At 33.2% G+C, this 54,748-nt stretch overlaps 2 protein-coding genes, 4 long non-coding RNA genes and 1 pseudogene across 11 annotated transcripts; 2 read left to right on the top strand and 5 right to left on the bottom strand.

Moving 5' to 3' along the window:
* Nucleotides 1–319: 319 nt before the first annotated feature.
* Nucleotides 320–4,549, top strand: LOC105325459 (uncharacterized). Of its 2 annotated transcripts, XR_010712891.1 has the most exons (5): nucleotides 320–1,195; nucleotides 1,309–1,373; nucleotides 2,115–2,258; nucleotides 3,774–3,833; nucleotides 3,994–4,549. It is a non-coding gene; the product is annotated as an uncharacterized lncRNA (long non-coding RNA). The 2 variants fall into 2 exon arrangements; XR_010712890.1 differs by having other exon boundaries at nucleotides 322–1,195; nucleotides 3,774–4,549.
* A 4,358-nt stretch (nucleotides 4,550–8,907) lies between these two features.
* On the bottom strand, nucleotides 8,908–11,350 carry LOC105325472 (macrophage-expressed gene 1 protein-like; annotated as a pseudogene).
* A 6,430-nt stretch (nucleotides 11,351–17,780) lies between these two features.
* LOC117682021 (uncharacterized) lies at nucleotides 17,781–18,567 on the bottom strand. Its single transcript, XR_004596564.2, has 3 exons — nucleotides 18,441–18,567; nucleotides 18,160–18,348; nucleotides 17,781–17,995 (listed from the first exon to the last, which is right to left on the bottom strand). It is a non-coding gene; the product is annotated as an uncharacterized lncRNA (long non-coding RNA).
* Nucleotides 18,568–22,660: 4,093 nt separating this feature from the next.
* LOC117682022 (uncharacterized) lies at nucleotides 22,661–23,427 on the bottom strand. Its single transcript, XR_004596565.2, has 3 exons — nucleotides 23,316–23,427; nucleotides 22,992–23,174; nucleotides 22,661–22,853 (listed from the first exon to the last, which is right to left on the bottom strand). It is a non-coding gene; the product is annotated as an uncharacterized lncRNA (long non-coding RNA).
* Nucleotides 23,428–24,461: 1,034 nt separating this feature from the next.
* Nucleotides 24,462–25,318, top strand: LOC117682023 (uncharacterized). Its single transcript, XR_010712674.1, has 3 exons — nucleotides 24,462–24,583; nucleotides 24,732–24,923; nucleotides 25,044–25,318. It is a non-coding gene; the product is annotated as an uncharacterized lncRNA (long non-coding RNA).
* Nucleotides 25,319–26,364: 1,046 nt separating this feature from the next.
* Nucleotides 26,365–32,096, bottom strand: LOC105321917 (uncharacterized). 5 transcript variants are annotated; one of them, XM_034448711.2, is made up of 7 exons: nucleotides 32,021–32,036; nucleotides 31,375–31,461; nucleotides 28,567–28,639; nucleotides 28,168–28,403; nucleotides 27,488–27,635; nucleotides 26,995–27,165; nucleotides 26,365–26,736 (listed from the first exon to the last, which is right to left on the bottom strand). In XM_034448711.2, exons 3-7 carry the CDS (start codon nucleotides 28,634–28,636, stop codon nucleotides 26,555–26,557), a joined length of 807 nt encoding a protein of 268 aa, XP_034304602.2. In that variant the 5' UTR covers nucleotides 28,637–28,639; nucleotides 31,375–31,461; nucleotides 32,021–32,036; the 3' UTR covers nucleotides 26,365–26,554. The 5 variants fall into 5 exon arrangements, with proteins under 5 accessions (XP_034304602.2, XP_034304603.2, XP_034304601.2 ...); XM_034448712.2 differs by lacking the exon at nucleotides 32,021–32,036 and adding an exon at nucleotides 31,603–31,648; XM_034448710.2 differs by lacking the exon at nucleotides 31,375–31,461 and having other exon boundaries at nucleotides 32,021–32,096.
* Nucleotides 32,097–33,035: 939 nt separating this feature from the next.
* On the bottom strand, nucleotides 33,036–36,839 carry LOC105321918 (uncharacterized). The gene is made up of 5 exons (XM_011420407.4): nucleotides 36,689–36,839; nucleotides 36,208–36,479; nucleotides 35,824–35,965; nucleotides 34,734–34,883; nucleotides 33,036–34,321 (listed from the first exon to the last, which is right to left on the bottom strand). The coding sequence occupies exons 1-5, from the start codon at nucleotides 36,756–36,758 to the stop codon at nucleotides 34,218–34,220; spliced, it is 738 nt and encodes a 245-aa protein (XP_011418709.3). The 5' UTR covers nucleotides 36,759–36,839; the 3' UTR covers nucleotides 33,036–34,217.
* Nucleotides 36,840–54,748: the final 17,909 nt, after the last annotated feature.

Genomic DNA, 54,748 nt, shown 5'->3' with positions numbered 1-54,748 from the left:
ATGCTTTCCGATCAAATTCACACGACATTCAACTTTTAGTCATGACGTCATCAATGTGTAAATCTACGTAATACAAACTAATTTCTGGAAAAAAATTGTCTTCAGTATTTTTTTATTTGTTTTTGATCTACGTTTAGTTGCTTAGATATTTGAATATGTACATATTAACTAAGATTTGTGATTTCACGGAATTACATGTATCTGAGATACCATATGCTTCCTTAACACCCCCGCGTAATTCTGCTGAGCTGTAAAGCATAAATTGAATAAAAGTGAATGAATGAGAATGAGTTAGTGGTAAGTGCGATGGTTCGTGACATTAGTTGTTGACTGTAGTAAACTGCTTTGTGTTTTATGATAAATTAAGTGACATATGTTTGCTAGCAAGGAAATCAAGGAAATTTAACGTTGATATTTGATTGCTTTTTTTTAAGTTTGTATGCATGTATTGTGAGTTTCGACTTTAAATAGCTATAACTAACACCAGTACCAAAAGAAAGTGACTACAGCTTTATCATTATTTTTTGAATTTTAATAAGCAGATCAAATTTGATGCTCTCAAATGCGGACATAAAAGAAATATTGGATTAAACTGGACAAATATCGTATATTTCCCATACATTTCCTTAAAATCCGTATTCCATGTCCGGTTTAATTTTTTACAATTAGCAATCGCTCGTGAGTTTTCCTGGTTTGAAACAATTCTTTTACACGTACCATTCCGACAAATAGATTGAAGATAGCATGTTTGTTGTGTAACATTTCAATATGGCCGATTTTTCAGTTTCTAGTTAGTGTACAACTGTTTGAAAATATGACTCGTTTTACCGATATAAAATTGAATCTCAAATTTAAAATATTGAATATCCAATTCAAAATCTTTTCAAAAATCAGTTCTGATTAAAATACATAGATGGCAAACTTCAAGTTTCAAACACCAATAACAATCTCCTCGTAAGACTTCGTAAACATCGAAAAACCATTTTACATATTGAATACAATTATCCAGTTAATTTCCTCAATGCTATTTATAATTTTAAATTATAACCATTTTCCTTTTTATCGAGCCATAACACAATCACTCTGCATATGTATCAATCCACTTTAAAGGAAATATGTACTCAACATGTCTTTTTCAATTTACGACTGCAATTCCATTGGTTTTGACATTTTACACTTATTACTTCAACAAAAGGTATGTTTCATTTATATTTGGATTTATTATAAATCATTTTAATAAATGTATGTTTGTTTGTTAGAAGAATAATGTACAAGTCAGACAATAATATCATTGGGAATGGATTTTAGGGCTCTTGCAGACAACACTTTACGATGTCTGATGAATTATTACAAAGACGGTGGCGATTGCAAAGGTATTGTACATTTTCTGTTCTGAAGTTACAGGTAGTAGATCAGGCAGCTTGTAAACGTTGATCCTCGTGAATCTGAGTTGCCACCAGTAGACTAATTAAATGAAACATGATAATCTACTTCATGATATGACTCGGTAAAGTTCTGATTTTTTATGAGATGCTAAGATACTATTATAGATTGTGGATAAACAAAGCTTACACACATACAAATCAAACTGATTTTTCTTTATAACAGTATCCTCGTTTCCTTTATACATGCTGTTAGTTTAAACTGTTCATAAGTTTTATGTTAATACCCTTCGTTATGTAATGATTAATATCATGAGGAAAAGCTGACAGAAAATTATACCATAAGTTTGATAGTTGTCAAATTTATATAATTAATTCCATGTTATCACAACTACGGCTCCATCGATAGCTATATCAGAGTGCTAAAAAAGAAATTTCAAGTTTCCCTAACTGCTTTTTATGTGTAAATTTTACAATTTTCAGGCTTACAAGTTATTGCACTTTATATTGGCAGTTGAAAATAAATTCAAAATAAACTTAGTTTTTTTTTTACATTGTAATGTAGGCGCTATATTGTCTTTTGAAAGGCGCAATAATGCCTTTATTTGTGTTTCAATGCCTTTTAACCATTTCAATGCCGTTAATTTTTCAATTATTTGAATGATACATGCACTTTAAGGCTTTACATTATTTATTTTAAAATGAATGATAATATACTGCTTCAATGGTTAGAGTGTCCAGTTGGTTATTTTGGTAAGAACTGCACAACTATATGTCCTCCGTCATACTATGGCCGCTTGTGTGTCCATAAATGCAAATGCTCACCATGCCATCATATCTACGGTTGTGTTTCTACTACTCCTTTACGTGTAGCAGGTTAGTAAATACTAGTTCATGCAAAAATTAACAAATGAATGATTTTCTTCCAAAATATTTAAACTTTAACCTAAAAATATGATAATATTTAAACCTCTTCCTTGATAATGAAATTTATGTCTGCTAAACAAGATATCGAAGTAACAACGTTATTTTTGACAAGCCAATCGTGTTAAATAATTCGTGTTACGTGGGTGATCGTTCGTGTAACGTGCGGGATAGTGTGTGTATCAGGAAAGTTGGTTTGCGTTTTTTAACGTGCGTGTTCATGCGTTATCGTGCGGTTTTTTCGTTTTGTAACTTGTTATACGCAATGTCAGTATTTATTCTTTAAAAAACAAGTAATTTGTTTTAAAACAAAACACTAATGTGAATTTAAAACTGTTTTATAGAAGAACACTGACAGTTGTTAACATTCATTCTCTCTTTCGTCGTTAAATGCATTAATTAGTATGTATTTACACAGCTCATTCAATCATTAATTTTGTTCGGTCGAGTTTTGCATACTTTTGTAATCAGACTATATCAAGCATACATTGTATCTTGACACATAGTTTTAAATCATTTTAGCAAGAGCGACACGTTGAATGAAAACGGGCAAGCTTACCCATTCCCCTTTTTAAACTAAACGATTATTCCCCACGTTTTTCTTTCAAATGAAAATACGATACGCATTCCTCTCTGGTACATTGTATAAACATACATTTAATATAGAATTTATTTAGACGCTTTAAAATTGAGAATAATTAGAAATAAATAAATTATGTACTGTAAATATGAAAATATTGTATGTGTAAAATCGAAATTCTATGGAACAAAGTAACACATTTACCTGTATCCCGCTTATGGTAATTAAATCGTACATAAGAGAATCGGATTACATAAAAAGTCAACTCGTGTGTAAGTAATTTCGTGTAGTTTATGCATTATCTTTATTTCATTTACATTTAATTTTCTCTAACTTATAATAGAAGTTAATATTCGTTATTGAGACAAAAAATTAATTTGTGTATGAATCCTATGTAAAATTGTTTACTCGTAAAATATAAAACAGTGCATAACTACTATACATTCCGCTTTTCAATAAAACACAAACATTAAGCAATATAATTTAAAGCAATTATACGTTTCCTTAGTTCTAATCTTAAAAAATTAATTTTGATTTTGCGTGTTAATAGTGTAGAATCGTTTGTTTGCGTGTTTTATCGTTATCGTTCGTGTATCGTGAAAATTCAGTTAGTTAGTGATCGCCCGTGTATCGTGCGTGATCGTTCGTGTATCGTGCGTAATCGTTCGTGTATCAGAATCGTGCATGTCGTTTGTCAACAATAACGTTGCTACTACTGTATTTACATATTTTCATAATTTTTAAAAGTGTTATATTGCCCCCCTCCGCTATTCAAAAATATTATAAAATGATATTTTAATGAGATATCGAGTTTCCTATTCAGTTTTATTGTAAAAAAATATGTACATGTAATTGTTCCTTTAATTGATATTCTATTCTACATGTAGAAACAACGAGCAATGGATATGTGAACAAAGACGAAATAAAGGACACAACTGAAAAACAAGGTACAAATAAACATAACAATACTAATTTGATAAACGTACTTCAACTCAATTGTTTTCTAAGCTGGCTTTTCATCAGCAGAGTTAGATCCCTTTCATATGGAGTAAACAAAAATCATAACGTACCAAACAATAATCACAACGAACGAGTTTTTTTTTACAGAATCAATCAGCTGTAAAAACGAAAACAAAGATAATATAAAATGCAAAGACCAAATGCAAAAACCAGAACACAGAACAAATTTTGATAGAAATGTAGTCATTTTTGCTGGATCTGCATTAAGTTTTATTTTAATATTAGCAATTTTACGAGAGATATGTCTATTCCGCCGATTTCCTGGGCCTACTGGCCTACTGAGTACCTCTTCTGACGTTTACACCGATTTTGCTGAAATGGAAAATAGAGGAACAGAATAAAATAAAACTGTGTATGCCACAAAACAATTCAAATGTTTGATTATAATACATGAAATTAATAATTTTTAGATTTTAAGATTAATTTTAGATGATTTATGTATGATGACGGTAAGGTTTTTGAAGTAAATTTGTTCTTTATTGCAAAAGTATGTACACTTTATTACCGGTTGCGGACGGTAATAGGGTATTAATTAAATGAAGCTGTGCATTCCTGCTGATCTATCATGGACGTCTAGTTCAACCAGACGCAATGCAACGTTGCTCAGATAATATGCGGTTAAATGAGACAAATGTGAAATTGATTTAAGGAGGCCGATTTGGGTTTTTTTGCGGAAAAACTACAATAGCAAAACTCTTTATTTTTTAACCATATGTAATTTAAACCAACTTTAGTTTATATGCGAAGGTTCATGAAAATCGACCGTCTGGTTCTTTGAAGGGACCATCTCAAAATAGAGGTACATTTACTATAGGAATGTATAGGAAACTGTCATTTTCCGCACATCAAAGCAGTTTTAAAAAATACTACAATAGCTTTTTTTCTCAAATTGTTATATATGATAAGTAATATCATTTCCTACCTTATATGTAAAAACACAAAATTCTACCGTCTGGTTTTTAGTAGGCCATCTCAAAATATTAAAATGCACCAAATTTTGCTATATATTTGGATCATCATGAATGATGATTGGTATAATGGATTCATTCCAAAAATGAGGAAAATATCCTCGAGGATAGCATCATTCTGTATATAAAATTTCAACAGCGTACAATTTTTACTTTTTCTTTTATGTTATTTCTTATAACATACTCCTACAAAGCTTCATTTTATCATAACGTCATAAAAGCGCAATGGCAATGCTCCCCTACCGCACAACGTAAAAATCGTGTTAAAAATAAAAATTTCCTTTAAAAATCTAAATATTTTTATCTGTATTTTGTTTATTGTGTTCAATTTTATAAATGATATCGAAAAAAATTCATAAGAAATATAAAACAACTGTATTATATTAGAATGCGCAAAAACATGCGCAATGCAAACTAAAGTCGCCCTCCTTAAGTTAAAATTAAATGTAAAATGAATAGTTTTGTTTCCTTTTATTTCAATCATTTAAAAGTAAACAGAACTGTAATGTTAACAAGAACTGCAAATCTCGATATTTTTCATTTTGAATATTGTTTGTTTAGAAAATATATTGCTTTGCAGGTGTTATTTTTACGCTTTTGTCATTTTTGCTTGTTTCTAATAAAGGTTAGTTTATTATTTTTTGTTGATACTCTTGCTATGTCAAATATTTTAAAATATTTTACACGCACACGAATACCTAAATAAACACTTAATAAACTTGCTTTAAAAATTCGAAATGATGTTAAAAGTATTAGAGTTATCGTCAATTGATAAGTAACTATAAAATTTTAATAAGATCTCTAAAAAAATCGTAAAAGCTTTTGAAACTGTGATGGTAATTAAAGAAAAGATTCAACCCTACGTTGTATTTTGATAAAATTGTGTAAGACGTCATCGAGGAAAAACAAAAACAGATGTAAAAGAGGTTCAAGTAACAGCGAAGAATACGTACAATTGGCTGATGGTAAGTACTAGACTACAACCGGGACCTTGTTTGCCAGTTGTTGATAGTATTAATCTACATTATGTTATTTCAAAAAATGTACAAATGGAAATAATCACTTATATTAAAATCAAAACGTTGACGCTTACAATATGTAACTAATATTTGTGAGCTATATTTTAATACACCAGATTAACAGATCAATATTTCTGTCTTACTAGCTAGTACGGGTCCTGAAGGATTTTCAATTGTATCACACAACTCAGCAAAATTATGTGAGTATTTTTGAATACTGTTACCCTATGCTACTTCTCAAGATAACTACTACAAATATAGTAGTATAAAAGCCAAACACTACAGGTCTCAAATATTAAATTAAACCGCCCACACCCATAGGAGGTGCATGTTGTGATACTTTAGCTAAAAATGATCTTTTCTCACCTTTTTTACCTCCCGATTTTAATAATAGATAGACGTTATTACGTGGATGCAAAACATATACCATAACATATATAGTAACTTTGCCGTCAATGTGCCCTGTGTACAAATGCTTTTTACTATATATGGAAGCTAGGGTCTGGTCGTCAAGAATCTGCATAACTCTCAAATTGTAATTTGCTATTGTTATGGCACACAAACAATAGTCATTTTATGTACATTTTGTACATGTAACAATGAAATTTCAAAACAATATTCACATCACAGCTTTAAAACAAAGCACCAAATGGTGATGCGTATTTTAGAAAAGTAAGGTACATAATAAGTCCGAAAAAAAAATTATTTAAAAATTAGCACGCTCTCTAATTTGATATTATTACGTTTTTTCGAGAAAAAAAAGACATTAAGGTTTCTCCACCTTTGATATTTTTATGGTGAAATCCGTGAAATATTTTTTTTTTTGAATTTGAAGATTAATGTGTAAACATTCAAATTGAACTTAAATGTTGGTAGGTTGCAAATAAGTTGTTCACGCTGTACTGTAGGAGCTAATAATTGTACACTTATCAGGGCAATTATAGCGACGACTGCTCTCCATTCAAACATTACAATTTTTTTTTACTGATTTCTATATAATAAACCAACTTTTTAAAGAAATGTATCGCAATCTTTTATTTAATGCATTTTAAGGCCATTGAAACTTGCCAGTATGAAATCTATCACATTTAGAGTGCATTTTGATAAATTCTCAACTATGAATAAGTACAGTTTAGCAAAACCAAACGCCTATAACTTTTGAAATAGTGGATTAAACTCGCTGCTATTTGGTACATTTGTAACTCATTACATCTCCTATAAAAATATGCAAAGAAATGTTTACCTTGTTAGGTAAAACATTATGAATTGCAGTCCATGTCAACTTTTCCTTTGTATGGTCATACCAGTTTCTCATTGAATTCAGCGATTTCAACTCAGACTACTCTCTATAACTTGTTAAACATTAGTGTCATTTCACTTTACATAGCTTTAAAGATGTTAAACACAAGTTAAATCAAGAAATATCGACAAAACCATGCATCACATAATACTAATATTATAACCAATTACGGTAAATTATTCCGGAATGCTCACAATTACGTCATATGACAATCGAAAGACCTTTAAGTTAACAATACATGATTGAGATACACTGAACGGATTTTTGTGGAAAATTCCCGGCCCAAACGGTTATTGTGGTCTTAACTGTGGAAATTTGGAAACTAAAAAATAGGTACGCAACTTTTTTTCTGAAAATGAAACATCAAAACTCGTGAAAAGCAGGACAACAAAAACATTTCAGCATAAAAAGATATTATGCAACTGGTATGGATTCTAAGTAAAGGTCATACATTTAAACAAATTCATGAAATACATCCAGAGAATTCAACTTCTTTGAAATATTTAAGTTAAGTTCTTTATACATTTTCATCGTGCCTTACTTTTGTTTACTTTAATATGAATTTAGTATACACAGGTTCACATAGTTAAGTTTCCAATCCAAGCATGCCCCATTTGTAAAAAGCTGCCAATAGGAAATATACTTAATGATTTTTTTCAGCAACGTGACTGAAGCAGATAAGTACTGAATCAACCATTAATCATCTTGAAACTGAATACTAAATGAATTATGGCAATCTATCTCTTTATATAGCATTACATATACTTATTCATGGATTATATTTATTTTCAGCTGGCATTATTTACAGGCCGCTGACAAACATGGCGAAATTTAGAGAATCACGCAAATTAACAAGAGGCAGGAATTAAACCGACAGAAAATGTTTTATCTTGGCAAATGTGTAGATACTGATAATTACTATCATGAAAAGCCATAAAAGCATGACCTCATGCAAACCAGTAAATCTGGACGCAGTTAAATACTGATCAACTTAGATACTGTCAGGTTTTAAATAGCCTCCATCTTATTCGAATGTTTGTAATCATTTATCACGTTTTATTTTTGAACATGCCTATGTCACTTCGTAATATTATAACTACTTGTACTTTATTTATACATCTATTGCGTGATGTAAGAGGGAATTGCATTCATGAGAAGTTATGAACACTACATTATTGTCAGTTGCTTGCATAAATTCGTTTTGTTAAACGTTTAACCCTGACTTAGTAATTCATTACAGAAATGTGGTTAACGTACGGGAATGGAATGTCTGCAAGTTTCCCTACACTCTCTAGCGGGTGAGACGCAACATAAATACATGTATTAAGCAAAAATTGGTGAAAGCAGAAACTTAGGAAAAGGTATAGATATTTACACAATCTTTTATGCATACAACATATGTGATGTCATTGAGTATCTGTACGAGCAAACATGTTACCTTTCCATTTCCTGGGACTCTTTTTTACAAACTTTATACGAAATATACCATCGCCTTAAACCTGTAAAAACAGCCATTATGGAAAAACGGATAATAGGATCTTAAATACTATTGAATTATAAGTCAAAATTTGGTTATGTAATGATTGTCTTCATTCCAATCTCTATCTCTTTGATAGAGACATAGCAATAAAAGGATTACTTCTTTTTTTGTTTAAATATAGAAGTTAATGGAATTATTTTATAAATATACTTAAAAGAAAAAAAAACCCGGGTACAGGAAAAATGATTAATTTATTTCTTTTTAATGTGAAACATATCAATAACTTTGCATAAACTACATCAACAAAACAAAAATTGAGATAATTAGAATGAAATCTATATTTTTGCTAAAGTCTCTTGATATTGAATTAACCCACATGTTTTATATTGCAGTAAAAAAATAATAACAAGTACCAGTACATTCTAATTATTCATTGATTTACATGTATATCTATTAATTTAATAAGACGTAATGACCATTATATTTAATATGGATTTGTTGACTTTGTTGCCCTTGACATAAAATAATATTTTGATAATGAATTTAACCTCAACTGAGGCTTATCCAATTCTGTTATATTCTCGTTTTTGTTTGCGATTTCTTCGCACAGCAATGGCTATACCGGCGATCAGGCAGACAGCAGTCGTCAAACCAACGGACAAACCTGCAATGGCGCCTTTTGACATTCCTGAATCATCGTTTAGTTTGACCACGTGATTCTCGGTGAATGCATTCATTAAAGTTTCCATTTCTTTTGGTGCCGAGTTTAGTGTTGTCCATGTTGACTCTTCAGGTGTTTTACCTTTCATTTCAGGATCAACAAGTTGAACCCAGTTCTCAGAGTTATGGGAAATAATGAAATGAGCCGGCTCTCTTATACTTTCTGCTGGGACGTCAGAAAATGGTGGTATATGAACGGTTGGGAATTTTAAACCAGAGAGTAGACCAGTCCGCACGCAATACTGAATTTCACAATCCTTTTCTATTGTTGCTAAGTGGTTACTGAATCCCTTAGGACACACTGTGCTCAATTTGCCATCAACCAGAGGATTGCTATGTTGGCAACTGTAGAACCCGCCAAAAGGCACCGCAAACTTTGCACCAAGTTCGTAGTCATCACTTGTGCAAATTCTGACATTGGAAGCAATCAGCAAAGAATTAAAATATTGCGGACATGATTTTGATTGAGTGACAAAATTATTGGTTCTGTCTGAATACAGCCCCCCAAACAGATATCCACTATCCTCATGCACTTCAGAGTTTGGCTTTGCTCGACACCAGTACGATGTGTACGTTGCTGAAGCATAAAATGGTTGATCATGACAACAGTCGAAAAAGATCCAGCAACTGTGACATTGATGTTGTTGCTGAGCTTTATGCATTGTTCCTTTGTAAAGAAGAACATTTTCAAATCCGTCTGGGCACGAAAAATCCTGTGTTTGTGGATTCTTGGTCGCAAGTTTGTCACACAAGTTTTCATTATTGACAAGTTTACCCTCGAAAAGGCACTCCTGATAAACTCCCCCAAAGCTCAGATTAGTGAGTGGGGCATGGCATGTACCGTCGTCCAGATTTGAGATTTTGCTGAAGTTAGGTGCATCTGGGTTTGTACATCCTGGATACGTGTTGTGTTTAAAATAAGACGAGATGGCCTGTCGAACACTCTGAACCACCTCTTCTACCAGACTCTCAGAAAGCTCAGGGAGTGTTGTCGTGGATATAACGTAGTCAAGTGGAAACCCATTCCTATCAACAGCAACCAAATCATTCCCTATGGTAGTTGTCCATTTGCTCAGCGTGAAATTTTCCGGATTCATTGGTGGTCCCCCATAGGTTCTAATGTCCGAATTCTTGACGCTTTTCATGTACTTCTCAAGCTCCTTTTTTTGTGTTTGAATATTGATCTTTGATGCTTGCACTTGCTATACCAGGAAGGGAAACACTGGCTGAAAACCCAATTTTTACTCTGTCTATTGTAGTGTCCTCAAGTAATGAGGAGTCGACTTGATCCACCTTGACAATGGAAGCCCCGGCGTCGACACTGGTTAGAACGTGTGTACCGAAATCACGGACCAGCAGTTCGCTCTCGTAATTGGTAGACAACTTCCGGTTCTGTTGAATATGTCCTGCGATTCTTAGCAGACGATTACGGAAAGACTGGTCAAGCTGTACATCGGGAAGAACTTTGGCTGTATATCGGACAAACCTCGCCTGAACTTTGGTAGTGAACGACTTATCCTCCAACTGATGCTTTTTGATGTGTTCATATTCAGAAGAAAAGCTTGCAGCAATGTCTACTCCCATAATGCTTCCCGAAGCACCAATGTTGATCGAATTCGATGTATCTGATTCATATTGAGACCAGTGGTCATAGAGCTTGGAAAAAACGTTCATTTGACTCGTCTTGACAGGAATAGTAACGACCCCGTCTGGAAGAAGATAGCGCCTGTCTTCCGTTGTCTTGCATTTTGAATAATTGAAATTCACAACAACGCCACGGTTTTCGTTGACGAGGTTATCCCAACCAAATCCAGGCAGAACCTCAAACATAAACGGCTTTTCTCCTTTTCCATCATAACATGCCCTCGGGTCTCCATATGTAAAGGTTGACACCTCTGAATTTACGAGTGAAATCGCCAAACAGAGAAGGCACAGAACTAACTTTAACATATCTGGTCAATCGTTTTAACAAGTCTGGGTAGATTAGGTTTGGGAAACGTTTATAATGATAACAAAAAGATAAAAAAAGAGGAAGTGAAAAGTTCTTATCAGTCAAATTTCCAGTGGTCATTTTTAAGGAAACAATTCAGTGTATTTTATTGGGAGTTGATTTTAATCAACTCTCCTATGCCATTACTCTGGCAAACCGGAAATCAAAAAATTCGATTTAATGTTTTCAGAAGCATTGTTTTTCATGGAAATTTATTTATAAATTCCTAATCAAATATTCAAATTTTTAATGGTACGAACAATTTAGATATTTTTGTAGTCGTCTGTATTCCTACGCCAGAGTTCGATTATAGCGGTAGCGTTTGGATTCAAAGACAGATTAACCAATATAAATATAGAACCAGTACTGTTGTTCGTTAAAATTTGCTTTTATACACTTTTCCAGAAATATTTCGATTACTGATGCATTTACATGATACATCGTAGAGTTTGCGTTAATTCTATCTTTGAATATAACACAAGGTAATTCATATGGGGTTTTCATCTAGCTCGGAATTCTTGTCGAAAAAAACCCGAGAATTTATATTATAAAACAATATGTTTAACTAGATTTGACCCGTGCGTGCGCGGGTTGACATTGTATATGATATCGGACATTTACGAAATCGATCATCGACACACCGTATTGTTGACATTTACAATGTACATAACCAAGCTTTAAGCCAACAATAATGCTATTAATTTCACTACACTCTGCTTAGTTAGAATAACTGTGTCTCGGGACAGACTTTCACAACAGTTAAAATGCCTCCCATATACCCGTAATGGCCGGAATGCTGGAGAAAACGTACCCAGGAGAAAACGTACCCAATTTACCCGGGTACGCTTTCTACAAAAGAAAACGTACCATAAATAATGGTTTTCATAGATATTCTTAAATGAAACTAAATAAAATATACAATAAACATCAGCATGGGGAGGCAATACATGATATTACATAATAATAACTGCTGAGGTATTTAATTTATTATCACTATAATTAAAATCAGAAGATCTCGCATAGAGAAACTCAAATCGGTAAGGCTACCGATAAATTGATAATTAGAAGAAGTAGACTGATAACATTTTATGGCAAGTCATTATTTCGTACTAAAATAAAAGTTGCTACAATTATTATAAAGATATTATTCATAACATGAATATATTTCTATACATCTATGCATTAAAGTAGCATATGAAAATTATTTAATATGCCCAACCCCTTTATAATTATAAAGTATTCAATTCATATATCTATAAAATTCTATATCAAATTTCTATATATTTATTATGCAAAATAGTATTTAAAAGTATTAAAAACTATTAAGTAGTATATTTATGATTTTCATAGAGTACGTTTTCTCTCGGAGAAAACGTACCCGGTTACGTTTTCTCCTGGAGAAAACGTACCCTAGAGATTGGGTACGTTTTCTCCTTGGTACGTTTTCTCCTGATACCCCGTAATGTAGCAAAAAATTAAAGGATTGCTCTAAAACGATTTTGGATTAAATTAATGAAGCTATATTGAAAATAACAGTTAAATTATTCATAACAAACCATTTTGAGGTTGTAGATACCTTTCATCAAATCTTTAATAATTTTTATTCATATTAATGAAGAATTACAGTGTAAACACTTTTTTCACCAACGTTTTGCTCGCTTCGAATTTACACACCATGCTGACATTCGAACTCTCGTGATTTTTCATATTAAATGCACTGAGTTAGAGTTATCTCCCGTATTTCCTTTGATAAATAGAATATATGACAAATTTTCAATAATTTACGTGATTTGTATTATCGTTTCTGAGTTTATCCATGCAAATGTGATATTGTGGAAATATAAGATTAGCGTGAATGTAATGCGCATGCGCAAGATTGTAAAATCCAAAAAATTTAGATGATTTCCGGATTTTTTAAAGGAATTTTCGTCGATTATTAATTAGCGAAGCTTGATTGAGAAAAAATAAAAACAAATTGGTAATCTTCAAGTGTCAATAATGTTTAAAATATATAAAACAAAAGACAGTACTCTTCCGATTTCTCGGTATTAAAGCTAAAAAATTAGAGTCTATTATTTTAATATAGTAGTATAGATTATTTATATAAAGCTATAAGAAACTACTTGCCATGCGAAATAACATACTAGTATGATGATATCAATTTAAATAGTAATCAATAAAATTAACTCCCTTTAGTACTGCAGTACTTTGATCAGCAATCTAATCACAAGGTTCTTGAGCGGTTTAAAGTTAAATCTAAAGTGAACAGTAGAGTACTTCCGGATATTTTTCTGTGCACAATTCGCATTCATTTTGTTTAATATGATTTTTTAATAAATTCATTATATCATTTACTTAGCAGATCATAAGTTTGAGAAACAAAATAAATTTATTGATAATAATAACTGTTTCGTGCGTACCATACAATCATTGTCAACTGATTTTAATTACTATCTATTTTTTATTTTTTTTTAAAAGGGGTAGGTATCTCATACATTAGTGACATTATCAAAGCAAGTATGAACCCACAATTTAGGTGTATTCCTCACCGTTTTAATTTACAAGCTAAATGGAATTTAATGGATATTTAAATCCTTTTTTTAAATGTTCATGTACATCTTAACAAAAAATGATAAATGTTCCAAATATATACAAAGTGAAGATTTTGAACGAATGTGCTTCTTTAGATTTTTCTTCTCATTACTAATCATATAAAATCATCGGGAAGTTTGTGAAAGTGTATTTTACAGAGATTACCAAGATAACCCACAAGGTCATGTTTGGAAGTAAACTGGTTGAAAACCCTCAACATCGGGCTGAAATAATGTGTTATCTGTTTAATCGATAAAAATATTTGCGTTAGAGACATATATCATTATAAAAATCATTCTTTGGATGACAAAATTCCTGGATATCAGGAAATTAAAAAGTACTTTAGTGTAAAATAAAAGAGAAAAAAAGTTAATCAAAAGATAAAGAACGTCGATTACTGTTAAAACGAGGAAGAAATCAGGAAATGCCATTTGACACGTTTGGTCATTGGCTCAAATTCAAAATCCATCGGGGATTAAAAAATACACTAGAAATGTGTATGTTTGATTGATGACCGCTACTTTAGTTTAGATACAAAAAATACAAAAGGTTTTTAAACGACCTGATTTTGATTTATACGATGAACATGTAGGTAGAAATAATATACCCGTGTTCACAAGAGCTTATTTCGATACCTTTAGTGAAAAATATAGAAAACATGCGTTCTTTACCTCTAAAATAACATTACTATCAACAGAAGATTATCATTAGCATCATCGAAGTACTAGTATTCCAACTCGACACAATAAAAAAACAAACCAAAAAGGTAAACGCTTAACGATTATTATTACTAAGTGAGAATATTTCTACCAAAAATTATAGGGTGACTGAAAAAATTAGTTCATTTTGTCAGAGGAGATGGTGAAAATGACGGGTAATTAACATTCAGAAGGAGAAAAAAGAGCCTGATGAGTATCATCATATCTTACTTTTCTTTTAATTTATGCGTTTATTTCGCAAAATAAATTTCAGATTTTAGACAATTTCTCAACCATTCTTTCTTCAGATGTAAAAGACGAAAACATAACAAAGCTCTAGAAATGTTTTGTGTCATAGAACTGGTTTTGATTCATATATATTGCAGTTGCTTCTAGGAAAGTCACAGCATGTCAAAAATATTAATGATATTAAATTATAAGTTCAGTCGAATTTGTGTATAGCAAGATCTAAAGTGGTTTACAATGCTTTCTTGCGACCGAGAGAAAAAAATGTTATTCTCACATGACACCAACAATGACTGTTTATGAAAAAGTAAATCATTAAACTATGCACCAACACTCCATTAAATACAATACAGTTGAGATTTGCATTATTAAAATGAAAACATTTTAGATTAAATACCGGTGGTATTGATGAAAACATAACTACTTTTCATGCATACCCGTACAGTAATTTTCCATTTTCTTTTTGACAAGGTTGATATATATTGTTATACTTTCAAGTTAAATACTGAAATCTGATTGGTAAAGACGCAGTTCATAATCTGTTCTATTACCCTTAGCGTTAGCAACGCACTTAGCAACAGGTAACATTACAAATTGTTACATGCGCAAAAATTATGCGCGTACGGTTCGCTGTAGAATTCACGTTATTCCTATATTAAAGCACTAAAAGCAGTAAAATTTTCTTAAATTAAGACATTCAGTATAACAAAATAAATAGTGCCTGTTTGGGAGGATAACAATTGAAATTCACACCCCTCGAAAACCATTGTCAACCTCCGCTTCGCGTCGGCTGACAATGGATTTCTCGGGGTGTCAATTTCAACTGTTACCCTCCCAAACAGGCACTATTTATATAATGACGTATTTATGCATTCATCTAATTTTAACTACGTTAACTTTGAACATTTTAGCAGAGAAAGAATATTTATTAGACTCGGAGTGTTTATTTCTGATTTGAACTTTATACAAAATTATGATAAATTACCATTTTTAGATCTTACGTCTTATGTGGGTTTTTTATTTATTTTTGTATTTGTTTTATTTTTGGTGGGTTTTTCTTTTACACTTTCAGGGTCTTTATTTTATTTTATGTTTTTGTTTTTGTTTTTTTTTTTGGGGGGGGGGGGGGGGGGGGCAGAACAAGGATACCTTACTATACCCTGTCACCAACAAAAATGTTATGATTTCTTTATCACTATAAAAAGTTTAATTGGATTTTTTTTCTTCCCCAATTAACGCTTACCCGGAAACTTTAATGATTTCCGATTGTCAGCAATATTCGACACGCTAAATCCGGATGTTTTTATTCGTACCATGAATCTGCCTTTTATATAGACAAAATAATGAAGTTATCTTGTGTTAGTATAACAATGAGTTTTTCAAAGCATGGATTGGCTCAGTGGTTGGACGGAGACCTACTACACCGAGGTAGAAGCATCGATAAAATCGGGGATTTTTATCTCAACTTGTGTATTTATTCCATTATATCCATCATGGCCAAAATTGCAATAACTTCTTAAAATGCATGGATACCATCAGTAATTTCTTTTTATTTCGTTTCATTCAAACGGTTAAAGGATAATTAAGATTTTTATGATGAAAAATCATTTGAGACTGAGGATCGAAAAAATCTTTTAGTTAAATCTTCGAAAAGGAAACATTAGGAAATTATTATAATCCGAAAAGTTTTCATTAAACATAATTTTTTTAGAATAGCAATTTAAAAAACATACAATTGAAGGACGAAGCTCTATAGACAACAAACGAGGAGCAATGTATCATGGATAATAAACATGTTTTATTTCATTTACAAAGGCCTTGGTAATTCTTTCAAAGCACAATTGTGTAACGGGACTTTAAAAATCTACACGCCCCCTTTATCAGTTTGTCGAAACATTAGGCATTCTAAAAAAAAACACTTCAACACTAGAGAGTTTGATAAGTAAAATTTTAGAAGATATACTGCATTGTGTATAGAACACAGTCATTACACAATATTTTTCAATTAATTAATCTGTGATTTGTGATTAAATAGATTTATTTAATTCAGATTCAGTTATTATAACGTGAAGCTGATGAGCGAAAACTTTGTTACAAAATTACGAACTCTTTGTGTTGAAATGCTGTTCTATGCTTTAAATATTATATCTTAACAGATAGAGAAATAAGAAGGTCATCAATTAAACTTTTTTTTCCAAACATTTGATGCAAAAATACCAGTACATATTGATAAAGAGGAATGACGAATTTCAGAGCATTGTTAAATTTAGTCAATATGACTCGTTCAAAATTAGAAGATGTCACTTGCATTATATGTACCGAAACAGTATCTTATCAAAGCTTCTCAAATTAAACACAACGAAAACAAACAGTTCCTTATTTTCCCTTTGAATTAACTGTTTAGATAATAATCACATTTAGTTCTAGTCATAAGTCTCGTAAAAGGAAAAAAAAATCTAATACTTATTTAATTTTTTAAAGAAGTCTTATTCAAACGGCGGGAAGTGAAAAACACGTTGTAACAAAATGAAGCCTGTTGTATTCCATAATTAATTTCATTCCGTATATCTAATAGTTTAATTTGATAAAAAATATATAAAAACTGTATTTGCCGATGCAAACTCATACTTTCATATCCCTCCAGACTGATTGACGTCATTAAAGGTATTCGTATATATGCTTGTAATTCTATAACAGATATTTTACTCAATATCTGTGAAGTATTGAAACTGGTTTGATGTTTGTATTAGATAGCACCACAGCGTTTCTCTAGTATGCTATGACACCACTTTTGGACTTTGCCATTATTAACGCTAAGTAAATGAATGAAAACCAAAGCCACTGGTTTTTTTAAAACCATGTTTATTACATATCACAGTTTCGCAACATATTTTTGTCAAGTTCAAAGTTTACGGCATTCTTCATGATATATTTGTATTCAATTTACCTAAGTTCTTGTTCACCAATTTATTACAAAACGTTTTAAAAGTCTATTCTGATGTTATTTCATATCCAGCGGTCTGATTTATTAACCATCCCAGATCAGGTCCAACGGAAGGACATTGATTCCTTCATTCTGTAAATTAAAACGATAATAATTACATAATTTTTTTAAATAATAAAGATAAACATTATTTGACCAGTATACTATTATGCATTAATTACAACAATGAACGTATAAAAAATATACATTGTATTCATGACAGTTGTATAAAAAATATGGGGAGGGGGGGGGCATACCTGTAGTTTCCATCATAGCAGAACAAATTCAGGGGGATGGTAACCTGATTCTAAGCCGTCGCCGAGGAGGAGCTCCAGGAGGTGGGGGGTCCACAGAGCTGCCCTGGTTCCGGGGGTTGATGATGAGGGCAGCTGGCGGTGGTGGGGGTGGTGGCTGCGACGACGGTTCTCTGGAGGGTTCAACATCAGCTACAATGTATATAAAAAAAAACAATGTTAGTAAGGCGGTTTATGTTAATTAGGATGTGTGAAATAAAATTTCAATATAACAATATAATTACCCATAAATCTAGAGGAGAAGTATCCACATGCCCATTTGACCGAATAAAACACTAAATGACAGGTCACGATCATTTTCCGTTTGCTTCGCTAAGAACTGATAAGTTTTGTTTCTATGTTGTTATGACGTCACAATGGAAACAATGGCATGACGTCACATGTTCATACAGTAAATATTTATATGCGGAGCTAATTAATCCGGTAAATTGGAATTATCAGAGAGGGTAAGAATATAAACGTGAACGGGTGCGTGTGCAGCTACAATTATGTTTACACGTTAACAATAGAGGGTGTTACGATTCCTATGTTACTTTCACCTAGAGGAATTGCAGATAAAATAGAAAAATCAAAGTTTCAGAATTTTAGAGTTTAGAATCCGATAATTCTTCGAAAATTGTTATTCAAAGAGGCAAAGTTTTTTAAAGATCTACCTTTTTGAATAAATCATTGATACCTTTGAGATCATAGAAATCGCTGTATATAATTTCTCAACTAGATTTATAGTCGAGTGGTTACGCCGCAAGGATAGAGTGTAATCGTTTCCGACGTTTTGATTGAGTTCGATTCCCGTAACAGTTGGAATCTTTTAAATACACATTTCTTTTAATCAAATATATTGTGTCTAGATAATTCATGAATATCAGAATAAATTTATTAAAACATTTGTCAATGTTATATTTTGGATGCGTGCTTAATTGTTTTTCAACATTTAATTACTTGCTGTGTGAAGTCCCCATGATAAACTTGAATTATAAACATATCCTCCTGAACAAGGGATTTCAAAAACAATGTTCGCAACAATATGGAAAGTTGGTCCCTTAAAAACGTCTGAATCGGCGATGAAGCAAAATGTAAATAAAAATGTGGACAAATAAATTTGTTCCACCTTTTTATCTAGACTACGCATTTATCTAGGTTCTATAAAAACATGCAACGATTATACAACTCGGTCATGAAGAGTCAGAATCAGAATCATTCATGTGATATTTTAAACACGTTTGACAGTAGAAATCAAACTGATATTAGTTCACAAAATTAAAATAAAGAATATATTCTCATCTTTCCAACTGTATTTATGAAAATCAAAGGGTGGTTGTTGTGTTCGATATAAATGCGCGTAAAATGTTTGTGTATTTTGCCTGAAGACGGAACATACCCGTAATGTAAATTTATACAGTCGTCCAAGTAATGTGTCTATATTTAGATATGACTCTTCAAGACGATACGGTTACCTTGTTACATATGTAGATACTAATCTCGTTTTTATCAACACTCTCACTGGGATGTATTTTATAAGTGTACGTGTACGCGTACATGTGAAGAAAATATACAAACATTATCATCATGTTTGTTTATAATTACTCTCATTGTATTTTTTTAAATGAAATCATATGACTTTGACGAAACCACATTGTCAAGCATTGTCGTCCTTAATTTGTCGCTTTACATAGAACAACGTAAACTTTGATATACACAAAGTGTATTTTTATCAATAAAAGTTTTACATTTTGTTTGTACACGTTTTTTACAACTTGTAGACGCGGCATGCGGAATTTTCAATTAATTTTCCTTTTCAATTAAAATTCAACACGGGACATGAATATTAATTCGGGTTTCGTGAGGAAGTCACCGTTAATTAACTAATTCATTTCAAAACAAACTATTTTTCTGTAAAATTGTATACTTGACGTTTTTATTCGTACGGAATGTTCCGAATAAAATCATGAATCAAATTTTAAAAAAATCCCATTCCCTTATTTGGAATATTTTATTGCTTCATGTACATGTATGATGCGTCTTTAAAAGTCTGAAGCTCTCCAAAATCCGTCGGCCCTTGAACAACATGAATCTTGTCCTTAGACAATCCTTAGTTTGAAACTAATGTTTGCAGGGAAACTTTGGGCTACTTCAACATTACATGCTGATACTTTAAAGGGGCATGGTCACGATTTTGGTCAAATTCTGTTTTTCTGTTTTTATTATTTACAATGCTGTAGAAATTCATTTCTAATAATTAGATGGAATTTGAGAGTCAGTTGTTATGTTATAAGCAAGATAGGGAGCTCAGAATTCTTTGTCATGTAAACAAGACCCGTGCCCTGTTTTTGTTTACATAGGTTTAATGTACCAGTAAAAAATCTTTTCAAGCTGATTTGTCTATCTTTTTATTCATTTTTAGCATAAATAAACGTATTCATACTTAGGTCATATATTGGAATTTTTACTTCAGCATTCAAAATGTAAACAAAAGCTTTGTGGTAGTAGATGACCCTGAAAATCTAAGGCCCAAAATATTTTTTAAAAAAATGAGTAGCGAACAGCGCTCTAGAAGTGATGTCAGAAAAAATTAATATTGTGCGGTCAGAATTTTTTTCAAATTGATTACAAACAAAAGCGGATACCCATTTCAGACGAATGATCTGAGACAATACAATATATGCTAAATTCAAACAAAACATAAAACATCAAAATGTTAATTATAAATCAAATCTCTCTCTCTCTCTCTCTCTCTCTCTCTCGCGATTATTTTTTTTTTGAAAGAATTGATTCATAATGACTTCTTTGCTGCTTTTAAGTATTGTATAGTTTAATAAAAAAAATTTACCAGAGGTAGAAAAAAGAAAAACTGCGATAATCGAAGAAGTAATTTTGTTGTTGTTTAAGATCTAAACATACAAATACAATTATAATCTGTCAAAACTCATACCAATTTACAAAGAACAAAGGACTATGTTCAGTATGGTCAAATATCTGCCCCCGATTTCAACCAATTTTTAAATAGTATCGTATAAAAATGAAATCTTCAGAAATCATTGTAAAGAGGATGCCTTTAACTTTAATCTTGATTTTAGTCATCATTGCTCACTCGCTGTTTATCTATGACGTCACTTAAATGACCTAATTCCCGCAAATTTGCAAACAAATGAGGATATTCTCATTTTTGCTCTATATTTTGCATTCGGAAGTATAGAGCGCAGGTCTGCTCAAGTGCAATTTTAACATATGTTTTTCTAAAGATAGGTATACATATTACACTAAAAAATGGTACTTGAGCAAGCCTGCACTCGATGTTTCCCAGTCGAAAATCCATCGGAAAACATCCATATTTTGCTACAAAACATCAATTTATCAAAATAATGCAACATTCATGACGTCATTTCTACATTATGAAGTCACTGTGGTGATAACCTTTTACACCTTTATTTCCAATATGATTTTTACTATCTTTCACCTTATTTTAAAGCTTTTTCTAAAACTTTGATTTTGGGGGGCAGAAATTGCATAAAACCGCACTTAGTGATTGGAAATGGAAAATGAAGACAACAGCAAGTGCATTGTCCTCCTGAGACGGCAAGTTTTCCCCCATTAGTGGCATGGAGGAAAGTTATTATTTTCGAGAGGGACAATAAACATACTGAATATTCCAAATAGCCAATAATGTCCTATGAAGCGAAAAAAAGCGAATTATTTCACACACTTACGATCATAAACTATCATATCTTCTATATTAAAACCCAACCACCGTATATCATAACTTTCCGTGCTCTGAATTATTTCAAAAAGGGGAAGTTTTTGCTATACGTGTACATTTATATGTATTTGTATATTTTATTTTAAAACTACAAAGTTATCCGATCCACCGAACGAGTCTAATAGATTATACACTTTGCATAATGATGTCCTAAGTTACATGAACCTTCCTCCGAGCATATTTTAGAATGTTCTTGCTACCAATAATGAATTTGCGGATTTCTTTATAAAAAATATGTGAATTGCTTGTTTCTATGTTTACATTTAATTATTTTCGGATAAATACATTCACTGCTGATGTTGACGTAATTATTAAATATGAATTATTTGCAGATAGTCATTTAAAACACTGACACGGTGCCTTATAACCGCCAACTCCACTCAACATGTGCATAATATTGACCTTTCATTTGACATCAAATTTCTCGGCATAGTTTATAGTGACCAAAAAAAGTTTTGAGGCGTAAAACAGTTTTCATAACTATTTTCTAATTCAATTTTTAAATACATACGATTTTCTCTTTTCAGCAAATATCCTAATGCATTCAATTTAAAAAAAAATGTGATGCCTTGAAATTGAACACGACGAACTAAATATTTTGTAATTCAAATATTTTATTTGAATTAATGTACTTAGTATCACAGATATTGAAAACAAATCTGTACAATCCAGAGGTTATTGAGACACATCTTTGATTCAGCTAGTATAAATACATATTTTTAAAATGTAAAGTTCACAGATCTGTCTGCTTAACAATTTTGAAAACTTTTTTGTAATAATTTCTTGTATTTGGATAAAATTTCTAGTAGGCTGGTTTCTTTCTTTACAATCCCAGATCTAGCAATGGCATTGGTCCAACAGGAAATCATAGATTCCTTTGAATCTGTAAATAAAAATAAGATAGTTAATACGTGATAAGCATAAACATGGTTTTTGTCCAATATAACATGCAATACAGCAACCTGTATGTACATGTATGTTAAAATTTTGACAATCGTACAAAAACTTATGAAACACCTACCCAGAGTCTCCAGGGTAGCAGATCTTGGTCAATGGGAACCTATCCTAAGTCGGAGTCGTCGACGAGGAGCAATGTTTGGGGGGTCTACAGAGCTGCCCGGGTCCTGGGGGTTGATGATGAAGGGGGCGGGCGGTTGTGGGGGTGGTGGCTGAGACGGTGGTCCTGTGGAGGGTTCAGCATCAGCTAAAGCCAAAAGCAAAGTAGTTACTATGCGAAATTCGCAACAAATATAACAAGGGTAAAATTAAACTACCTTAAAATCTAATTTCAAGAAATAACAAATGACCCCAAAAAGAAATAGATATATAAAATAATGATAATTACCCATGAATCTTGAGGACAAGTATCCATAAGCCCATCGAACCGAATAAAACACTAAGTGGCAAGTAACAATCATTTCTTTGGTTGCTTCGCTAAGAATTGTTCTAGATTTATGTTGTAATGACGTCACAATAAGAACAATGACGTGACGTCATTACATGTACATATTTTCTTCCGTTCTATTTTCCCTTGACATTATTTTTTTAAAAGGGAGAGTAATGTATTCTTCTGGTAAGCATGGTGTTATTACATTAATGTCCAAATATTTTATGTGTAGTGAGAGCCTACATGTACATTATTCATATGATCAAAACAGAAAAAATACTACTCAAATTTGTTTGCAGTTTGATTTTTTTTTTTAAATTTGAAATTGATTAAGAATTAAACTCTGCTGCTCATGGGAATCACACTACAAATCTTAGCTCCTCGCTGTTTTTACTTCTAAATAGTTACAGTTTTTAAAACGCTTACCGTTCATTCACCGTGCGTTTACCGTTCGCTCAGCGCGCGTATTGCTCGCTCAGAGGGCGTTTTCAGAATCTTTCGCAAACCGTTTAGAATGTTTATATGATCATCATCATTTGAATATTCAAAGTGAAAAGATCGTATTAAAAAACATGAAAACAAATATCTTAATACCGACAGGAAATTAATGAAATACAGTATGTATGTCATTTTGATAAAAAATCGGATCATTGGCAGTAAGTAAAAAAATTATTATGAATGAATATGATAAAATTATTTACCGTAACGTATTAACGTGCATGTAAAAGCTCGTCACCTTTGGTGCAATCAACTTTGTCTGAAAAGATGCTGTCAACAAGTATTCTGACCACTTATAACTACATACTTAAGCAATTAGTAGATATTATGAATGATTATGAATGCGATTATTCGATATTGGTTTATGCACAAACCGTTTCATTTACATTACATTAATTCCATAACTTCATTATGAAAATCATAAAATCGAATCAAAATTCTGCTGATATATTTACCTAAATTTGACGCGCTCTCGTGCGACATAAAACAGTTAAAGCTTTTACAGTGAAAAAATGTCATTTACCGGAAATTATCATTTTGCATTAATATTCTCGATTTATAAATGTGATGACGTCAAGCCATTGTTCCTATTGTAACGTCATATATATAACAACTTAGATCTCAAACACTTCATCTTTGCGAAGCGAAAAGAAACATGATTGTAACTTGTCATTTGGCATTTTATTCGGTTAAATGGGCATATGGATTCTTGTCCTCAAGATTCATGGGTAATTATAATCATTCTTTTATCTACTAACATGTATTTGATTATTTGGGATGTTCAGTTTTTATTAGTTTGATTTTAAGGTAGGCCGTTTCTATCTGTATAATCTGTTACCAATTCCGTAGAATGACCCTTGTTTTGCTTTAAATTAGCTGCAGCTGTACCCTCCACAGAACCACCATCCCAGCCACCACCACCACCACCACCACCGCCTTCTCCCCTCATCATCAACCCCCGGAACCAGGGTAGCTCTGTGGACCCCCCACCACCTGGAACTCCTCGTCGACGACTCAGAATTAGATTACCTTCCCCATAGCCGAAAACTGCTGAAGTGGAAACTTAGTGTGAGTTTTTTTTTCCTTTGCTCTTTTATCAAAACTGCAGATATATGTATATACAGTTTACATTACATATGTGTATTGTACAAAACCGTGCTTACCGTTTCACATCCATGTTATTCACAGATTCAAAAGAATTCATTAGTTCTTGTGGGCCGAGCCCATTGTCAGATCTGGGATTGAAAAGAAAATAGTTTTCTAGAAATCGTGACCAAAGATTTGAAAGAATATCGAAGGATGGCTTCAAACGTCCATATCTGTTTATTCCGTGAACCTGAAGAGAGTATTTCAAACTGATGCACAGATGCAGGAGGATATATTATATACTCTGAAATTTAAGATTTTTATTCGCTATTTATGTTATCATCTAAATATGATTTTTAATAAAATGTTTGAATAGATTTCAAATGGTGTTTTATTTTCATGCATCAATAGAAATCCATATTAAGGACCTCTCTTGAAAAGGAAAACTTGTATGTGTTGAGAGATTGATTTTGAAAACAGTTGTGAAAACTAGTTTACTACATGTAAGTTGAGATTTGACTTACTTCATTAACCATGCATATGGACCTGCGATCGCATTTGATATCATGTGATCGTATGAATAGTTAATATTTTATCATACAGGTATGTACATGTAGCATGCAATGTACGTTTTGAAACTGTGGGGGGGGGGGGGGGGGGTGAGGAGAGGAGATATCCGAAATCTTGACAACCAACAATAAATAACCTCGCCAATCTGCAAAATCCTAATCCATGAGGAGGAATAGGAAGGGGTCATCTTAAATTTCTATTACATATGCTAATATTGCATATTCTTAATAATTTAAGAAAAATAATTTTTAACATGCTCCCTAAAAATGAGGGGGAACAGTCCTTCAAAATTCAAATTTCTGTATAAAAAGAAAAAAGGATGTTTCTAGGAAAAGTGGGGGTGTCTGCTGTACACTTGTTGAGTGGGTTTGAGGGACACATTGATTAAATAAATGTTCCTTGAAGCCATACTAATTTCACTTGACGTCCAATCAAGTTTTCATCCTCATATTTTGGCGATTCTCATAAAATTCACAATTCTAGCAACACACAATGAAATGCCTTGATACGTGATTGATACATTGTACGTCTCCAGTTGCCAGCTTTGAAAACTGATAATTATAAAGGATCAAGACAAAGATTTATAAAAAAATAATGTAAAAATTCTTCGTTTTCTTTGTATTATTCTTCATAACTTTATTTTAGCTATGTCCAAGGGATTCAAGAAAGGAATATGTTCCACTGAATTAGAATAGTTGGGAAAAGTACATTATTGTTGAATATCGAAACATTGCGCAAAATGTAATGCAGAAAAATAATAGAAAGGGTCGGTGGCATCAATGTCAATCGAAGCATCCTTCCTTGAACGTGGTATACATGCAGCTGAAATACAAATTATTGAACCCATTTGAAATATGAATGTAAGTTATTTTATTGTCATACAGATGTTCCCTTACAAAGTACAATGCCCCGTACATTTCTGGAAAAGGTACATTTTTTTTTAGATATTACATTCAGTAATACATGTATGTATATATAACGTCAGTTTGTCCATGAAATATTTGTTGGTTCACGTAAAACTAACATGTAACGATCTACATTTGTTAGTTCGCTGGGTATGGCGGGCACTGATTGGCGGAATATCCCGTGGCGTTGTATCCAGTGCCGGGATATTGCGGCGCATTGTATCCAGTGGTGGGCGGGGGTGGATATGAATTCATCACTTTTCCTGAGTTATCTACACCGGGATATGGAGGTGGCGCTGCATAGTTTTGATTAGAAAAACCTAAAGAAATGCATCAAAGAAATGATATATCTTGCTGTTTCAGATGCATGTACACGTAAATGGAAATACATAATTACTCAATGAACCAATGAACCAACTATATACCAGCAGGTTTATACATTAGTGATTTTAAAAATGCATTAATCAACGTTACAAAGTCAACGTTCCTTATCTATTATATCTATAATTATCATTTTTTCTGCGTTTGAAAAATACAATAATATAATTATTATTATACACATCATGAATCACTTTTACCTCCTGCATATGATGACGTGGCTGTTGACGTCACGACCTGCTGTTGGTTTCCACTCCCTAGTACTACCGTCCCAGGATGCAGGCGTCGTCGTCTACAGACGATGATGATCACCAAGACAACAAAGATGGCGAAGACCACGCCCCCGACAACCGCCCCCGCCACGATTCCAGCTGTGGAAGAGGAAATGACGTCAATTCGTGACATTTATATGCTACCTGTATTTGTGTGAAAGATCTATGCCTGGCAGAGATTTTAGACAGGAGGCACATACATTCCGTTTAACAGAGTCAAGATCGGAAATAAAAAATGAGCCTCTGACTAATAAAAACCATCAGTTTGATCAATGGCAGGTTCTAAAAATCCTCAAAGAATAAAAATATTCTTATTAACAAAATTATACGATGCAGTTATCTTTAATAGTGCGTATTTATATCTTATGTTAAATCAATTTTTTGGAAATCCTTGCTTTGCATCATAACAATTTCTCCTTACCATTGTATGTGTTTTTTGTCGTGACCTTCAACGTAAACGACCCTGACGACGAAGATGACGAGGAGGAAGTTGCGCTCAGTTTAACTTTGACGTCATCAAATGCATTCCCGCAAAACTTGTCAGGAGTAGAATCAAAACAGCTGTATGTCTAAAAACGGAATGAACAAAACACATTAATGTATGATTAAGAAGGCTCGGTGGTCGTGGTCAGGTTTAGACTGTATTGATCTTTGTCAGAAGAAGAGCTCTATCAGATAATATAGGAAAATACAAACTTAAAATGTAAAGTATGTAATGATTTTTTTCTACTAAATATTAGCTTATAGTCAAACCAATCATATGTTATAATTCTAGGAAGATCTGATGATTAACTTTTTGATCATCCAGCTTCCTTGATTTTAAAATAGTTAATGTTGATTATCTAAAAAAAATATCACATAAATTTAGCCAGACGTCTCAGACAATTATCCAAAAAGTTATCACAAATATTCAACCGATCGGATTTAACGTCATCAGCTTTAATGGGTACCTCTGAATAAATTGTACAAGTTAAACAAGGGCCTTAGTAAAACATAACACTGTGAAAAGTATCCTTGTTTCACATGAATGCAATCAGAGAAAGATAGTAAATCTTCTGGTCGATAACGTTAACATAAATTTTGTTAAAATTCTGCCTTTACTCTTTTTAGCAGACTCCCGATGAGGCCGCCATAGTATTGGAGTTTCACTGAACAATCGTTGATAGACAGGTCCACAGCCTCCACGCAGACCTTGTAGTCTGTATCAAAGGGGCTGAACGTGTAGGAGCAAGGTGAGTACAATTTGGGTTTCGCTCCTTTCCATCTTATGTAGTAGGTCTCATCATCATAGATTGTATATGAATTAAGATAATTGTCACACGACTTGTCGAAATCCACTAAAAAAAAAAACAGGAAAAGGCGGGGAAATTTATAAAAGAAGTTGATATTGTTTATTGTAAAGAAAAACATTTTTTATTGGTTTCAGTAAATCATGTTTCTCATGTCTACGTTACTATTCTATTGAAATAAGATTTGTTCGACAACCGTATAATTACTTACAATATTCTGTGGATCCACTAACACCGGTGAAAAGATAGATCACTGTAATAAGCGTTATTTGTTGCCACATTTTCTGAAATTGTACAAAAAAGGATTCAAAATCAATCTCTTGAATTTATTACAAATCAATTCCCTTTTCATTTGTAAATTTGTTCTGTATTAATAAGTAATATATTTATTAACACGGTTGAACTTCGATATCTCGAAAACTGATACATGTATTTCGAATACGATGGGTATGTCAAAGTGATTTTAAGTCCCAACCACTTATTTTTTTTAAACTATTTAGCCTCAATATCTCGAATACTCGGATACCTCGAAGTTTTCAAACAACTAAGTTCAAAATTATGAAGTTTGACTAGGGCTCTGGTCTGTGGGCGCCCTACAGTGATCAGTGATCAGTATGTCTGTCTGTCCGTCCACCCTTATGTCCGAGATCTCTTGTCCTGAGCATATCTTCTCTCTCCTTTATCTAATCCGGCTTCTACTTCATCCACAGAATGTCTTTGGGTAAAGAGTGTGAAATGACTTAAACTATGTTTCTTGGTCTAAGATTAAGATCTTAGATTAAAAAAAATCGAAGATTAAAATTCTTGTTCGGGGCATATTTTCTTTCCCATTCGTCCAATCTAGCACACACTTTACCACAAAGTGCCTATGGTCAAAGGTTGTGTAGTGACCTAAAATTACATTTGTATGTCAAGGGTGAAGGTAATATTTGACCGCACAAAAATCAATGTTTTAGAGCATATTTACTCTCCACTTATCCCTATTTGGCTAATACGTCACATAAACAGAGCATTTGAGTGAAAGATGTGCAGTGACCTTGAACCAGGTTTCAAGATCAAATATGAAGGTTATAGCAGAATTATTTAAAAAAAAAAAAATCTTGTCCGAAACTTGCCTTCTCTCCTTAGACCCACTCTGGCTCGTATTTTACCGACAGGGTGCCTTTGATACAAAAGGGTTTTCTGTGATCTTGAATGAAGTTTAAGGCCAAGTGTCAAGGTCATATCAGATCTCTCAAAAGTACTTTTATACGAGCACATACATTCTCCATTTAGCCCCTTTGGCTCATACTTTACATAAACAAAGCTTTTGGGTAAATGGTGTGTAGCGACTTTTAACCAAGTAAACGTGAAGGTGAAAACGGATCTTTATAGAATTAGTTCTAGACCGTAGATTATTCCCCATTTGCTTCATCTTGCTCAGATTGTACAAAAATGTCTGTATGCACGGGGTAATGAGATTGAATTAAAAGTATGCCTATTTGAATATTTCTTAGTAATAGGTCAAGGTCAAAGAAAAATTCTGTGAAATGCTTTTATCCTATTATCTACTAGTATTTTTTCAGCAGGGTCTTTTAAGATGCTTATTTACCAGTGAAGTATAGTTTTTTAGCTATGGTCGTATATATAGTCATTTTTTACATGTACATTATTCTACCTTGGGGCATATGAGAGTTTTGTAAATCTTGTCAACATATAAAGTGAAAGAAAATTACATATCAAGGGTTTTAATGAACCAAGATATCCAATTTTTATACAGACTGTTACATTTGGATTTTGATATACCTGAAAGCCCTTTGCCATTGAGTTACTGCTATCTTCTTGCTCGATATAATCTAGTCATTACTTTTTAATCTATACTCCCAAAATCCAAAAGCCCATATATGCACTGTATGTACACTGTATTTCTTTAACGATACGTGTTTCCATAGCTGTTCTGAATGCATTTATCGAGACACTTGGAAAAACCTAATCCACAATACATTTGGTGTCGTTTACTAGGGTGTTCCGATAATTAAAGGAGATATACGTAACATAACGAGATCTCCACTGTGTAAAAAGAACTAATCAAAAATTAATTTGTGGTGCTGAGAGCCTTTGATTGAATTTAATTGTAAATGCTTAATATACACGTGTATATTCTTTGAATATATGGCAACGAACGTTTTGCCTTGACAACGTCTGAAGTTCATTTAGATAGATAAATAGTCAAGCAATAACAGTCAGACTTATGATAAACGCCTGTCATAAGTAAATGAAAATGAAAACAGTGGAAAAAATAATCAAAATATAATATACTTTGAAAATAACAATACTACTGCTCAAACAGTTTGAAGCAGTTTTGATCAAAGTCGATTAAAGATGCTTAACTGTTAATTTATATTGCATTTCTGTCTAAATTTGCACACATAATATTTGAGATGCACGACAAGTGTATAGCCGGTGATCCATATCAATCACATTTTTTGATTAGCAATTTCCTTTCGGTGGTTTTCTTATAGAACAATTTTGGCCTTTTAAGGACAGCTAATATCTGTTGACTATGATATTTTTCATTACCATACGTGACTACATACTCGCTCACAGTACCGATAACAGTCACATACCCTCTCCTTCTTCTGGATCCGCCCATGGAAAGGGGTTAAAAATTCAAATATAAATCTCCAATAAATGAAAATGGATTAAACTTAGACAGACATGGCATAATCTTTGCCTATGTTCTTCAAAAATGTCTGACTTGCCATGCACGAGCTTAATGTCAAATACCTTTTCGTATTTTTTTGTCAATACATAATAACGTACAGTTAACTGTAAAAACTGCGTGGTATCAGTTCTATATATTAACATTAAATGAAAAATGATTAAATATAAAATGATAACAAAAAGTTACATAAATAAACATCAATAATTTAAACATTGAAAAGAAAATTCTGATTATAATTTTTTTTTGTTCCAATAAGGTTTACCTTTTTACAAATTGATTTTAACAAAGGTTCACATGAGTAAACATAGTTCATACCTTGGTTGCGTTAAATCTCACTGAATTAGAACAGTGTATTTGTCAATATTTGCGTCAGATAAAAGTTCTAATCTGACTCGTGATGATCTGCACATGATAAAAAGTACCACTATCATACAGTTACATACTACAGTGACTTAGGTTAGTCATAAATGTACCACAGTCATCTAATTATGAGTTTGATGCATTATGCGTCTCCTTATTTAAGTAATTTGAATTTTAGTCTACCTATATCGGATTTTGAAATCCAGTCCATTCATAAACACATCCTGTTTTTCGCCGACGTCAAATGACTGAGTGATTGTGTTAGGGAGCGTTTAAGCTATCAGATGAAATTCTTGATCAAGGAAGTTAATTGTTAAAAAAGCATTAAAAAGTTTGGATAAGCAATAATTTTTTTGTTTGTTTGTTTGTTTGAATGGGAATCTTAAAACAAATTTATTTTCAAACATAACGCACACATAAAAGGAGATATAAGATGACCAAAAAAAATCACAGTGATAACATACTTATTGATAACCTTATATACCAGGCTCAATCAAATAGTATACTTGCACCTTTATCGATAAATACGCTACAAAATATGGCTATATAACTATTCTAGTGATTATACACATTTCAAATTACATTATATTTTATGTCTTACCATCATTTATTCATCTCCTGGTTGGGAATTCTGGATTTGGAAAACCCCATATGAATGTTAAACAGAAATTTAAATCGGTTGGTATTATCTGTCGCCGGTACATGTTCACTATGCGTGCAGAATTTAACTACCTGGCGCAACTGCACAATCCCTCGTGCAATGATTGGGGGGGGGGGGGCGTTCTTGATTCCCTTTCTGTGGATATTTTCATATTTACGTTGAGAAAGTCAAATTGTTTAATGTTCATAATAAAGCAAGTCAAAACACAAAAACTCGTGCTATGATAACTAAGATGACGATTTGATCTCTTAACCCGTTAAAAAGGTTAGGTAGTAAAATATGTTTGCTCTTCGTTGTCAAATGTAGAAATACGCACATTCCAGTAATGTAGTTCTGAGTAGAATAAACATGTATAATAATTACTTTAATTAATTTCTAATTATAATCAGTATGCTATAATAATATTAAAAAAGTTCGCTATAACATGTACTTTGTTGGACACGTGATCTAATTCTGAAAAGCCTGTACATAATTATTAATTAACGTCATTAGCAGTAACATGTATCGATATAATTACAAATGATCCAGAAAGTGAAAAGTTAAACCGACATGCGCAGATTCGGGAATTTTTAACAAGGGTAAAGCATAATTTTGTTTCATGTGATGGGCGGGAATATTGATATGTGAATCGACTGTGTTTCAAGTGTCAAGGGTGAAAGCAGGCGGTTGGGGGGGGGGGGGGGGGGGGTATCAGGTCGGATCTGAACTGATTGTTTACTTGTAAAAAATCGTGTTGGATCGTGGATTATGTACAACACCTTCTCTCATGAATTTAATCCATCAACGAATTAAAAAAAACGAAAATAGGTACTTATGTACATAAGAAAAAAAATTGTATTACCAATGTCTTAAAAACATCAAATTTGGCCTCCCAGATTTAATGACTTAACCAGACAACAGTAGTGTTGTCTTCAATAGACTTTTTCATCCCGAAAAAAAAAACCCCAAAAACAAATGAGATATAAGTGGCAAACTTTTTATGTCAGCTTTCAATTTTTTATTGAAAAATTATTTCACTGTTAGCAATATTCAACAATATTTATTAGTCTAAATACATATGTGGAGCACATGTGAGATTCAATGACCAAGTAGGAGTACACAATTTCAATTCAATTTGTAACATCTAAATTAATACATCATCAGCTGTGTAAACAAGCTCGTTTGCACCAACTTTGCAACAACAAAAAAATACTTAATACACATACAGAGTTTTTCAATTTGTTTGAAGAACAGGTACATGCAACAGATACAAAGGGAAACAATACAGATACAAAGTAAGGAAAATAATACATCATAAATTGATGATACTTATGGCACATTACCCTATAATTATGCAAACATCTATCTCCTTAGTTAGATGTACAACCTCCTTCGAAAAATACAATGGTTAAATATTTTAATGCCTTTCAATTTGCAATCATTTTCCCACAACCTGAAACACATCGCTTGAATTCTTGAAACAAAATTTGTAAAGCAACTTTTGTTTGAATTGCCATTTGCTCACTCTCTGTTAAATACGAAAATGAAGCGATAAAATCCCAAACTTGTCAGCTATTTTTTTCTACATGACTTTAATGATGTTCAATTTCGGGTATAAATCAATCTCAATTTAGACTATAATGGTTAATAAAAAAAAATGCAATAAAATATACACAACCAAATTTTTATACAGCACTTCATTGAAAACAATAAATTTCTATAAATGTTATTTTATTTTATGATAAAAAGCATATAACAATTTCAATAATAAACCCCTCCCCCTCTCCGCTTAAAAAAAATGAAAATAAACACTGGAACTGAAAGACCATGTGCATTGATTCAGAAAGTCTTAATGAAAAACATTTTCACGGTGGTAGTGGTATACCACTTGTAGATGACCCTGAAAATTTCAGGCCCCAAATATGAAAAAAAATGAATGACGAACTGCGTCCTAGAGCCGATGTGAGAAAAAAGTGTTTACGCCGAATGACCTTAGACGATACAATATGTGCTTAAAGCAAACAACATCAAAATGTTATAAAACTCTCTCTCTCTCTCTCTCTCTCTCTCTCTCTCTCTCTCTCTCTCTCTCTCTCTCTCTCTCCAGCATCCAACAGCTGTACAAAAATGTTGCCTTTCTGTCTTAAGAGTAAGCTAATTACCCGACGTTCACAGCGACCGGAACGGTCACCGTGAACTCTCTTGTGGCCGGTTGGTTCATGGGATAGGCGGAGTTATATCCAAGGCTGGGCTGAGTTGAATCTGCAATAAAACATCCACAGATTAATTGTAAAGTTTTACAAGATATCACTGTCTAAGAATATTCTGCATTCCAAACTCTTATCAAAATATAGTTTTGAAGGGTTGAGCAAAAGAAGGGTACCCTCTCTGGATTTCACCACGCCTCGACCAAAATTACCACCTATTAATATTCAAAGAACGATTTGCTATTCTTTAAATAAAAACTTTCTGAAAAGATATACGGTATAATGACATGGAACGAACTATAACACCCGTAAATTTGACATACTACATGTAATTCCTGAATACACACACACACACACACAAATTTTATGCATAAAATACTGCACTAGAATTTAGTAAGATAATTGTGAAGTAGCGTAATTAATAAAGACACACAACAATTTCCCTCAGAAGAAATATAAGTAGACACCTGCTGGTTCGTTGACGAGACGGGAATGAGGAATTTCGGAATTCCGGAACACCACGCCCTTTGACCTCTTCCTACGACAGACGACCACCATAATTATGGCCACGATAATGGTGACTCCGACAAAAGGAGCCAGGATGATCAGAGTAAGCCCTTAAAATAGAAAACAGTAAAGAATATGTCCAACCCAAAATATCAATAACTATCCGGGTCAAATAGTTGCAATTGTGCCTAGTTTTTATAATGGTTAAATGATTGATATTATGGAGAACAAAGTGATCAAAATTTATTTTAATATATATATATATATATATATTTCTTTCAATATTTTATAACATCAAAAAGAATTAGGCGGCACGCACAACCTAGTTTAGCCTTTATCCTAATGATAAAAATGAGTTATTGTTCTTTAAGGGTCTGGTTGGTCAACAAATTATTCATCACATCAACTTTTAACAAATTTTAGATATGATATTTCTTAGCTATAAACTGTCATTTAGTAAAGAAAATTCAAAATATTTTTGGTTAAAATTTGAATGTTTTCCTATTTTTTTTTAAATATTAAGCTCTTCCTCTCAATGATATTAATTTAGCCCAAAAATTACCACTACCACTACTGTCTACATACACAAATATTTATGTTTTATTTATGCAAGACTTCGGACCCATTTTTTTTTTTTTAGAAAATCTGATAATGATGTTATACATTTTTAAGTTGGAAATATCAGGTTAATTTAATCTTCATAATATAGTTAAATGATGTAATTATGAATTTTTAATGTAACACGTACTCATATTATTGAATCTGACAGCAGCACAGACATTTTTTTCTTTGTAAAAGTAAAGTTGTTGATATGTTAAACCTTGCTATACTACATGTATGAAATATACTTTTTGATGTAAATGGGCAAGTTCACGATTTTTTTAAAAGTACAAATGTATTGTAAGTTTTGAATCCCGTCTATAAGTTGCAACTGATATCTGCCATAAAAATACCTTAAGTTACCTAGCAATAGAAATATTTAAACCTGAAGTAAAATTTAAAGGAACAAAATGCGACCATGCCCCTTTAATTAGTAATATGTGCTCTTACAGTCTTCCTTTTCATATTGAGTTATTTTCAGTTTGAAGTAGTTCGAAGACCCCGGTGGAGATTTCCCTTTGTAGGCTATTTCTACCTCCACACCATTCCCTTTCCAGCAGAATGAGGTTGGAGTTGTGTTACATCCGTATGTCTGAAGAAAATAAAAACAAACAATATATACCGAAATTGAAACAAAACCGTTGATCGAACTTTTCCCTTAAAAAAAACCCTGACTTTAGGTTACTCTGAACAAAAAGATCTATTTCGCCTATAAAACTAGTAAAATGTGTACTACATTATGTACTTAAAAAAGCACAACCGTACATCATCAATTTTTTTTTATCGCCGGTAAATGTAAACGAACGTGCTTTAAATAAACAAGAAAACACTCACCGCTTTTCTTTTAAAGTCATCATGATGGTAATAATTAACAGTCGTATTACAGTCCTCAATATGGAACTCCTCAACAGTGATACAAACTTTGAGACTGGAAGTGCCACCGGGCTCAAAACTGACTTTACAGCTCCCAGAGTCTTTAGAGGTGACAGATCCGTCCCAGGGATTCAGGAAAGAGTCCCGACCGATGTGTGTCCCGTCCCACTCCAGATAACGGGTGGAATCTGTTATCATGTAAGTGTTACCGCACTCACTATCCGTGAGAGTTACTGAAACAAAAGGAGACTCCGTGATTTAGGAAACATTGTTATTTACATCTTTGATTAATGGCCCACTTCCGTATTCTAAATGGCGCTGTTCAAAGTGACTCACTTAAAAGACACGAGAGAAACAACATCGATGGAGAGTAAATTCATAATATATATTTACATTTATAGTTAAAAAAAAAACGTCGTTTAGCTATTTATTCCCTTCTTACCTGTTTCGACTGTACACCCTGACTTTGCGACCAACAAAATACACAGACCCAAAATCCAGCGTGTTTCCATCTTGAAGTCGAACAATTGATGCGTGACTATTCAGTAAACAAAGCCCGAGCCGGATAAATATTGATTTCGTCCTTCACCTCTTCTGCGATTTTTTTTAATGGACAACCCCGCGGTTAAAAATGTGGAAATTTTAAAGAAATGGTGAATTATTTCAAAACCGTTCCCTGTTCAGAAGCATGCATCATGTATTATTATATCGTGTCTATATATGTATTATGTAGACTGATAGATCCCTGTCCCCGTGCATTGCCAGTCTACAATAAGTCTCATTAGAAATACCGATAAATTATTCAAAATGCTACTGGTGATTATCGAAAACAACATAACGATGCGTGTTTTAAAATTGTTAATCTACCACATTTGATCCTGTTTTTTTAAATTTGTATTAATCTTTTTTTAAATAGGACAAAACACGGAACATGTTTTTCAAGTGATAGAGCGCCTTTAGTTTGCAGTTTTATATGATGATAATAACGTACTCTGAAACAAACTATTCAGAATTATTTATTTGTTGGTTGATTATAGACATTGTATTATTTTGTGTACACTAAACAGTGCTGTTAAAGGCTACTTGAAATTGTATTTATTAAATTACTCTGCACTGATAAATTACAATAATTATATGGAAGACTTAGAATGGGTTTAAATTTATTTGATTTATTTAAAGAATAAGGAATCATTCTTTGAATATTATGAGATGATCATTTTGATCGGGGCATGATCAAATCAAATAAAGTCCGAAGGACTTTATAATAGATTTGACCATGCTCCGACCGAACTCATCACCTTATAATATTCAAAGAATGATTACTTATTACTTATATTTATATTATTTCCAATTTCTGCACTTTAAAAACAACATTTTAAAACCACTATTTTCACTACGTAGCAATCTTCTGTGCCTTTATTTACTTTAAAGCTGCATTTGACAAAGTGTGGAGTGGATGATTATGGAAAAAAAAACTTATTAAATATCAAATTAAAGGGAAGCGTGTAAGGGTTGTGGTTCATTGGCGGATCCAGAGGGGGGGGGGGTCCGGGGGTCGGAACCCCCCCCCCCCCTTTGTCTGGGACATATGAATTTTTTTGGAAACACTTAATGCCTATTTAAAGGCAATTTTTCCATTTATTAAGAAATACTGTAATTATCTTAAATAAATGCTTTTAAAATTGCTTATTTAAAGAATTTCGTATAATTTTGTTCTGATATGAAAAAACCCTATTGATTTTTTATCGAAATAAAGTACATCGTACTCCCCTTCAGCATCTGGTGTTTACTACACTGAATAAACATGTGGAAAATTAAAGAAAAAATACCAAAAATTAGGCAGTATCGCTAAAAGCACAGATTTATAATAACATCTACAGTGTATTTTCTACTCTATTTCTTTTTAAAAAAATGATTATAGTCCATACAGTTTTGAACTGACAAGCCATCGAGTAAAACGACGTTCAAGTACGAGTACACGCATTCGTTTTACTTTCAAAAGCCGCTTTCAAATGTATGGTTTAGTTAATTAATTAAAGTAATCATAGTAGATGAGTTTTACTTCGTTTAATACGAAAATACAAATAAAATTTATGCGGGTTATGCTATTTTTCAGGAATGCTAGCTACCTTCATACCCATATGAAACACAAAAGAAAGCCTTGTTTGTTTTGTTTCCAAGAATCGGAAATTCTGTTACAATAATACCGTGTAAAGGGTTTATATGTAAACCATTATGAAAATGCCAAACTTTTCAAACTTTTCTAAATATGATCGCATCTGTACTAGTGCCGGTGTAATGAAGAATAATGACCCCCGTAGAATAATGACCGGGGGTCATTTTTCGACGTAGAATAATGACCCCCCTAGCTGAAGAATAATTGGATTTTTCTGAAGAAAAAAGACCCAGTGGTTATTTTTCATCATGTTAAACATGATGAAAAATGACCCCCATAGAAAAATGACCCCCCCCCCCCCCCTGTAAACAAGAATAGAAATTGGTTACACCGTATCCAAGATATGACTTTGAAATTACTTAATTTTTCACTATGTTCAACTGATTTTGAAGTTATAAACACCGAATTTGTAAATAAATCGCTGTATATAGTTTTTCATATCCGTAGCAGGCACACACAAAACACTCTTACATTGCCACAAAATGATTGTTAACAGTAACGTCACTTCTCTCATCGACATACGGCGGGAAATGGTGCAAATACAGAAAGATTCATACACAATGAGGATATTGTGTGATAATTAACGAACAATAATCATGAAAGAATAATTGTTGTAATAATATAAGCAATATTCATTGGTGAATGCATTGTCAATCTTAGAATGATACATGTATATATCTTTATGGAAAAAGACTAAATAAGGGGACAGGTAACGTGGGAATATGAATTCTTCTTATTTACATTTCTTGAGGAAAGTGATTTTTAAAAAATCATTTTGCGTTAGTTTTTTTCTTCTTCTACGTAATACATGTGTTGTAATGTATTTGTGATCATGAATAGATTCTATTCTTTTCGAGCAAATGTGTGAAGAGTACCTGACTACAGTTAATCTTAATAGATAATAAACACTGATCGTTTATAATAAGAAAATATTGTTTTTAAAAGCGTTGATAAGAGGTTAGGGCCCATGTAAGGGGTTTATATCCCCCTTGATTTTGATCACACGATCTTTATTGTATCCAAAATTACCAATGCTCATACAAACTATTGATGCATTAATCATCTTGATATTAACTAAACTTACTAGAGTATGCCGACGGTAAAGTAAAATATATTTTCTGTATGAGTACTCTCAGTACTTTGACGATTTTTTTTATTGGCCGTTAACCTCTACTGGCATAATGGCTGCAGTCAGTGCCTACTAACTTCAGCTTGGTTATAATGCCTAACTGTGGAGTAAACTTTTCATAATTTTGGTTCCATCATTAATTCTGGGTGATTAACTTGCATACCCAGCAGTTTGTAATAGTGGAAATCCTCAATGCAAGTATAATTCATGAACAATATGAAGAATATAAAAGATGCGACAGCGAAGCGCGAAGATACGAAGACGAAAGTGCTAAGTTGTTAAGGCGAAGAAGTGATACTACTATCGCTTCTTCGCCTTTGCAACTTCTCACTCTCGCCTTCAAATCTTCGCGCTTTCGCCTTTTTAGCTCACCGAGACGAAATCAAGTGGAGCTTATGCTATACTCCCGGCGTCGGCGTCCGGAGCTGGTTAAAGTTTTTGGTGTAGGTCCTGTATCTAAGCTATTACTTGTCCTATCTTCACCAAACTTGTTAACTTCACCTAATCGAATGGATGGTGAGTCTTATGATACAGATGCACCTGACAGGCATGGATGCTGAATCAGAGCCATCGGTTGGGGATGCTTGAGGAGGTAAAGGTTTTAATTGCTGGTGCCCTCTGATGATGATATCTTAGTTATTACTGGTCCTAACTTCACCAAACTTGGATGGTGCGTCTTATGATACTGATGCACCTGACAGGCTTATATGCTGAATCTGAGCCATACGTTTATGATGCTATTGAGGTTTAGTTTTTTGCAACAGGTCACGTGTTTCATAGATGATAGCTTGCATAGTTTATTTAACTATATTATAAATGAAACGCAGAGGTTGCTTCAGATGCAGAGCCTGATCTCCTTTATCAAGGTTGCTAAAGAAATCTCCTACCTCACTCAAACCTGCTTGATAGATAGATGTGGTTGTTGTTAAATGATATAACATGATTCCTATGATATATTATTGTATGATATGAAACATTATTGTTTAATAGGACACAATATAATACCATATGTTATAATGTAAAACGTTATATGATACAATATAATATTGTATCATTTTATTTGATATTTTATGATATGATATTGTATCATGATATTGTTCTGTATAGTATTGTTTATTATGATACAATATTGTATAATATCATATTGTTTTATTAATTATTTAATCACATGATACTATGAAATATGATATTGCAATATATAATATTGCATCCTATGATATAATATTGTATATTCTATGATATTGTATCCTACAGTATTGTATAATGTGATATTTGTTTCTGTAATATAGAATTATATCAAATTAAATTGTATATATGATATTGTTATATATTATAAAATATCGTATCATACGATATTGTATAATATGATATTGGTTTATATGACATATTATAATATCACATGAAATTGTATTTTATGATGTTGTTATATATATTATTGTATCATATGATACAATATGTATAATATAATTGTATTATATAATATTTTATTTAATCCTATGAAATTGTATCATTTGATATGATACAATGTTGTATAAAATTATATTGTATCATATAATACAATATCATATTATTTATCAAATATGATACAGTATCATACAATACAATATCATACTATATGATACAATATGATAACACATGTTTCAATGTTATGATGTATTATTGAAAAATGATATTGTTTCATATAATATTTTGTTTTCCCTTGGACTGAAATGTCACATTTTCATTGGTTTAAACATAGCACGTGATTGCCTCATATATCTCTATATTTGTTCTGTGAAAAATAATATTAGGCAATATGGCCGACATTGGTCGACGCTTCGCTTACTCATTTCGACATTTCATAGTATTTTAGACATAAACTGCATGCCGTAAGTTCTTAAAGTATTTGGAGTAGTTGCCCTTTGAAATTCTTTAAAATAAGAGTAGTTGCCCTTAGAATATTGACGTCACATTGTTTTGTCTGGAGCAGAACAAAATGGCAGCGTCGAAATTTGCTCAAATCTCTGCAGAGGAAAGGGAGAAAACATTTAAAATTGAATAGCAACAAAACATTGTAAGTAAACATGGGTGAAGCAAAGATTTTGAAAGAGTATTTGTTAGGTGAGATTGAAATTTTTGAAGAGTTTAAATGAGTTAACGATGAGATGTAAGCCATTTTGTACATGGCTTTGCGTAGATTATCGATATTTGTGAATAAATATGTCGCTTGATAGTCCTCGAGAAAACAAAACACTTATTAGGTTAGTTCGCCTCGCCATCTATGAGATTGATCAATCCAATATATTTCCGTAGTGAGTCAGTAACTAACCTTATAAGTAATAATATTGTAATATGTTTTATGATATTGTATTATTTGATCAAATACAATAATGTATAACACAATACAATGCCATATCATACGTTACAATATCATATTTCACAATTTTTGTATGGTATTTTTGGTATTATATGATATATATTGTAAGTATGATAGGATGCAATTTCTAATTTTATATCATTGTATTGATTAACATATGATCATATGATTATTATACAATTTTTAAACAGATGATATACGATAATGTGTAAAAACAGAATCCATAAATATTCAAGATCATAAAGGATGGTTTTCATTTAATATGATAGGTGATCTCATAAAGGTGATGCCTCATAAAGGTGATGCCTCGTCTCGGTGAGCTTTGTAATCTGTGATTACCTATGTTTTATAATTGCGGAGCTCTCTATTGTTTAAGGGTTCCGAGGCATATTTTGGAAATTTAATTTTTTATAAAATTAAATTATCCATGGGGATAGGGTCCGGATCCCCTCTCCCCTTTTACTACGTGAAATTATTAATATTGAATTTTCCCTGGGACACCCTCTCCCCCCTCTAGATCCATGCATGAGCAAGGAGTGTCGCATAATGAAATTAGAATGTTACTGTGTTTGGTCCACGGTAAACAGGTGGAAGTGCATATGTACACATTATGGTGGACATTAAATTTTGTGTGGAGTATATAATGATTAGGCATAGCCAGCACTGGTAAACATATATGTCACATGTACTCATTAAAATATTTATAAACAGCATAGTAAGCGCGATGGCCTAGCGCATGCGTACCAATAATAGCCTGGACTAATCGAAAAACCTTGGCGAGTACGGTGCCTGCATTAAATTCTATGTAATCGACCGAGACTTGCTGAATGCAATCAAAAACGGCGAAGGCGAAAGTGCGAAGATGCGAAGGTTAGAGTGCAAAGTTGGGAAGGGGCAAAAGTAGTATCGCTCCTTCGCCTTCGCACTGTCGCACTTTAGGCATCACATCTTCGCGCTTCGTCGTCGCATCTTCGCACGTTTGCTCCTTTGCCTTCGCACTATCGTCTTTACACCCTAAGGTCGGAGTGGCCCTATCGAAACACCATAGATATATGAAAATGTAATTGTTAAAGGGGCATGGTCACGATTTTGATCAAATTCTATTTTTCTGTTTTCATTATTTACAATGCTTAAGGAAAGCATTTCTACTGAAATTTGAGGATCAATTGTAAAGTTATAAGCAAGATACAGGGCTCACAATTCTTTGTCATGTAAACAAGGCTCGTTCCCTGTTGTTGTTTACATAGGTTCAATATACCAGTAAAAAATCTTTTTCAAGCTGATTTGTCTATCTTCTTATTCATTTTAAGCATAAATAAACAGTTCCTTACGTTTAACACATTCATTAGGTCTAAAATTAGAATGTTCACTTCATCATTCAAAATGTAAACAAAAGCTTTGTTTACATAGCAAAGAATTGCAAACTCTATAACTTGCTTATAACTCAACGAATGACACTCAAATTTGGTTGCCTATTAAAAATGCCTTACTAAAGCATTGTGAATATTAAGATCGGAAAATGTTTTTGACTAAAATCGTGACCATGCCCCTTTAAGATGTTAACCATTCCCAGATGCAATACGTCAATGTCTTGTTATAACGGAAGGATTTTTATTTTCTAAGCTATACCCCTTCTTTCACTTTGATTTTATTTACATATAGATTATAATTTTTGTTACTTTCTGTAAACTGCAGCAGTAAAAATTACAATAGTGTAAAGACTATTTCACAAATACTAAAAAATATACTGAAAAACTTAAATCTACAAGGGGGTCATTATTTTACAGGGGTCACTTTTCTTCAGGTGGAGTGTGGTCATTTTTATGAAATTGACACTTATTCTTCAGGCAAAGGGGTCATTTTTCTACGTAGAATAATGACCGGAGGGTCATTTTTCTGCGTAGAATAATGACCGGGGGGTCATTATTCTACGTCGAAAAATGACCCCCGGTCATTATTCTACGGGGGTCATTATTCTTCATTACACCGGATGATGTAGCGCACCCATTACAGAGGTCACATCAAGTTCCCTGGGACGACAATTGCTTTTACCAATGTATGACACACGTACAATGATCTATTCAGCAGATAAATTATCCCCATTCTATTATCATATCATTTATACCTTTATTTAAGAAGGCAATCGATAGAAATCAAAATCGATAAATAGTTCATAATTTAAAAACATCAAAGACATCAAAAAAAAAATACCATAACATCCATTTTCATAATAGTTTGTTGTAATTAGTCTGAGTTATTTTTTGTTTCTTAGTGTTTCTTTTCTATCAAGCATAGACGCACTTTCTCATTGCTGGAGACTTGGGTTTCTTGAGGCTAGATATTATGCAAATCTTCCTTACCTAAACCAAAACGGCAAAACGCCCAATAATGCAGTGCACCCTGCTGATGAAATAGATGTGAAATAGATAGTGATGGGATAAATGTTTATTAAATACAGTTGTATACGCACGGAAAACGTTCAGAAAGTCCTTGTTTATTGACAAATAATGAATTTTGCACATATTGGTTTTCATCGAATGGACCCCCCCCCCCCCCCCTTTTCCAAAATGCTGGATCCGCCTCTGTGATTAACATGTATAATGGCTGTAGATCAAGAATATTTTATCAAAATGATTTTTCCGAATATTTCCCATGCCAGAATGGTGTCCGTCAACTTAATACCTCCGTTTCTTTTTGCATTATATATTAACGATCTTGAAGATTTTATCACAAGAAAATGTCACAGGACTGAGAAGCCTGTTTGAAGAAATTAAACAAAGTTTAAATTGTTATATAAGAAATAAACAGCAATTTAAAAAGTTCACCGGGATATGTAGTTGGTTGGTCACGTAGATATGTTTTTGCTTTTCTATAGGTTCATATAAGGAAACATAATTAAAAATGTAAACATCTAAGAATCATGATTATGTTGTACACGGACGACACTGTGCTGACCTCCGAAACTGAAGATGATCTACAATATCAGCGTCATTGTTTTCAAATGAACTGTGAAAAAGGAAATGTTGAGAAAACTAAAATTATAATTTTTGGTAAAGGCAGACAAACTTCAAATGTATCATTTCTATATACAATGGGTCCGATAAAATGGTTGTTCCTTTTTTAACTGTATGGTTCTGAATTGTGGGGTTTTGAAAAATTATGTATCATTGAAAAAATTGCATGTTAAATGTTGTAAACTTGTACTTAGTCTTAAGAAATCCACCCTAAATTTTATGATCTATGGTGAACTTCAAGTTGCTAGAAATCCATTGTTTGTGAAAGTAAAAAATAGAATGTTGAGTTTTTGGATAAGATGGTTTAAAAGCAAATATATGAAATTGTCATATAGAACCATTTTAACAAGACCTTGGACTTTGGGTAGTTGTGTCAAACAGCAATATGACGTAGGCCTGTCTATTTCATTGCTGGCCACTCAGCCATGGCTGTTTGAAATCGACAGGATTTATCTGGCTTTTGAGCTAAATCTACGCAATCGGTGCATATTTCACTTGATACCGCGTCATTTTTAACTTGTTTTGACGAAAGAAATAGATAGCTACGTCCAACCGAAAGTCCAAGGTCTTGTTAAAATGGTTCTATATTGTATAATTTTTTACATAGCTTAACACAATACATTTATAATTTCAATTGGGTTTAATGTAATATTCTACTTGGATGTGGTCTAAGCGATGTCTGGTTGACGAATAATGTAGAAAAAGAAAAATTGATTTTGAATGTTGTTAAGCAAACTCCGATTGATCAGTTTTAACAAAAATGGGTCTCTGATTAATGCATGTAGTAAAGGATTTAACTATAATTTGTTTACTAATAATATTTTTGTACCTAGGAATTACTTAAACTGCGGTGTTTCTATGAATACCATTACTACATTAATTAGAACAAGCTATTATAAACTGTCAATTGATACGGGCAGATGGAACAAAGTACCTAGAAATCAACGATTTTGTAATTTATGTAAAAATGACATTGGTGATGATTATCATTACATAATGGTACATGTATGTCTAGATTTAAAAGAATATAGAAAAGCCTTTTTACCATCAATTTATTTCAGACCAAATGCTTTCAATTTTTATGAATTATTTTCATGTAATAAATAAGCTGTTTTCAAATAAATTTATGTAAATTTATCAATATTATGAATAAGAGAGTCAACTCTCCAAGTTGATGTGTACAGTAAACACTCTTGCTTTTTCTTATGATACTGTTTGTATTGTATATTTTCTCTACGCTGTGTTACACAATATGAGAATAAATAAATGCTATGCACTACTACACGGCGCAGCCAATGCCATTTTCAGTTATGCTTTAAGACACGCCTACTTTGTGTCGCTCATCTTTGATGAAATATTTGGCCATAGGCTTCAAAATTGATTCGTATTGTTATCACAGACAAAGACCGTTGAAAATATAAATATTTTCATATAACATGTATGCTCCGCGATCAATTATTTTTAAGCATGAGCAAACGGAATGCCCCGGGCCGTCATCGTCTCAAGCAACGGTCTGGAGTCCACATAACTCGATCTCTACAGACGGAAGAGGACCGTGCTTATTGACTGTGGTTTGCGACGATGAAGGGCCGAGTGCTTCCTGCGATTTTTTCTAGCAAGGATTTGTACATGTATATTTTGTACTTATAAATTGCACGTGCCACTATAGTACACTACCTGGCAATGCTTACATCTTATTTTCAACACATAATGATATGTTACTGTGCGTGTCGGCTGCATTATAAATAAAATACAGCAATTTTTGGTGGATCTTTCTCTCTCTATCCTCACTTAAATTTAGAAATGAAATAATATTTCTTTGACTTATAGCATAAATTGTTTTTAATATATATAAATGCATGTATTTAATGTTTTTTTTCTTGGAAGTTTGTTGCAGGAAAACTATTTCATCAAAAAATTCTTTAATTTTAATCTATGCTTATTTATATATGTGTGTGTGTGTGTGTGTGAGAGAGAGAGAGAGAGAGAGAGAGAGAGAGAGAGAGAGAGATAGCAACTGACACATCTTATTTCCTCAAAAAGAAAAATGTAAGCAGGTGACAGTAGGGGAAAACTGGGGGTTCTGGACCAGTGTCCTCCCATAGAGTTACTATAGGGTATCCTCCTGATATCCTCCCGAGGTGTGAGGATACCTATGACGTCATCAATTGTGTTTAATTAATAAACTAATTATGAATTATCAATTAAAACAAGTGTTAATTTCTTAATCACAAATTGATTGATTATGAAATTGGTAAATAGATCAATTAATTTAATATGTAATAATAAATTACCTATAATTTCAGAATGATGTAATTCTGACCCAGCTGAATCTAACACAAAATTGAATTTAGAAACGTTAAAAGAGCAGCCGTCAAGAAAACAAGGCCAATTGTAAAATTATGTATTTATGTTCACGATTGCTCTGATTTGTCATGGTAAAAGATTATTTATATTACCTTTGAAATAAATATTATAGAAAAGACTCTAAGGATGTGACAATAGCTAAGTTGATTTAAACCCTATTAAAAGACAAGAGACAACACATATTTATTAGCATACATTTATTTTTCCCGTTACAATAACGAAGCGTGGGTCGGAGAGCCACCCCACATTCATTTTACAATAACACTCATTTATTTTATCTATAATGTACAATAGTATTATTTACACTATAAGAGTCGTCTACCATCCATCATATCATACTTGAGCGATCTGTATATATGTACGCTTTTTTGATATAATGGAATCTGATGTTGGACCTGTCCAGGGTAGTACACTCTTCTATTCATAGGTTAGATACATCAGATGCGTTAATCCATGAATTAAATTTCTTTGGATAATGAAGCCATTTGACAAAATATTGTTTGTTTCTTCCTTTTCCTCTTGTCTTTAAAAAACTTTTTCAACCTTCCATAGGTCATCATCTTTTACATCTACTTTCTGGAGTTCTGATTGATAGAAAGTTCCTTTAATTTCATCCTTATCAAAATCCTGTACTCTGTAGACAGGCAAACCACCGCGTAAAATCCTCTGTGAAATCACAAATATCTCACCCGTCCACCTTTCATCATATTCTCGAGAAAATGGATTCCTAAGATGAGTGAGTCGAACGTAATCACCAATTTTGAATCTAAATGGTTTTCTTAGAGTTTTTGGGTTTTTAACATTTGTGTGATCCTTTGGCCAATACATTCTCCACCATACAGCTGTTTCATTTTTGTTGTTAACATTTTAGGTGCCAAACCAATTGTTCTGTGATATGTGGCATTGTAACTTTTGACAAATGTTTGAAGTTTATTTATATATTCATACCCCTGTTGGTAAGTCATAAAACGATAAATCCTTGTTTTTATAGTTTTTATAACACGCTCGGCTATCGCAGCTTTAGTTTCGTTCTGAGCATATAGATGAGTTATTTTATGATCTTTCAAAACTTGTTGAACTTCCTTGGCTCGTAATTCCTGTCCTTTATCAGTTCGTATTCGTTTTGGGACTCTACCTTCTAAAAGAATTTCCCTCAACGCATTGGCAACGGAAATTTCTCTTTTGTTTTTTAATGGCCGCATCCATAAATACTTTGACAGGACATCAATGACGACCAGTATATATGTAAATCCATCGTTGTAGTTAGCAAACTTGGTCATGTCCATAAGATCTGCAGACCATTGGTCATCTATGCCGGTCACCATAATTTTATTTCGTTGAAAACGTCTCCGTAGAGGTCTTTGTAAGCTGTAAGCCTCTTGTTTTTGCAACCATTTTCTGATTTTATATTTACTTATAACATATTTACCATCTTTTCTCACATACCGAAACAATTTGTCTGGTCCCGAAAAACTTCCAGCATTCTCGAGATTGTAATAAATTTCTTGTAAATAATTTTCCCACGACATGTTTCCTCAGCAATCCGCAGCGCTAAAATGAATCAACAGTTCTATATCACACTGTTTTATAGAAAAATCATTCCCCACTTTCATCCCCTGTTTCATCTTCAGAATCCACGTCATCATTCTCTTCATCTTCACTATCTGTTTCTTCATCATCCGTTTCTTCATCATCTGATAAATACATCATTTCTTCAAGCAGATGTTTGTACTTTCTGAGAGCCATACGAACAGCTGGTAAGTTCTCATATCCCTTTTTAAGGAATTTTTCAACATTAGACATTACTTTCTCGTGGATCTGCCCCTCTTTCAAGTCTAACATGTTCAGAATAGTTTTTCCATAAAGGTTCAAAAATGAGATAAAATTGGTCTCCTCCATTTTCTTATTTGCCTTTTCTTCTGCTTCTTTTTTAGACAATCCTTCTTTTTGATATTTTTTAACCTTTTCAGACCATGTATCCCCATTATCAGCTTTTGCTCTCCGTTTCATTCTTTTGAAGTAGTCCTCTTCTGTTGACGCACTATGAGAATCATCTTCATAGTCTATTTCGTATTCATCTGACTGAAATATATGCTGCTTCTTTTTTGGTGGTTCCTCATAACCATCAAGAGAAAGTTGTCGTTTGCGTTTATCATTCTCTGGGCACCATCTCTTGATATGTCGTTGGAGGTCATGTGTACTATCAAATACAAGTCCACAATCATCACAAGATGACATTGCAGAACCTAAAGACGAATCCATGATTGCAAAAGTTGGACTCTTTACTTCACAAGAGCTATTTAAATGCGTCCTTTCTTCTTCAGAATATACTTGCAAATGACTTGCTGCCTCTGGTGTATGTTCTTTTATAGGCATGTCTGAGAAAATATCTGTGCGCATGCGCATTGATTCGGGCGTTGTTGGCTTTAAATCTATTAAAAGATATCCAAAAGGTTTTTCTGTTGCTTCTTTGAAATGCCTCATCAAATGCTGGGAGTTATCAGGATACATCTGTCGAGCTAATGTCATCACTTGTTGTTTATCAATCGGATTTTTAAAAAGAACAAGATAATGACAATTTCGTCTTTGGGTTGGATCCTTATTATAGAACAAGTTCTGGTTAATAGCGATGACTGAGAGGTTTCTGTGATGGCTCCCTTCTGTAAACAATTCATTGATTCGGGAATCCTTGGAGGCAGTTGACATCATATCATCTAATATCAGTACATTTCTTGTCTGAGGATTTAAAAATGAATCCTCTTCCAGATCCATTGGTATTCCCTTAATGAATTCAACACTGGGGGAAACCGTGTCCTTTATGACATCATACAAAGGTTGCCACCGTTTATAAAGCCAAATTATTCGCTCTGGTGGGGGATCAATTTTGGTTAAACAATTCTGCAATAGTAATTTAACAAAATACGTTTTTCCACATGAGGTAGGTCCAGACACATTTGCAGTAAATGGATGCATAAATTGAAATTTCTGCTGTTGCTGCTGCTGCTGCTGCTGCTGCTGTTGCTGCTGCTTGAGATGTTTTTCCTGGTATTGATTTTGTGAAGTTTCATATATCTTTTGCTGTGTTAAATAGGTTCCTTCTTGCAGTTGTTTGTTTGAAGTGAAGTATAACTTCTGCTGCTGCTGCTGCTGCTGCTGCTGCTGCTGCTGCTGCTGCTGCTGCTGTTGCTGCTGCTGCTGCTGCTGCTGAGTTAACATGGTAGATTCCTGTTGTTGGTTGGAATGTGTGGTATATCCTTTTTCTTTGATTGGGTGTTGCAGTTTCAAGTGACGCTGTAAATCATGAGGCCAAACATAAGATTTTAGGCAAAATTTACATTGACTCATAATGATCGATGCTGACACGTCGACTGCAGAGCCCGAAATGACTAGACGCTATCACTTCACTCCTTAAATAGCCGTAACCGTTGCATTGTGGGAAATTCTCCAATGTCCATGAGCTAATGTGTGAATTCCATCGTTTAATATATACAGTTTGTCATCAAAGGGGAAAGAGTTGTCTTGTTCAATGCAATGGTATGTATCTGATGTTTGTCCGATCTAAATGTTACCATAGTTTCCATGTGAGATTCTCTTTGGAATAAACATTCTCTGTACGACGAATGACGTAATTTTGATCGTATCACCGATTTACTAACACCTTTTGCTGTGCGTTTTTCACTTGGTCCGTAAGTGAGACTATACATTTTTGGTCTCAGTCCTACAAACTCTGTCATAGGAATTGACATGGTTTCATCTTTCATTTTCCCTAGGACCTTTTTGTTGGTACTATCACATAGAAAATGATCGGTTGGATAGTCGCTGAAATCAAATTCATTTTTTACTTTTTCCAGATCCTTGTACAAGTCTTCTGTAAAAATATTGTAACATAAGGAATCTGTGTCTGTGAACAGTAGCTCTGCATTTCCGCCATATGTAGATTTGACATGGTTGTAGTGGAAATCATACATCAATACCTTTGACATTTCTAAGATGGAAAATCCAACGTATATAGGCCGATTTAAGACTAGATTTTGTTTTGTAAGTTCCACCGATGCCAGATCTTTGTTGAATATCTTAAATGATTTGAACCCTGGTTTTGCAGTGACCTTAAGAAGCGTTTGCTCACGATGAATGAGCTGAATATCAACTCGTTTCCTGAGATTTTCCATAGTCTTTCCGAACACACTGTTATTCATTAATTTGTAGAAGTCTTTCTCATGTCATTCTTAGCTGCTTTTCGCATGTTCGTGTTAAAGTCAATATACTTTTTCAACCATGGATCCTGTTGAAACGCAAGCACTTGATGAATTTTAGTAACCTTCATACCGAGTGATAAATATAGCTGCAAATTCCTGTAGTGAATAACGTAATCCTTTTTGTTGTGTAGATTCGGAACTAATTTTCGAGTTGATGTTCCTAGAAGATTGAGATCTTTGAGTAGCTCTTGCTGATAGGATGATAGCATATTTGACTTTACTTCAAATGGTTCTGGTGCTAACGGATAATCACTGTGAAGGTCATGCAATTCTGCTGGATAATCAAGATCTACTGATAAAATGTAGCCTTCTTCGGAATTTTCACTGATATGTTTAATATCAAAAGAATCTATTTCCTGTCTGGAAAGCCATCTGAACCTATGTGTTGGAAGCGCTTGACTCATCGACCATCCATATAAGTTGTTTGCATCTAGATATATGAGGTAATTGTTTGGTTGGCTGTGATTGTAATCTTCTATATATGGATTGTTAGCCTTGGCGTATCTCTGCGATATCATAGAAATACCTCCCCTCAGACCCCTTTCAATGAATAAATGCATGTCAGGGTCTGTAAAAAGTTCCAAATGAATGTCTGTCATTTTAAGAGCCGCTTGCCATGCCAGTCCCGGTGCTGGGTCTAGTCCATAAATACGAAGGCAGAGATTTCTAAAATTTTCAAATACATCAGCTAAAAGAATGACGCCAGTTTCCATGTAGAGATCGTGGTACTCTCCTAAACTAGACGTCTCAAATGTTTTCCAAACAGATTGTGCGTGATAATAGTCAGCTTCTGACAATTCATACCTCGATCGTCAATACTATTGTGAAAAGCTGATCTCTCTGGAAGGCATTTTTCTCTAAATTTTTCCATACTATCCATGTACTCGTAAGGGTACACCCCTTTGCGCAGGAGTAATTTCATCTTTTCGTTAATGTGACCTGGGTGCCACTTTTCAATGTAATGATGGAGATGCTTAAACTTCTCTACACCTTCCTTTGAAAGGTTTGCCACAAGTTTTTCTAGAGATGTTGACAAAAATTGAAAGGAGTCAATGAAATCCAGTTTTCCCATTGAAAAAGATATGTACTTTTCATGGTTCTGTGGAATGCAGTTCAGCCTTTTGTTTTTCATTTTTCCTATTGCTTGCATGATTATGTGGGAGTCGTATCCCCTCAAATTGTGAAATAATACAGGTATACGTTCCCGTTGTTTCATATTGAGGTTGCATGCATTATGTGCGGCACCTCGGAACCTTCCCGTAACGTGGCAGTGGTCGCGAACACGATCTGCACCCAATTCTTGCATACATATGTAGCATTTTTCAGCAGCTTGAAAGAAATTTTCATCGTCTGTTGACATTTTAAGAGGTAGGGGGTTCCGGAGAATATTAATCAACCTTTCTTCCACTTGCACCATGTGTTCAACAAACGTTTCGGCAACATTATCTCCTCGATATGTCACATGATCTTCTGTAAGACTGTCATCTGGTCCAACAATTTTATATGTAAACCCCGAAGGGATGTGTTTTGCTAGCTTAGTTGTGCTTGGTTTAGACACGTTGGGTTGACATGTTAAAACTTTAGAGGATATGCACTCAAAATCTGCATATATGACAAAACTAACTTTCTGTTGCTTGGAAACGTCAGAATAGCTCAGCCACTTATTTTCTTCTGCAGGCATTTCTGTCCTTTGAGCTCCATGCACTTTGCAGTAGAGTCTGTGCTTTTCCAACAGTTTTGCTTTTGTAAAGCCATGTAAACAATAGCAACAGTAGAAATATTGGCTACGATGGCTCTTTTGATCTGCTAGAAGTCGATTAAAGTTTTTAATCCAACAGTAATGTGATTGTTGTCCGTTTGATATCACTAGAAGATCTACGTGGCGCTCGAAACGTTGCTTTGTCAAATGAATGGGATAAACTGTTCCTTTTTCATAGCCAAAAACATTGACAGATATGCCATTCTGAGTTTCGAACTTTACAAGGTCCTTCATCTGCATTGGGAATTCTATTCCAGTAAAGTCCAATTCATCAGCATATGGAAAGTAATTTGAAACCCTTTGAGCATGATGTACTGCTGGATGTAGCGCAGATAAGATGGCCCATTGAAAGCATTTTTGATCTGTATTTTGTAAATTTACAATGGCTTTTTTGACTCTGAGTTTGATTGGCAGTGGAATGAAACTTGATCCTCGTAAAGGTTTATACTTGGCAATATTTAGGGTTAATCCTATGATTTTATCAAGTGTCCAGTTGCTTCCCTGTCTCTGATACTCTAGAAATGATGTCATAATCTTTTTGTTGCTGTCTTTTATGCTTTGTTCCAAATCTTCGACTTTTAAGGCAATATGACAACGCCCATGAAAATAAGGCTCAACCATTTCCGTCTGATCTTTCTTTTCTTTTTTGAATCGGACTTGCATTGTTAAATACCATTTAACATTTTGTCGTTTTAACAGGGCGGCCCTCAAAATTTTCATAATTTTCTCATAGTTAGAATGTAAGAATTGAAGGGGGTCAAATTTTGTCTTATTATGGGCAGGAAAATTGTAAACCTTGAGATTTCCATTTATTGCTTCATCTTCTGTAATGCAATCGCTAGTCTCATTGGTGGCAGGACCACCTCCGGTTTGATTGTTTTCTTGTGGCTCTGTTGACATTTCAATGTCGTTCCCGTCTAATGGAGGGTTGTGATTTTCAGCCCCTGTAATTGCACCATGTGTTATTGGATGTTGACTTCTCATATGCCGTTTGAAGTTATCTTTCCTCTTGAATTGCAAGCCGCAGATAGCGCATCTGTACTCAGAACTTTTCTGAGCTGATCTTAAGTGTCGGTACATATTTGATGAATGGGTAAATGATGCCCCACACAAATTACAGATGACAGACTTCATTGTAAACAATGGTTTGTTGTTCTGAAAATAATCAAATTAATAATGATTATTATCAATAATACAATTTTAGCAAAAATATTTAAATAAGGTAAAAATATTAAGTCAGGAAACAAAAGTTGTATGATTAAGAAACCGCAGTTTCAAAACCAATGCACGGCCATCGACATCCCTGTCACCAGGGACGGAGCTCCGCCCACCGAAGTAGGCTCACATTAAATTGAGTCGGACAGGTCTTCCCGATAATGACGGGGACATGTTACGTTAACGCTCTCCTGTCCGTTGTGAGCTAGTAACACCGCCCTATATCGGTA

Source organism: Magallana gigas, chromosome 4, assembly GCF_963853765.1.
Source record: "Magallana gigas chromosome 4, xbMagGiga1.1, whole genome shotgun sequence".
NCBI classification, from domain to species: domain Eukaryota; kingdom Metazoa; phylum Mollusca; class Bivalvia; order Ostreida; family Ostreidae; genus Magallana; species Magallana gigas.
Note: the sequence above shows the minus strand (reverse complement) of the source record. Positions and strands in the feature narration are given on the sequence as shown.

Bases quoted from the DNA above. Each gene is read 5' to 3' on its own strand.
- LOC105321917 (XM_066081487.1), bottom strand. From the start codon at position 31,372: ATGAACTATGTTTACTCATGTGAACCTTTGTTAAAATCAATTTGTAAA. The intron at 28,404-28,566 runs GTAAGTAATTAT...TTTTTTTTTTAG, and splicing joins TAGTGGATCCACAGAATATT to TGGATTTCGACAAGTCGTGT. The intron at 27,636-28,167 runs GTAAAGGCAGAA...TTCCGTTTTTAG, and splicing joins TCGGGAGTCTGCTAAAAAGA to ACATACAGCTGTTTTGATTC.
- LOC105321918 (XM_011420407.4), bottom strand. From the start codon at position 36,758: ATGGAAACACGCTGGATTTTGGGTCTGTGTATTTTGTTGGTCGCAAAG. The intron at 35,966-36,207 runs GTGAGTGTTTTC...TATTTTCTTCAG, and splicing joins ATGACTTTAAAAGAAAAGCG to ACATACGGATGTAACACAAC. The intron at 34,322-34,733 runs GTGTCTACTTAT...GTTTTATTGCAG, and splicing joins TCTCGTCAACGAACCAGCAG to ATTCAACTCAGCCCAGCCTT.